This window comes from Cucumis melo, chromosome 10 (genome assembly GCF_025177605.1).
Source record: "Cucumis melo cultivar AY chromosome 10, USDA_Cmelo_AY_1.0, whole genome shotgun sequence".
NCBI classification, from domain to species: Eukaryota; Viridiplantae; Streptophyta; class Magnoliopsida; order Cucurbitales; family Cucurbitaceae; genus Cucumis; species Cucumis melo.
The window spans coordinates 18,294,322-18,366,410 of NC_066866.1; the positions used below are offsets into that span (position 1 = coordinate 18,294,322).

The following is a 72,089-nucleotide window of genomic DNA, read 5'->3' on the forward strand; positions in this document are numbered from 1 at the left end:
TTACATTCAACTATTCTAAACTTAGGCATAAAAGAGTATTTCTTCTATTTCCCCAAAATTTTTCAAATTTAATAGCTTAACTTCAAACATTCATAACTTTCTCAATACTTCACTAAAATTAATGTACTTTATATAAACATCTTTGTTTTTCCCTTCTCTATAACATTGTTGAAGGAAAGAAGACAAGATTCGCAATAGATTGCGACAGAAATAGCCCAAAATAGAGAGAGTCCAAAACTCGAGTCTTCTGCTATCCCTTGACTTGCTCCTAAAATTAAGCTTATTTCCAGTCATATTTAGCTCATGCTTTCTTCATAAATATTGTAGGAAATGTTACAATCTTTTCAACCATACCTAATAGAGCTTCTAACTCCCTCTATATGATCTGGAGAATGGGAAAAACCAGAGCAATCACGAATTTGCACCCAAAATTTATGATCTAGATGACTCTTCGAAAACACCAATCTACAATCAGAATTTGCTCATGCTTCCTTCACAAAACTTCTTAGAAATTTAATGCACTTTCTAAAAAAAAATATCACCATCTAATTCTTTCTGAGGAGTTCAAACCGTAGAAGATGTCTCTGTGAATTCAATCTGTCTAGAAATTGATTTGAGCTTGATGTTCCCCATCCTCTTCAACCTTCAAATTGCAGAATATTTGCTTCCGATCTTTACAAATATTCTCTCATCATAGAGCTAAAGTTGAAGAATTAAAAGCAATGAGAAATTGGGGGGAAGAGAGTTTTGGCGATGGAGAAGATGAATGAGAAAAAAGTTACCAAATAGTTTTTCCCTCTTTCCTTCTTTCTTTTATTTATTCCCTTTTTAAAAACAATTATATATATAATTCCACTTTTGTTTTCTTTTTACGTTGTCTTCTTTTCATTTTTTTTTCTAATTCCAAATTGATTAACACAACTTGAACCAAAAGCTTTGCAATTTTCTATTTCAAAAACTCAAATTCCACTTTATATTGTACAACAATAGCAAAGAATCAAAAGAGAATCTCGGGTTTACAATTTTCCTCAACAACCCTCCATCATTTCTCCAGAATTTCTGAAAAGAAAGCTTAACAAGAAAGAAGAAGAAGTTTTTTGGGTTCTGAAGTTGAAAAAGAAGGGGGAAAACTCAATGGAAGTTCCATCCATGGCAGATTTTGACACACTGCACACTTCTAGTTTTTAATTCAGTTTGATCTTCTCAAGAAGAATTAAGAGGTAAGATTTGAATTTTTTGAAAGCTATTTCATTTTTAAACAATTTTTATGAAGGAATCTTGAGTCAATTCTGTTGTTAATTAGGTGTTATTTGACATAGAAGACAGAGCAGATTCTTTCCACGTGAAATCAGACACCCTCTAGTTTTTTGAGTGTTTCAGTGTGTACAAAATGCGTTAGAATCTCTATTTGATATGGTTGGAAAGCCTATTCAATTTTCTATAACTGTTATGAAGATGATAAAAGCCAATTATGACAGAAAACGTGTTAAATTGTAGGGACAAGTTGATGGGTTGCAGAGTATGCGATTTTAGAATTGTTCTATTTCAAAGTGTTTATGAGATTATCGACTAGGAATTTGGTTTATATGTCCTCAAGAAAATTATAAAGGAAATCAAAATAAAGAATTTACATAAAGAATACTCATGTTGGTTAAGTAGTGAGGGAGTTATGGTCATTTGAAGTTTGTACTAAAAATCTAAACAATTCAGAAAGTTGTGTAAAATATGGTTCTATTTCTTAAACTTTGAATTCATTAGCGTCATCTTTAGTGTGTCATGTTAAACTCATCTTTAGAAAACCAAAATATCTAGGGTTCTAATACTCGGTTTGGTTGTTGACAGGTCGAGAAAAATTAAACCGAGCTTACAGATCAAGGATCTAACTCAAGATTGTGAGTGACAAAACCAGTCTTGAAAATATTTTTCATAATTGTTATTTGTGATTAAATGCTTAACACATTTATTTACGAAGCTTTGAAATTATTTGAATTCCATGACTATTTTCAAGTATAAGTTTTGAGACTAGATTTCTTAATGAAAATTTATGCTAGCACGTGAATATTAAATATCTGGAAAGTATTTGAACCACTGTGTTTCAAGAAAAGCATGAATTAGCAAATTTTGTTTTAAGAAATACATTTTTTCACGAACGAACTGAGAAAATTTTGAGCTTTATGCAAGATAAAGATAAGCAGGCATGTTTTAATATTTTAGATGATTTATGAAATTTTTCATTAACTACATGACTGAGATATTGAGTCTAAGGCTAAAGGATACTGTGTGTATACTCCGTGACGATGATGCTGTCGTGAGTGTTGGGTGAGCCCCACTACAACAAAGACGATGAGAGTGCTAGTACATTGTAGAGTTAATAAGTGTTGGTTATACTGAGCGTACCCTATATAATGTAATAATGTCATGTTAGTTGTAAATGCCTTGCTAGCTTTTATAAATATACATTTTGAATATTTGAAGAAGTTGTTCTCTTAAAATATTTATGGTACACACTTTTCTTATGTATTTACTTATTTAATGTCGATCTATCACATGCTCAGATTTGTCAAATAACAGTTTTATAACCAGCCACTCACAAGGCTTATTAGCTCACCTTTAAAATGTTTTCTCACTTGTCAGGTAGAGGTCGAGCTCCTGACGCCTAAAACTCTACTACAGTCTACTACTAGTTTCACATTTACTTCCAATACATGGGCAGAGTTGTATATTGTGTCTATATAGTTGTATATATGTCTGAAGTAGTCGAACTTTAAGTTAGACATACTCATCAGTTTACTTCATACGTTTGTATGTTCTCTTTTATAAATATTTTATCCAGGTAAATGTTTCAAAGTGGGTAAGTCAGGGTATCAAAACTCGTGTTGCTTGCGGGTTTATTATTGTTTCATTGTGTTTTGTGCATAAATGGCATTTAATGTATAAAAATAGCTAGTCCATCAGGTCTAATAGTTCAGTAGGGTTAACGAGTATCGTTGAGGATAGCAATGTCGATTAACTTTACACCATCTTTCGGGCTAAGCTAGTAGGTAGTTCGGGAGAGGGTGTGACAGTTTTCTTATAAATAGAAGGATGTTTTAAATGTATTGAAAGCATGTCTTGTAATCTTACGCTCGATGTTTATTCTATGAGATTTTTACTAATGTGATGTTATGTATTGAAAGTAAAGCTTTTTGATCTAACACTTCTTATTTATTTATTGTGATAATTGTGTGTTGTGTGGTGTTGTATGATCTACGGCTAAACGCTAGTGGAAATCCCAGGTTTAATGCGAGACGCTGGTAAAGTGAATCCCAGGTCTAGGCGGGTAAAGGCTGGTGAAGTAAATCCCAAGTCTAAAGGAGGAATAAGTTGTGTTCTTTATAGCTAGATGCTGGTGAAAGTGAATCCCAGATCTAGGAGAGATTGAGTGTTGTGAGATGCTGGTGAAAGTGAATCCTAGGTCTATCACGAGACACTGGTGGAAGTGAGTCCTAGGTCTAGGCGATAAGACACTAAGGAAAGTGAATCCCAGGTCTAAGAAAAATATGAGTACAACAAGACGCTGGTAGCATCCAAGTCTATTGCGAGACACTGGTGAAGTGAATCCTAGGTTTAGGCGATTAGATGTGGATAGGAGAATCCCAGGTCCCGATAATGAGTGGTGAAAGTCTAGATGAACTGAATGTGTGAGATTTATTGTGATTGTTGTGGTTGTAAATTGATGTGATGAGAATTTATGACTATGAAAATTAGATTATTATTATTATTGAAACTGTTGTATTCCCCAAAAAGGATATTTCCTAAATCTATCACTCACTAAGTCTTTGACTTATGTTTTGAAGTTTTCCCTCTTCAAGTTATCAGGCATTGAAGCTAAGTCAAGAAATGATTTCAAGCGTAAAAGCCAAGTAAAGGAGGATGTGTTGTTATGTGAACTTGTGCAGAAAGCAAGTCGTGTCATTCTATTTCATATTTGAGGAGTTTTAGGCAATTCTTATACTGCTAAACGTCGAAGGCTGCAACTTAGCATTAAAGAAAGGTCACGGAATGCATCATAGTTTTGTGAGGCCTAAGACGATGAGTTGAAGAACTGAGCCAGACATGAAGAGACTAAAAGTCTAAGTTTTAAGTCTTGTTGTAATCGTAAAGTTTGAATTCCTTTTGTATTTGGATGTAAAGTGTTAAGTTAATAAAAAGAAGTTATATTTATTTCAGTGCATTATTATTTATGTTTACCACCCAGTAATTTAAAAGTCAATTTAAGCTAAGTGTTGAAAACTATGCAACAGAGCTTAGTCTAAAAGTTGTATTTCCGTTGTGATAAAGGTCTCTAAAGTCCAAGGTAAAAGCTTTGCAATGAGACAAGTTTAAGAAGTTGTTTTACATACTAGTCGTTCAACACGTCTTCTTGCGATGAGGGTCTAGGCGACATGCCCCCATCTGGTCGCATGAAGTTGCCTCACACTTTCAGTGTGTTCTAGGGAGGGTAGGGAGAGGGGATAAAACAAAACATTTGAAATGTTAGACAAAAATGTCTAATGAGTGGGTTTTTCACCAACACCTTTAATAAGTAGGTTTTTGCCATAACGCGTGCAATTCTTTTTGCAAAACCATGTGATGTTAATAGATTTACTTTTTAATAATAAAACGTTGAATTTAAATCAAATTGTCTCAACACATTAAGTGATTTACACAATCCAAATCTCATTAGTCAAACATTTATAAATCATGTGGAAATCCTTTTCAAATCATTCATAATAACTCATATTATGTAAGAATGTATCTCACATATTGTATCAAATAGATCATCTTGCAGAATCATACTGCATGTTTAATTACATCTTTCTACCATTTCCTCAGTTCAAGTATTTACCACACTCTTTTCCTGGGTTATGGTTATGATGGGTGATCTCAACGCAACAAAAATTCACCAATTAATTCCTTTACACATAATGCGTCTTCCAATGCTAGATCATACAGTAAGCAAAGGGCATCTCATATTATATCACACAGTAAATATGAAGTATCCTATTCTAGATCACACAACAAGAATAGGACATCCTATCCCATATCACACAACAAGGATAAGTCATCTTATCTTAGATGATCACACAAGAAGGATAAGGCATCCCATACCAGAACACACAGCAAGTGTGAGGCAACTCAGCTCATGGGGTACCAAAGATCACCTCATCACCTCATCGTAGAGAGTTATGACTGAATTTCGTGCTTTATCAAATAGGCTTGGAATCATAACTCCACATACTCTCCATTTCGATCTGATTGAAATGCTTTTATAGTTTTACCTAATCGATTCTCAACTTTAAGTTTATATTCTCTGAACTTTTCAAGAGAATCAAACTTATGATGCAATCGGTAAACATGACTAAACCTTGAATAATCATCAATAAAATTGATAAAACATTTATACCCCCTTGAACTTTGACATTCATTGGTCCATAGGGGTTAGAATGTATGAGTTCTAAACGTAAGAATGTACGAGTTCTAAACGTAATTTGGCTTTGAGACTCTTCCAGTAAAAGATCTTTTGGTCATTATTCCTTTTAAACAAGACTTACAAGAAGTTAAAGAGTTATTTTCTAACTAATTTAGAAGTCTACTCTTAACCAATCTCTCAATTGTATTGAGATTTATGTGACCAAATATGAAATACCATATATAGGCATTAGAAGAAATCTTTTGTCTTTTATGCTAAACATTTCAGTATTAAAGACAAATTTTCCTCCAATTGATCATAACCATACAGTGTAGCCTAAACTTAAATTCATCAAGATATGTAGAACAAATGAAAGTATAAATTTTACAAGATTAACACCCATTACAGTATTTAAAAAACTCAAACTTAGGTGGCAATACAAACTCTCAAGCACAACACCCATGCGCGAAAAATAGAAATGAAAGCTTCTAGCAGATGTGCCAGTGTCTGGCACAAGAAACTCGATCTCTACCTGGAAAGTGGAAAAATGTTTTGAAAAGGTGAGCTATAAAGTCCAATGAGTAACTAGATTTCTAAAACAAATTATGTTATAAACTTTTAAATAACAAACTCATCAATATATTTCTAATTAGTTTAACTCAACAAATCATACTAAATAATTTAATCTTTGTAAGGCATTTTAAAAAGAAATTCAAACTTGCTTTCATCTTTACCATAAACAAATCCTCTAGAAATGGTAGAGCTAAATTAATACAAATGCGACCTTTGATTCGGTAGTAGAGTAATCTTAATACTAACGATAAAACACTTAAGATAAGTGTCCTTAATCGTCTTAATGTATCCTCTAAGATAGGCGTCCCCGTCTCAACATATATATCCTCTACGCAATAATCTCACCTATTCATGCTATAGTATGTCTCAACGTATTTAATTAAACATGCTTTAAAACTATAAACTTCCTTTTTATGGAAAATGTAAATGTTGAATGCTCAAAAATTTTCTGCTTTTGACAAGCTATAAAATCATAACTCATGCTTTGCTAAAACTTATACAAACTCATTTACTCAGGACTCAATTCTAAATTTCTCTTATTAGCTAGAATTCATTCTCAACAATTTATGCATAATTAAACTTCATAAACCAAACCACATACTTTTAAAATAGCTTGCTAAATTGCAATATATCTCAAACAGATAAACTCAAAGTATGTTAAAACAATTTGGCTAGCAGACAAGTTTAGAAATCTCTATTGCAATTCGTTCTGTCACTCACAGTCTTAGCTAGATCCTCGGTCTATAGGCTTGCTTATTTTTTCTTGACTTGTCAAGCAAACTATAACCTAGTATCAAAACCCTAAATATTCTTGTTTTTCTACAACATACTTAATATGACGTACTAATAATGTCATACAAAGATTTCTGTAAGGCTCTGAATCATCAACACCATGAAGGCCCTATGGTAGGGTTAATGTGTGAAGATACTTCTATTGGTAAAACACGTTTTGCAAAAGAATGTAGGATGGAAGGTTTTTATGCAAAAAAGGTTACGTGGTGAGCGACAGAGCGATTTGAGCTACTTCACCAAGAAACAGTGATGTGCCCTGATATCAATAGGCCGGCGGTTGATTGGACCCTACCGCCATATCAGAGTTCAGGATAAGGGTTAGATAGGGACACGTGGCAATTTGAGATTGGATCACTTCTCGTCGCTAGTAAGGGTAATCATTTTGTTATGAAAAATTCATCAGGGGTGACCTATAAATAGAAGAAATCCAGGTCTGTTTGAAGTTGCTTATGCCCTGAGTTTGTTTAAGAAAGGATTGGGGAAGTATTCAAGATTTCAAAGACGCAGAATGAGCTTAATTCCAGAAAGAATTTCAATAGGTGTAAGGAGATTGTTGGCCGAGGAAGCTAGGAGGAAGAGCAAGTTTTTGTAATAGTGAGTGGTTTTGCTTATAAATTATTTCCAAAATGAAGAAGATTTCTAAAATGTTTTTAAATTTTTAATTCCATTTCTATTGATTTGGCATTGGAAGAAGTGTTAAGCGTAGTGAAATTAATGACACTTGTTAAATGCGTTGAGATTACTCCGCATAACTACAACTTGGCAACAGAGTGTGGTAAATGTTTGAGCTAAAGAAAGGGGTACAAAGAAGTAATTAAACATACAGAACAATTCTACAAGATGATTATATCTTACACAAAATGTATGCAATGTGATATGAATTACGATGAATGAATTTAAAAGAAATGATTTCAATAAGTTATGATGAAATATTTTAAAAAGGGATCTTTTTAATATGATACATGAAAATGGTTGAAGATATTGGGACACCGTGAAATGCCTAATGCATGAGATTTTATTTGATTTTTTTTTACTCAATGTTTTATCGATAGCACTCTTCATTATTTATACCGTAGAAATTGATGAAATGGATTTGACACGTTTAAGGAAAATCTAGTTATTTAAGGTGTTGTTAAAGATCCCACTCACTAAACGTTTTGTCTAACCTTTCAAATGTTTTGTTTTATTCCCTTCACCCCCAAGTAGTGAAGACATCTAACATTGAACTTGTAGCCTTGATCGCCTACCGTGCCTCCTTATCACATCATCTTGGTAGTGGCTACTGTTTACTCACATAGCATTTAGTAGCTAGGCGAGAAAAGTTCGAGTGTCATTTTGAGTCATGTCTAGAATTTTGTATTGGTTGTTGTAAAAGTCCTAAATGTATTTGTATTTGAATTATCAACGAAGTTTCCAAAATTTATCTTTGTCCACATGTTAACCTATGGTGGGATTTTAAATCTATATGACATACTATATGCACATACAATTTAAACATTAATTTAAAATATACATCAAATGCATAATTAATTAAAATACCCTAAAATGGACTAGTTTTGGCTTCTACATTAAGCTAAAACTAAATTATTACAATAATAATTTGGTGGAGTAAATAAATCGCTCCCGAACAACTCGAACCGACTGAAACAACTCTGATACCACATGATAGAAACTGAGACATGCACAGAGAAAGAAAGAATTGAAAATTACCCTAAATTACAACTAACTAATTAGTGATTAACATGCCCTAATTAAAACGAAATTAGGGTTAATGAAAAAACTCACCTTCGAAGCCTCCCGATTCTCACAATCTCCTTCGAACTCGAGTTAGGACCACAACTAGTGTTGAATCGCTATTCTTCGAACTTAGAACTGGGTTGTGGGACCCGTTCAAAGAAGGAGATAAAGAGAGATGGATGGAAATTAGAGGAAGAATGAGGGAAAATCTTTGGTGATTTTATATTTTTTAAGTGAAAATCAAAAAGTGGCAAAAGTTTTTTTAATTTTGAAAACACTATCCTTTTATAAACAAATTACATGCAAATTTTGTATGTAATTGAATCACCAAAGCCCAACACCTCACAATCCACTAACCATTAATAGATTTATTCACTATTCCATTTTCTCTTAGTGGGTTTGGTATCATCACCATGAGCTTCCACTTAGCCCACTAAGAGTTAGTAGGATTATGCAACAAAATGTTGGATTTTTTCACTAACTTTGATCAAGAGGCAAAATGGTCATTTGAATAGTCTAGTCAAAGTCAAAAGTCAACATTTTGACTTTTTACCATTTGTCCGTTTTGACTAATTCCAACATCCCGAGCATGAATCCATATTCATTTTTCTAAAATTCAAATCACATTTGAATATAAAGCCAATAAAAATTTGACTTTTCAAAGTCAAAATTCAACATTTTGACTTTTTACAACTTTGACCATTTTCATCAATTCCGAGCTTCTGAATATGGATCTATATTCATATTTTTAGTATTTAAATGACATTTAAACATAAAACTCTATCTTAAAGCTATAACCGATGACTATATCATATATTCTCTCTCTTTACCTAATTCGAACAGTTCGAATTATTCCAACAAATTGTTCTAAGTTAAATCCATATGAGCTAGCAGGGGAATCTAAGGACTTATAGATCATGGACTCATACGATCTGAGATTAACTGGCTAAACCCGTTTAAACTGAGCTAATCTATTTCGTTAACTAACGGATCATTCCACTAAAGTCTCGTAGTTTCACTCCCCTCACTATAGATATAATTGTATCCATTTGATATAACCATGATTGTAAGTTAATCCTTCACACGTTGTTCATAACTTCGGCTGGGTCAAAATATCATTTTACCCTTGGGACTACATCTTGTTCCTTAAGTCACACAGATCCACTATTGAAAAATTTATTTAAAGTCCAACCTATAAACTGAATCCTTCTCGGGCCAACGAGGGGGTGGAACCCCTTGTTCAAGACTTGGATTTAGTTCAAGACGAGGGGGTGGGAGGCTTATTAGGCCAGTGTTGTTGAGCCGCCCTCACCTATGCAAATCTATGGATAATATCGTTTGAACAAAAGTTCATAACTATCTCAGGATTAAGGTTAAGTTACCTACGTCATCATAATCGAAATAGTCAGTTTATATAGTCAACGGTGTTATAACTAAAAAGTGACTATTTCATAGTTCTAGTCTTATGTAAGCTTTTTACATAGGATGCCCCTAGTCCCATGTCTCTACATGAACGATTCAGGATCACATCGTTTATACTAACTATAGAGTGGGTCGCATCCATAGTGTTCTCGAAATAAGGCATTCAACCTTATTCATACACTATAGACTATTTGGGCTATAAACTTGAACTTGATCTACGTTTGTGTCTCAATATAAAGTTCAAGTCTACACTAGATAGCCTCGGAACCTTAGTTAACTGGATTCAAGATTATAGTATTTTATTTTCACTAATAATTCCTTAATAACTACTTTATTAAATAGAATATAATTTCAAACTTCAAACTACGAGTTTTATGACATAAATTCCAATAGGGTTAAGGCCAATGAAAAGGTCTGTGTCTATATTCTTGCCAGATTGTCTGATGTTTTGAGAAAGAAACATGAATTCAAAGCCACGGGTAAAAAGATTATGGATTCATTGAGGGAGGTATTTGGCCAACCTTCATGGTCCCTTAGACACGAACCAATTAAGCACATTTACACCAAGTGAATAAAGGAAGGGACCTCTGTTAGAGAACATGTCCTGGACATGATGATGTACTTCAATATTGCTGAAGTAAATGACGGTCCCATCGATGAGGCAAATCAGGTGAGCTTTATTTTACAATCTCTTTCGAAGAGTTTTGTACCATTTCAGACGAATGCATCACCAAATAAAATAGAGTTCACTCTAACCACCTTTCTTAATGAGCTCCACCGATTCTAGAACCTTACTATGGGTAAGGAGAAGAAAGTGGAAGCAAATCTTGCTACCTTGCTACCAATAAGAAAGAGTTTATGAGAGGATCGTTCTCTAAAACTAAAGTTGGACCTTCACAAATGAATAAAAAGAGAAAGGGGAAGACTCCCAAGAATAGTAAGGGAAATAAAGTTGGAAAAGGTAAATGGTACCACTACAACCAGAACGAGCATTGGTTGAGAAATTGTCGGATATAGCTTGTTAAGAAAAAAGCTAAGAAGGAAGCATAAGGTAAATATGATTTACTAGCTGGTGAAACATGCTTAGTGAAATATGATACTTCAATTTTAATACTATATTAAGGAGCCACTAATCATATTTGCTTCTCATTTTAGGAAATTAGTTCTTGAAAAGCTTGTAGAAGGCGAGATCATCCTCGAAGTTTGGAACTGAAGAGGTTGTTCCAAAAGTTGAGGAATGACAGATTTGAAGTTATTTTGATAGATATATCATACTTAAAAATATTTTGTATACTTCTCAAAAGTTGAGAAATTTAATATCTATTTCTTGTATTTCAAAACAAATGTACAAAATATATTTTGAAATTAATGAAATGTTCATTTTTTCGAGAAAATGTATTCAGTTTTGTTCTGTCATACTTATTAACAACTTATATAAGTTAAAATCAATTGGAGCAGAATTTGTCTTTAATACTGAAATGTTTAGCAATAAAGACAAAAAAGTTTCTTCTAATGCCTATATATGGTACTTAAGATCTAGTCACGTAAATGTCGATACGATTGGAAGATTGGTTAAGAGTAGACTTTTAAATTAATTAGAAGATAACTCTTTACCTTCATGTGAATCTTGTCTTAAAAGGAATAATGACCAAGAGATCTTTTACTAGAAAAGGCTTATGGCCAAAATAGCTTAAGAGCTCGTACATTCGAACCTTTGTGGACCAATGAATGTTAAAGTTCAAGAAGGATATGAATATTTCATGATTTTTTTTTATATATAATTATTCAATGTTTGGTCATGCTTACCTATTGCATCACAAGTCTGATTCTATTGAAAATTATAGAGAATATAAAACTAAAATTGAGAATCAATTAGGCAAAACTACAAAGACACTTCAATTAGATCGAGGTGGAGAGTATGTGGATTTAAGATTCTAAGACTATTTGATAGAGTATGGAATCCAGTCACAACTCTCTGCATATATTATGCCTAAGCAGAACAGTGTATCATAAAGAAGAAATTGAGGCTTGTTGGACATGGTTTGCTTTATGAAAAGCTTTGCTCTTTGATCCTCAAGAAAAATAAGGAATTTGTATCAACAAATGCTATATTCTTTTAGGAAAATCTCATGAGAAATCATCAAACCACGTTGTAAATTATTATTGAATAGGATTATTAAAGATGTTTGAGCTAAACCTAGTTCATCCATAAAAGTAGTTGATAAAACTAGGGAATCTAGTTAGTCATATCATTCTCAAGAGTTAGAGAGTGCCTCAAAGTAGTAGTGGGAGGGTTATTCATTAGCCTGACCGTTATCTTGTTTTATCAAAAACTAAATCATCATACTTGATAATGGTTTAGAGGATCCATTAACTTATAAACATGCAATGAATGATGTAGATTGTCTAACTAATATCAAGAAATGGCTAGCTACGCAATTTCAAAGAGAAGATTTGGAAAATGCACAATGTGTTTTTAGAATCCAAAATATTTTCGAATCGCAAGAACAGAATACTAGCCATGTCTCAAGCATTTTATATAGACAAAATTTTGTCTAGATATAAATTACAGAATTCCAAAAAAGGTCTGTTGCATTACTGATATGAAATTCAAATGTCTATGGAATATTGTCCTAGCACACCTCAATAAGTTGGGGATATGAGACATATTCCCTTTGCTTCCATTGTTGGGAGTTTGATGTATTTAAGGTTATGTACTAGACCTGACATTTTCTACTTAGAACGGATGGTTTGCCATTAAGAATATCCTAAAATGGTTTAGGAAAATCAAAATATTACGTGCTCGTGTATAATGCTAAGGATCAGATCCTTATTGGATACACTGATTCTGATTTCTAAAGATACTAGAAAGTCTACATTGGAATCAATATTCACTCTAAATGAAGGAGCAGTAGTGTGAAGAAGCGTTAAGTCAAATTGTATGATCTTATTTGGGTAATTGTGCATCGTGGTGACGTTGTAGTAACCCCGATACGTGTTGAGCAAATCATGGCTGTTTAAGTTTACAAAGTTCTTCACGACTAAAGTGTTTGAAGGTCACCTAAATAGTTTAGGTCTATGAAGTTTATGCACTAGAATAAGTGGGAGAATGTTTGGGGGTATGCCCTAGTTCATTGTATTCATATGTTTATTGTACTCATATGAGTAATTCTCTCATGATTAAATTCAAACGTTATTTTATCCCACTAGGAGTTTTAGTCCAAGTGGGAGTTTGTTGAAATTTATATCATAAAACTCATAGTTTGTAGTTTAAATTATATTCTTGTAAAGCCCTGATAGCATACCACAATCGCGATAAAGGCCCTACAATAAGGATAATGCACGAAGAGACTTCTGTTGGTAAAAACACATTTTGTGAAAGGATTATGCAATGAAAGACCTCTACGCGAAGAGAGTTACGCAACGGATAAGTGGGCAAGTTGAGCTACTTCACCTAAAAATAGTGATGTGACCCATATGTTAGTAGGTCGACGATTGATTGGATCCGACTGCCCAATCCAAATCCAAGATAAGGGGTTGATAAAGGCACATGACATTTTGAGATTGACCACTTCTCGCCACCAACAAGAAAAATCATTTAGGCATGGAAAAACTTGTCGTACATATCTAAAATAGAGGATTCGGGTTATTTGAAGTTTCTTTTACCTTGAATTTGTTAAGAAGGAATTAGGAAAGTATCCAAGGATTCAAGACGTGGAACAAGCACATTTTTGGCGAGGATTCTGAGAAGTATGAGAGAGACTTTTGGATTCTAAGAAGTAAAAGAGAGACTTTTGGCCGAGGAAGCTAGGCCATGAGTTAGTCGACGGTGACTATGAGTGGTTCTTCTTATTAAAAATAATTTCTCAAATGTATTTAAATCCTTAAACCTATTTCTATAAAAAATCATGATGATATGAAGTCCCACTTGCTTTCAAATTCTCAAAATGCATGACACGTGAATGAACTCAAAAACTAGAATGAGGAAATAAACTACTTATGTGGAATAATGTGTGAACTTCCAATAAAAATAAATATTTTGAAAACCAAATTCCTCTAGACCTTATATGGTAAATATGTTGTAACATATGACATGTGACCTAGGATATTTATGATGTTGGTATTATTTGGAAAATGGATATGCTTATGTGATGTTAAAAAGCTAAAATGAGAATATCTTTGTACTCTATGCAATATAATGCTTTATCCTTGTTGTGTGATTTAGGAATTAGTCAAGACGGACAAAATGGTAAAAATTCAAAATGTTGACAATTGACTTGAAAAAGTCAAAGTTTGACTTAAATGGTTAAATGACGTTATTGTCATTGGACTAAAGTTAGTGAAAAAATCTAACATTTTGTTGGATAATCCGACAAACACTTAGTGGGATAATTGACCACATGAGATGTAGACACCTTTCCCACTAAGTTCTACTAATGGTTAGTGGAATGTTAGGTGTTAAGATTTGTCCAAGTAATTACATGCAATTTTGTAGGTAATTAGGTTATAAATAAGCCATTTTTCGAAATTAAAAAGACTTTTGCTATTTGTTTTTTAATTTTGACTTAAAAAATTATTCAAAAGTTTTCTCTCTTCTAAAATCTCAATCTTAATTGATACTTTCTTCCAATTTCCATCATTCTCTCCCTATTTCCTTCACTTAATGGATCCCACAACCTGATTTTAAGTCCAAAGAATAGTGGTTAAGCTCTAGTGGTGGTCTCCGTCTCACACCTCCTCCCGGATCATCTGCTTAGACTTGGGAGGTGGCTTGATGTCAACCAAAACCATCCACCTCTAAAATAGTTTCAGCTGACCCTTGACACGAAAACATAAAAACATTTGCCAACAAAAGTTTTCAAACTTAGAAATAACTCAAAACCATAGTGGAACCCATTTCGAAATGACTCTTTATAAATATCATATAAAATGTATAGTATGAGCTTTTAATGAACATAACGATACTTTTAATAAACATTTTCTTTCATGACTGAAAATTTAACTAGTTTGGCAATAATATGTTCAACAGTATATTTAAGACACGAGAAGAAGGACTAGGCAAGAAGAAGTAAGGAAACTTCTCAAAAATTTTCTAAGTGCACTTAATGGGCCACGTGTAGAGTTTGTACTAAGCATTATTAAGTTAAATATTAAGCTTACATGTGCACCACTGAGAGTGGAAGTTAGCAAGCGGACAAGAGCTTAAGGGTGACTAAGCTTCTCTGAGAAACAATATAAATAGGGGTTGAGGTCAGACCATTAGTTATTGTTATTCTGTACAAATCAAGAGAAAATCTAAGGAGCTAAAGTCCTGCCAAAGGGCCTATGCGAGAAGGGGAAAGTAGAAGCAATTTGGGTTTAAGGCTAAGTCGTGTCAGTGTTTTCTTTAAAGTGTTTGAATGATTTTAAGTATTCTTATAATTTCTTGATGATTTAAATGATGATTTCAATTTAAACGTTTCTAAAAGAGATTTACATGAAAAGCTTATATGATTATTGTATAATTTATGTATTTCAAAGCATGACTTGTTTATGAAATGGTGTTCAAACCATTAGTTACTTTCTGTCAATAAGCTAACTATTATGTGCACATAATGAGTCAAGACAATCATGGGGTGAAAGGGGTTACATGGTGATGAGAAACTAGCTATTATGTTGAAATAAGCATATTGAGCTTATTGGCCTGAGCAACAGGGACGAATCTGTATATTCTCAAATGTTGTTGTTACAGTAGTCTAAGCTCGTAGTAATGAGACTTATGTGGAGAATACTTTGGGATCCCTAGAGAAAAGAATGTTTGAGACTAATGTGTATTTATATATTTGATGTGTTACGTGAGATGGAGCATTTATGTGAAATGATATTTTCATGTGAAATGAATGTTTATGTGAAACATTTTATTATTTGAAAAAAATGATTTTATGCAATTTGACGAAATGGAGTTAACAAAGGTCTTGTGAAAAGGATTTCTTAAAACCTCACTAAGCCTGTTGACTTACGTTTTTAAATTTTATCTTCCAGGAATGCGTTAAGGCCAAGTAAGAGGAGTTTGAAGGGCTTGCTAGGCGAGAAGGTTGTCAAGGCGTTTTACTTTTAAAATTTTAAGAGTTGTGTTTATGTATTTGTTGTAAAGTTATTGTAAAATACTTAGCAAAGTTTAATAAAGTTTCAACTTGGTTTACTTCTCTATGTTTAGTATATATATTACCTAAAAGTACTTGTAAAGTTATAAGTTAAGACAAAGGAAAGTCATGGGGCGATTAAGCAAAGCTTAAGGACTTCAATACTGTGTGTCTTTGGCGTTTAAACGTGTCAAGGATGCTCAAGGTCATGCCTCTCTCATGACAAGCAATGGTGTCTGCTGGGCGGGATGTGACATGAACCCTAAACATTGAGGGATATATCAACTTAAACCCTAAACTAATAATTATATCAATTTAAACTCTGAACCTTTATAAGTGTATCAATTCAAACCTTTGACATGTATAAATGTAACAATTTAAACCCTTATCTAAATAAAACATAAATAAAGGGTTTATTATTTTTTTTCTCTCTAATTCTTCTTTGAGTTTTTCTTCTTCTTTTTTCACTCTCTTATAATTGGAGACTTAAAAGTTTAGATTGATAGACTTGTGAAATTTTAAAGACTAATTCTATATAGCTATTATTTTGAAGTTTAAATAGATACAACTATAAAGTTTAGGATTTAAATGGATATCTTTATCGGTCAAGATGTTTAAATCCATAGGATCACACAAATCATGAATGTTTAAATTGATATTTTCCTTTTATTTATTCACCCATTAGCATTAGCATTAGCATTAGCATTAGCATTAGCATTAGCATTAGCATTAGCATTAGCATTAGCATTAGCATTAGCATTAGCATTAGCATTAGCATTAGCATGTATCATTGAGTCGGGACAAAACTACCTGCGCAAATGTGGTCCTGTCTTCTCCACAATCATGTCTCTAAACCGACTTTACCTTGCACACTTTTTGTTTTAACACTACTTCTTCATTCTTTTTTCTCACAGTCGAACCCCTCGCAAGTTCTTGCTTTCTGCTCCCTCTTTAGTTCCTCTTCGTCCTCAATTTCTCTTTATCTCCCAGTATAATCGTCAACTTTTTGGAATTTCCAGACTGTGAACCACACATTCACTGCCGGCAAGGTGTTTTCTCTTCACTTTCTAGCTTCTAAATGTTCAAATAGGTCTAATTTTGGATTTATGATGCTTCACAAGGTCTTGTTTGCATTTGTATTCATACGCGCCATGGACGGACGCCTATTTTTCTTATTTGCAGACTTATGCAACCGCAATTCTACTTTATCTGCACACTCAATTAAGTCATTTGAGTAGATGTATATGCTGAATTTGTATAGACCCTCTTTCGGGCATCTCTGGCAATGCTGTGAACATAAGGATTTGTGGGGTTGTTCTAGAGGGTTAACACGCATTCCAATCTCTACTGCTCGCTGCTTAGGTTCCAGGTATTTGCATGGTTTCCTAGAATCATCGTGTATGTTTCAAAGAAGTTCTTGGTTTATGCAATATGAATAGGAAAACAAAGAATTTAAGATCATGCGCCCTAGTGGTAAAGGAGGGTCTTGTTTAATACAAGAACTTGGAGGGAATGAGTTCAATCCATAATGATCACTTATTTGGGATTTAATTTCCTAGAGTTTATTTGGCTCCAAAATGCTACGGGCCAGGAAGGTTGTGTCGCGAGATTTTTGTATGTGACCTAATCTGATTTAGACACTTTTGAATAAAAATAAAAGGAAATTCAATAGATATTGAGTGTGTTTATGTGTAAACTAGAGACAAGTTGGTAAGAAGCAAGGACAACTTTGGGAACAAAGTAACTGTTACGAAGTGATGGAATAGTTGGCCTCTTTTTGAGTTGATTGTTATTTAGTTTGGATTATATTAACATGTGCATTATTGCTGTTTTTGGATGATTACTAGTTAATAAGTACACTAATTCATGTATCTTAGGATGTGAAATCGTTGATATGTGTTAGACCTCAATCTCAATTATAGTTGATGGTGTATCAGATGTTAGACGTTTGTCGAACTCGTGATCCACTTCTTAATATTTTCTTGTTCATAGTGATTTAATAGCATGTTAAAAGAGTAAGATCTTTTAGTTTGGCCCAACTTCTAATCGCTTTTATATCTTTAGGCCCAACTTCCAGGTCTTAGACATTAACAGTGTTTGTCAAACTTGTGATCCACTTTTAGTACTATCTTGTTCGTAATTATATAGTAAAACATTTGATGTCAAGAAAATTAGACATCCTGTAAAATTTTCATGTAAAGTTTCTTTTATTTTAGTATAGTGCTCATCTATTTATGCTCTAAAGATTCGTAGTGACTTGTTAGTTTTTCTCTTTGTTGATGACTCAACAACTTTAGGAAAATTATTGCCATGTCTGCATCTGTATCAAACGATTCTGGGATATCAGTTGCATCAGTAGCAATCCAGCCTCCATCTCACCCTACCTATGATCTGCGTGGCATCATCAAGTTAGCCCTTGCAGAAGATTCTGCTGACTTTGGTATGAAAATATTATTTTATTATTTAATATTTTGAAGATTCTATGGTGATGTTTGGGATGACGTCCCATTCAAGAAAAAAGAAAAAAGAAAAATAAAAATACAAATAAAATAAAATAAAAAACTAGTTGCTGAAATTTTCATCTGCCTAGTAATCCTTAGCGTAATTTTTGCTTCTGGTATGGGTTTGATCTTGAGTCTTATTTTGGTTGGATAAGAAGTTTATAGAAGCATTCTGTGAGATTCCTCACTCCTTTCTATACTAATTTAACTATCTTAATGGCAGAAACAGAGGCAGCACTCTGTATTTATATATTTATAATGCCAAATAACAGTAGCTACAATATGAAAAAGGAAAATAACAAGGAAATAACAACAGAAAACGTAAGAACATACCAACTACTCTCTCTAGAGCTAGGGCAGACTCCCTCAGCCGCCAAAGGCTCTCCTCACCATTACATTCATCATATTTTTCATACCTACCCTGATCCCCTCCCCCTACTATTTATAGGACAAGTGCCTGAATAGGACAAAAGATAATATCCTGTTGGGCCCACCTGCTGTTCCACTCTCCCACTACCCCATTTTAATTCTTTCTTTCATCCTTGTTGTCTTGTGTAATTACTTTCTTGCCCTTTCTCTTATACACATTAATAATAGGAGGGCTTACAATACCCCTAGGTTCCAAAGTCACCTTGTCCTCAAGGTGGAATGAAGGAAACTGTTGGTTTATTGAGTACACGGACTCCCATGTTGCTTCACTTTCGGGTAATCCTTTCCACTTCACCAGCCATTCATTTGCTCCCAATTCTGGACTCCAGCGAATGCCCAATACTGGTTCAGGCCATAGTTGTAACTTAAATTCAGCTGTGAGCTTCGGTTGTTGTACTTGTACCGTGTGATGTTTGCCCAGTTTAAGTTTTAGCTGGGAGATTTGGAAAAATTGTGAATTGATGCTTCTGAAGGAAGATCAAGTCTATAGGCAACCTCCCCTATGGTTTCAGTGATGCGATACGGACCATAGTACCTAGGAGCTAATTTTTCGGCCCTTTTCTTTGTTAATGAGCGTTGACGGTATGGCCTCAGCTTGAGATAGATTTCATCTCCTACTTTAAACTTGAGTTCCCTTCTCTTCGTGTCTGCCAACTTCTTCATTCTGTTTTGAGCTATAGTTAGTTTTTCCTTTAACGCATTAATGGCCAAGTCCTTCTCCTTCAACAATACTTCGACCTTATTATTAGGTGTCTTCTTCTCTCCGTAGGATATTAAGGGTGGTGGAGGTCTACCATAAACGGCTTGGAAGGGAGTTGTGCGTGTGGAAGCATGGAAGGTGGTATTGTACCATAATTCAGCCCATGGTATGAACTGGTTCCATTTACTAGGCTGCTCATTACAGAAACACCTTAAATATGTTTCCAAACACTGGTTAACTCTTTCCGTCTGTCCATCTGTTTGTGGATGAAACGCCGTGCTTCGTTTAAGTATTGTATCCATAGTATAGAACAGCTCCTTCCAAAAGTTGCTAAGAAAGATTTTGTCCCTATCCGATATGATCGACTTAGGAATGCCATGCCTTCTGACTATCTTATCAATGAATTCCGCTGCTACTTGCTTTGCTGAGAAAGGATGTTTCAAAGTGATAAAGTAAGTGTATTTGCTCAACCGATCGACCACGACCATAATAACATTCATGCCCCCTGCTTTAAGAAGCCCTTCTATGAAGTCCATAGTCCAATCTTCCAAGATGCGGTTGGGTATGGGTAGCGGTTGAAGAACTCCCGCCGGTTTGGTCGCTTCATATTTATTTCGTTGGCAGATCTCACATTGTTCTACATAATTCTTAACATCTGTCTTCATTCCTTTCCAATAAAGCTCGCCATTCATCCGTTTGTATGTCCTTAGAAAACCTGAATGGCCTCCAAAGATAGAGTCATGAAAGGTGTGTAAGAGGCTGGGTATAAGTGAAGATGATTTAGACAAGACTACCCGTCCCTTGTACAGTAACTTGCCATTCACCAATGAGTATTTCCCTTCCGGTGGATGGTCAGCTTGAAGCTGTTGTGCTATTTGTTGGAGTTCTTCATCTTTCTCAACTTCCTTTGTAACTATTTCCATATCCGCAATTCCTGATGTGGACATTGTATTTAGCTCCAATGGATGTTCCACTCTTGAAAGTGCATCGGCTGCTTTATTTTGTAGTCCTGGTTGATATATAATCTCAAAGTCATATCCCAACAGTTTGGTTAACCATTTTTGGAACTGTCATATCCAATGGATGGCCGTTCTGAGATAGGACTGCTCCTAAACCGCTGCCTGAAGCATCAGTTTCTATCATAAAGGGTAAGGACCAATCGAGTAGTGCTAGCACAGGTATTGTAGTCATAGCTGTTTTCAAACTTTCAAATGCAAGTGTAGCGTCTTCATCCCATTTGAAAGCGTTTTTCTGCAACAGTTTGGTTAAGGGTGCTGCGATCTCTCCTTAACTTTTGACAAAGCGTTTATAGTACCCCGTCAGCCCTAAAAATCCTCTTAAACCTGTTATATCCTTAGGCTGGGGCCATTGTAGCATGCTTCGTACTTTATCCTGATCTGCTTATACCCCATTTTTTGAAATGATATGGCTTAAGTATTGTATTTAGGAATGGGCGAACACACATTTTTTTCGATTAGCATACAACTGGTTATCCCTCAATATTGCAAAAACCATCCCTAAGTGTCTCTCATGCTCAGTTATGTCCGAACTATAGACAAGTATATCATCAAAGAAAACCAGTACACAACGTCTGAGGAAGGGCTTAAATACCTGATTCATGAGAGATTGGAAGGTGGCGAGAGCGTTTGTCAATCCCAACGGCATGACCAGGAATTCATAGTGGCCTTCATGTGTTTTAAACGCAGTCTTCTCAATATCTTCTTCCTTCATTCGGATTTGATGATAGCCTGACTTTAAGTCCAACTTGGAGAACACCGTGGCCCCATGTAATTCATCAAGAAGTTCTTCAATGATCGGAATGGGAAATTTATCGGCTATTGTGATTTTGTTCAGTTTCCTGTAGTCCACACAAAACCTCCAGCCACCATCTTTTTTCTTTACCAACAACACGGGACTTGAAAAGGGGCTGTGGCTGGGCCTGATTATTCCGGTCTGAAGCATTTCTGTAACCAGTTTCTCTATCTCTTCCTTTTGATTATGGCCGTACTTATATGGTCTCACATTGATTGGTTTTTGTTCTGGCAAAGTGAAGATGCGATGATCTACAGCTCTCTTGGGTGGTAAGGTTTTAGGAATGTCAAACAAATCAGAATATTGGTTTAGTAAGAATTGAATCATTGGCAATTCTTCCTCATCACCATGCTGGCTCTGTGTTTTGCTTTCCTTGGACTCATTTTCTGTCTCATAATTTTGCCAATCAATCAGAAAACCCTGGTCTTCATCATCCCATGTTTTTTCTAAAGTCTTCTGTGAACATTCGGCTCGAATCAAGGCAGGGTCCCCCTTTAGAACTACCTTGTTTCCTTCCTTCCAAAAGACCATTGTTAATGATGGCCAATGTACCTTCATGGTACCGGTTGTATCAAGCCATTGCATTCCTAATACGATATCCACCTTTCCTAATTCCACGGCCAACAAATCAGCCACAATTGTCAGTTCTTCAAGTTGGATTTCGACTCTGCTACAAATGCCCTTCCCTTTACAACTCGTGCCGTCCCCAATTGTAACACCAAATTGAGTGTTCCTGTCTATAGGGATCTTCTTTTCCTTTATCAGCTCATAGTGGATGAAGTTGTGGGTTGCCCCACTCTCAATTAAGACGATTATCTCCTTCCCCTTGACTACTCCCCTTAGTTTCATAGTTCCCTTGGTTGTCAGGCTGGTAATAGCACGGTATTCTATCACAACTTCATCTAATGCCTCTAGCTGTTTGATTTCCAAGGGCTCTGCCTTTTGTGTGTCTGAACCTTCCCCTTCTCCTGTACTTTCTTCTTCATTCAAGATAAAGAGCATGAGCTCCCTTTTCTCTTTTATTTTACAGCGGTGCCCATGAGAATATTTCTCATTACATCTAAAACAGAGTCCCTTGTCTAGGCGTGATCTAAACTCTGCATCAGAGAGTCTCTTAACCGGCGGTTCTCCCTTTTGATAACTTCCTTTAAGAGGTATCGTGATGTGTTTCATTTGGAACTCATTTTTCCTCAGATTTCCTTTGTCGTTGTTTCAGGGGGCCTTAGTATTAGTGGCTTCACCTCTTTTTGACTCTGAAATCCCCATCTCTGCTTGTGCCAATTTGAGGGCCAAATTATGGCCGTTAACCAACTGGGCTGCCATCATGCATTCTTCTAATGTTTGAGGGTGGCGACTCATCACTTCTGCTTGCAGCGCTGGTTCTAATCCTGTCAAGAAGGCATCACGGAGTACGCTTTCTGCCATGTGAGGAAGGGGTGCCGAGTAGTTCACAAACTTCTTGACATAATCGTTGTAAGATCCCTCTTGCTGAATCCGTATAAGTCTGGCCCCCAAACTCTTCTGTCCCGTGTCTCTAAACAACTCAAACATTCGAGTCTTTAAATCCTCCCATGATTCCACCTTTTTCCGGTTGTGACTCCATCTGTACCAATCTACTTCATCTTGTCCAAAGCTCACCACAGCCACCTTGACTTTTTCAGCTTCCGGTAGGTTATTGATCTCAAAGAAATGTTCTGCACAGTATACCCAGGATTCTGGATTTTCTCCCAAAAACATGGGCATTTCCAACTTCTTGTACTTGCTTCGATCGACCATAGTGGTGTTAACTTCAGTGGTTACGTCCATCTCTTCCATTTTGCCCTTCATCTTCATGATGGATCCGTCGGAGGTACCAGACTCTTCCTTCTTCTTATAAGATTGATTTTCTCTCAACTCATCTGCCAGCCTATCCATACTTTTTTTCATTTCGAGCATCATTTCCTTAAGGCTCAACACTTCCTTTTCTGTTCCTTCCAGCCTCTCTTCCATTTGCCGCTGCGCCATTAGCCTTGTAGTTACTCCTAGCTTGTCGTGGCTCTGATACCAATTGTGAGATTCCTCACTCCTTTCTATACTAATTTAACTATCTTAGTGGCAGAAACCGAGGCAGCACTCTGTATTTATATATTTATAATGCCAAATAACAGTAGCTACAATATGAAAAAGGAAAATAACTAGGAAATAACAACAGAAAACGTAAGAACATACCAACTACTCTCTCTAGAGCTAGGGCAGACTCCCTCAGCCACCAAAGGCTCTCCTTACCATTACATTCATCATATTTTTCATACCTACCCTGATCCCCTCCCCCTACTATTTATAGGACAAGTGCCTGAATAGGACAAAAGATAATATCCTGTCGGGCCCACCTACTCTTCCACTATCCCACTACCCCATTTTAATTCTTTCTTTCATCCTTGCTGTCTTGTGTAATTACTTTCTTGCCCTTTCTCTTATACACATTAATAATAGGAGGCCTTACACATTCACGTCATCAATTCTCCATTTCTAATTCCCAACAACTGTTCTCATGGGTGAACTTCCAACAAAAGACCTAGCAGCCTGCATTAGATTGATTATATCTGCATGTCATTTCATGCCTCAGATGCTTTTTCAAGATTGAATTCCTGAGGCATCATGTATCAGTTTTACTTTTTTTTTAGATAAAGATGTGTGTATCAGTGTTACAGGAACCATGTGATAGGACACTGGAATATGTGTTCTTATATATTGATATAATTCTCAGAAAATTACAGATTAGATTTGTGCTTCAATCCTCAACAGAAAACAAGAACAAGGTGAACAATATAAAAGAAATAAGAACAGAATCAAAGAACATAGCACTCTCTGCACTTCCTTACTCTCAAGGAACTTAGCAGCCTAAACCTCACCCAAAAATGAACTCCCCTCCCCCTCTTTTTCATTTGCCTTCTTATACAAACATATTTCTAACTCTGGCCCCACTGTGGTCCCCTTTCTCACTGCCTAAGTTTTCCTTCACACGTGCTTCCCCTTTCTTACCCCTTCTACTATATTGTAGATAAAAGGAGGTCTATCACCATATAATTGAAATAGAAAACAAAGAGTTGAAACAGAAATTATATTGATAATTTGCAGGATATGGAAATACAGAAAATACAACACTCCCCAAGTTTGAGGAATTTTGATGCCTCCTCAAGCAAACTCAATCGTATAATCTAATTAATCGCTTACTTTCAGCCTCTCCAGCGATCTTTTTGTAATCATTTTCTACTAAAAGATACCCTGACCAGTGACTAACATATCAATCCATAGAATCCTCTTAATGTTTTTAACATTTATTCTCAATTGCTAATAGTATTCTTAACACGATTGTAGGTGATGTAACATCTTTGGCAACTATCCCTTCTGACATGCTAGTGGATGCTTTCTTTTTAGCCAAAGAGGATGGAATTGTTGCTGGTATTGCTCTTGCAGACATGGTTTTCCAGGAGGTTGATCCTTCAATTAGGGTAATGTTAATGCTCTCCCTCATCACTCCCTCCCCCTCTTGTTTTTGGTACTTATTGAGTTATTTAAGAGTTGGGTGTTCCCGCTCATCCTAATTCACGTTTTGTCTTTAGGTGGAATGGTCAAAAAAGGATGGAGATTATATTCGTAAAGGATTGCAATTTGGAAAAGTTTCTGGTAAGAATAGAAAATCTTTAGGAAGCCTAACAAAACTCCATGTTGAGCATAGTGTTGGTATGCGATACTCCAAACACGTGATTTGGAGAGCTTGATTTTTCTTTTTTTTTTATTATTGTTAGAGTCGGTGGGCTTAAGCCCAAGGAAAGATTAACCCTAATTTCCCTTTTTTACATCAAGCTTGTTGTCTGTTTATTTTCCCCTATTGTACCTTTTATATATGAGAAAATAATAAGAAAATCATATCGTGGTTTTTCTCCCGATTCTTGGGTTCCCATGTAACTCGGTGTCATATTTTCTTTTACCGCTTTCAATATGGTATCAGAGCGGGGTAAGGACAAAACCCTAGACACCAAGAAGTAACAAGCCAATTCTAATCTTCAATCAAAACTTAACTACCTTCCCGCCCAAACTAACTTCTATTTGTACAACCACTCACCGACTTAACAACTAACTAACCTGCTGGCTTATTTCACACGTACGACTTCCCTTTCTTTTCCCTGCTATATTGAAATCTAATGGGAGGTCTAACATTACTCCCCCTCTCCAAATTCACCTTGTCCTCAAGGTGAAGATAAAGCCTTTGCATATCTTCATAGATTTCCCACGTGGCTTCATGCCTCGGCAAGCCTTCCCAACATAGCAGCACTTCCCAACTTCCAGTTTTGTTCTTCTGATAATCAAGGACTTCTTCAGGCTTTGCTTTCCATTCATAGTTTTCATTTAAGCATTGAATAGTAGACTTTACATTAGTATGCTCTCCCACCAATTTCTTCAATTGAGAGACATAAAAGACAGGATGAATAGAAGTGTTATCTGGTAGTTCTAACTTGTAAGTAACAGAACCAATTCTTTCCAAAATCTTATAGGGCCTGAAAAATTTAGGAGAAAGCTTCTCATTTCTTTTTCTCCTCAATGATAACTGTTTGTAGGGCCTGATTTTCAAGAATACCAAATCCCTGACTTGGTAGTCCACATCTCTTCTCTTATAGTCAGCATATTTCATTTGGTCTTGAATTAAACGTAGATGTTCTCGTAAAGCTTCCAAGGTGATGCTCTTTCCCTTAACTGTTCATCCAGTGTGGAATTAGCCGTTTCACCATCACCATAATACAATAGGGAAGGAGGCTTACGACCATATACATCTTGAAATGGAGTTAGACCTAGGGCTCTTTGAAACGTGGTATTATACCAGTATTCAGCCCATATTAACCACTTCACCAACTCTTTTGGCTTCTTACTGCAAAAGCATCTAAGATATGTCTCCATCCCTCTGTTTACCGCCTCCGTTTGACCATTTGATTGCGGGTGATAAGTTGTACTCCTTTTTAACTTTGTGCCAGCCATTATGAAGATTTCCTTCCAAAAACGACTAAGGAAGATCTTAAAACCATGAAGTCTTACAATTTCTTTCACAAACAATTATGCTACCGTCTTAGCTATATAAGGATGTTTAAGTGGTAAGAAATGCCCATATTTGCTTAAACGATGCCCATATTTGCTTAAACGATTCACCACCACTAATATTACCTCATATCCATTAGCCTTTGGCAAACCATCCACAAAGTCCGTCGATATATCACTCCAGATTTGCTGAGGAACTTCTAATGGAAATAACAAACCAGCAGGGGAAAGAGCTAATGTTTTGTTTCGTTGACATGTTAGACATTCTTCACAATGCTTTTTAACATCAGCTTTCATCCCTTCCCAATATAGTTCACCAGCCACTCTCTTATATGTTCTTAAGAATCCCGAATGACCCCCAAAGACTGAGTCATGATAAGTATTAAGAATAGCTGGAACTAAAGTTGAGGTCTTTGAAATTGCTTAAGTTCTTTCTGCTGTAAAAGAAGTGAAAGTCTCATGGCTAAGTGGAAGAGCTTTGCTAAGAGACAAGAGAAAGAGTTGTTTTGCTTACTAGGCGTTCAGCGCGTTACCTTGCGAGAAGTACGTGATGAATGTCGAGGTGGCATGCCCTCCATTTGGTTGCAGACTGCGGCACTTGGGGTGGGGCGTGTTTCTGTCCATGAGGGACCGGGCAAAACCAATATAAGAAAGGGAGTTGATGGCCTGGTGTTGGAAGTTCAGAGATGGAGATCTTATATGTTAGGACGGAAATTTGTGGTCAATACGGATAAACGCTCCTTAAAATTTTTGTTTGGTGCAAAGAGTGATACAGCCTGAGCATCAGAGATGGATTGCCAAGCTACTCAGTTATAATTTTGAAGTTGTCTAACAAGCTGGGACTCGCGGATGCCTTGTCAAGGGTACCTCCATTTGTGCATCCCAACCATATAACTGCCCCAGCCTTATTAGACATCTCGGTGCTTAAGAAAGAAGTTGAAGAGGATGAACACTTGAAGGAGATTATTGCAAAGCTAGCAAGGGATGAGGAAGGAGCCCCGGGATTTGCTATAGATCAGCGCATGTTAAGATATAAGGGCAGATTAGTGATATCAAAGAATTCGGCCCTATTTCCTTCAATACTACACACTTACCATGATGCATGATTCTGTGTTTGGGGTCATTCAGGCTATCTTAGAACTTACAAGAGACTCATGAGAGAGCTATATTGGGAAGGGATGAAGCGTTATGTGCAGAAATATCGTGAAGAATGCTTGATTTGCCAACGTAACAAGTCACTAGCCTTATCACCAATCGGGTTATTAATGCCCTTGGAAGTACCAAAGGCAATATGGAGTGAAGTGACTATGGATTTCATTGATGGCCTACCTAAATCTGCAGGATATGAGGTAATTCTTGTAGTAGTAGATAGACAGAGTAAATCTGTCCATTTCTTAGCTTTGAACCATCCATACACTGGCTAGTCTGTTGTTAAAATCTTTGTATAAGAGATAGTAAGATTACATGGCTATTCGAAATCTACGGTGTGATCGTGATAAAATTTTCCTTAGTAACTTTTGGAAGGAGATGTTTCAATTGTCTGGAACTAGATTGAATAGAAGCTCAGCTTACCATCCACAGTTGGACGGTCAAACGGAGGTGGTAAACTGGGGAGTTGAAGAATATTTGAGGTGTTTTTGTAGGGAGAAGCTGATGGAATGGATGAATTGGCTACATTGGGTTGAATTTTGGTACTATACTATGTACCGACAATCTATTGGGATGACCCCTTTCAAGCCGTGTATGGACGAGTACCACCACCACTATTATTCTATGGTGACACGGAGACACCCAATTCAACACTTGATCAACAATTGAAGGAGAGATGTGATTTCAGGAGCATTGAAAGAACACCTCATAATGGCTCAAGAAAAAATGAAGTATGAGGACAAGAAGAGGAGGCATGTTGAGTTCCAGGTTGGGGAGATGGTATTCCTAAAAGTCAGACCCTATAGGCAAGTCTCATTGAGAAAAAGAAGAAACGAGCTAAAAAATTTTCGGTCCCTTCAAGCTGATTGCAATAGTAGGCCCTCTTGCTTATAAGAGAATTACCAACCAGAACATCAATCCATGCCATATTCCATATATCCCAACTCTAAAAGATGCTCAGGAATCATACTGAGGTGCACCAACAGAGTCTGTTTTTGAATGAAAATCATGAATGGATGGCAACTCCAGCTGAAATATTCGGGTGAAGGAAGAATCCCTTAACGAAGGAATGGGGAAGTACTTATTGGTTGGGCAGGCCTACTGCCACATAGAGCAACATGGGAAAACTGTGATGATTTTGCACCACAATTTCCTCATTTCCACCTCGAGGACAATGTGAGTTTGGAGGAGTGTAATGATAGACCCCTATCGTATTACAACATAGTAGAAGGAGGAAGAAGGGAAACACATGTGAGTGAGAGAGAGTGCAGTAGGAGAGAGGACCACGTTGGTAGGGACCACAGTTAGTTACAAAAAAATAGTGGTTAAATGGGAAGGAAATCTGAGGGAGGAGGGGGGGTCATTTTTGGTGAGAGAAGTCAGCAAGTTTCTTTGAGAGAAAGGGAAGGCAAAGAGGGTGGTTTTGTTGTTTCTATTGTTCTTATTTTTCTGCATTGTTCTTAGTTGATCTGTATTTTCTGTTAAGGATTGGGGTCATCAATTCTATCTTATAATCCTTAAGATTTATATCGATATATACGAACACACATATTGGTGTTCTATCACAATGGTCGTGGTCTTAGGCAAGGCCAACCCATATGCAACAGGACTAATGCGAGCAGCCACAGAAATGGACCAATGAATTGTGGAGCAAGTTTAGGATGGGTGTGGTGGCCAAGAGACGATTGGTGACAAGGATGAAGTCTGACATATATCCAATCATTGACCTCGAACTGCACGTCACATCATCTAGAACTGGCGTACTTAAGCATTCTTTGCTTTGCCTTTATCAAATTCTTCTTTAAAACAGTGAGCATAACATCCCTCTCCTTTAGAAGATGATCAATTTCATTCACCGGGCTGGATCCCTTTTCGTATGGAATGGAGGGAGCTGGGCAGCCGTAGAGTAAATCAAAATCAGTCACACGAATGGTGGTCTGATCAGCAGCGTTATAGCTTAATTTGACCCAAGCTAGCCACATACACCATTGTCTTGGGGTCCCCAAAAAGTCACAAAGAAAAGCCTCAAAGAAGTCAACCCCAACTGCCCGAAAACCAATTTGATCTCAACATTAGATAGGCTAGATTACAGATTATGTAGATGATCAAATGAACCAAGGATTGGACAATGCTTGTACTCCCATCAATGTTTAATCCTCAAAACACTCCACAAGCAAGATAAAGCAATTCAGGTCATGAATGCTCCTAATATTCATGCATTCTATCACAAAAACTCAAAGCTTGAAAGCTTTCAAGGTTTAAAACCCAACACACCATGTTTTCAAACTGTCCGTATCTCCCTACAAATTACATAGTTCCTTGTAGCCTCAAAATTCATTTTATATATTCTATGAGGCATTTCCAAGGTTGAACTTTCTAAATTTATGACTATAATCAGCGTGGTGTAATAAAAGGAAATAAAATGACTGAAAACAGAAAATACAAATAAGAAACACCATGAATCTGAAACTCTTTGTTTTTAATCACCTGTCTAAGAATTTGTAACCTTTCATGAGTCATGAAGCCCCAGTTGTAGTCTTTGTTCATTAAATGAAGCTTGATTTTTCTTCAGGAAAAGCACAAAGCATTCTTGTAGCTGAAAGGGTGGCACTAAACTTTATGCAGAGAATGAGTGGAATTGCAACTTTAACTAAGGTACTTTTGTTTCCCCTATGAGGCCATTGATAACATCAATTTCTTCCATGTCATATATAAATATACGCAGGCAATGGGGTGAGGCATGGCATCAGACGCAAGACTTTGCTAGCACCCAATGTGTGTCCAGCGATGTGTTGTGCTTGCATGGGCTGCGTGCCTATGTGCGCTTGACATTGTTCAGGCCTCACCCCACCAAAGGCCCTAATAGTGGTGAATTTATCCAAAATTTCCTTTTGGCTTGGTGGCACTCACATGCACCTTAGCCCCTGAAAGCGGCGTGACCCTCTAAAATGCCACTTGAGTGAATACTTATATAATATTCAACAAGAAAAAAAGAATGTTAGACCTATTATAGTTTTAAAGTTTATGTATTTAAAATATATCTTCTATAACTTTTTCCTCTCCAATGGTAGATATATAATCATTGGTCCCAACCCCCTTAACCTCTCCAAAATACTCCACTAAATTATAGAAGGAAAAAAATTATATCTAATTTTAAAAAGAAAAAATGTTGCATGCATACGTACATCATAAGTGTATCTATACATATTGGAGGTTGATTCATTCAATCTCCAATTTTATAAAATCATTTTTATCTATATTTATGTTGAGACTGATATATTTGACAAGATACATAATTTAGTCTTACAGCATATATTGAAAAAAAGTTCGTTTGATAAGATAGGCAATAAAGTTCATGTGCAACGATTTTTTGCAATGAAAATTAGTTGAGGACATATGCAAAATATTTAAATTAGTTCAACTTTTATAAATGAAATTTGGATTGTTTGTTGTAGATCATTTTTCACTAAGCTCTCCAGAATAAAAATTCTAGATTTTCCATAGATCCTGATGTGCGTGCCTTCGGCATATGCACACTTTTTTGTTCCCTTGCATGATTCTGCACCCTCCCACACAATGCTCCTGCCGCAGCCATGTTGCCTGTGTGTGTGGTTGATAATCATCTTCTATGTGCAGTCTGAGACTCGAACAAGCCTATGCAACATATGCTCGATCCCATCTTGTTTTGTGACTCCCTCCTCTACTTGGTGACACTAATGCCTGTCATTATTCTCATTGATGCTGACTCCATTATTCTTTACAACTACGTCACTATCTAGGTTACGTTAACTGCCAACCTCTAGTCCAAGTGTTACAAAAACATAAAAGTCTGTAAACACTTGTTAGGTGTGACCCTCATAGCCTTACGCTCATGTAAGCATTTCATAAAACCTTTGTTACCCTTTACAAAGAAAATTAAAACATTTCCTTGTAACCGAAAACATTAACTTGGGCAATTTGTCTAATGAATGGAAGACATCACACAGACACATCCTTCGTTGTATACTAAATGTGACCTGATACTCTCGCATAGCTCTAACTCTTCACAGAATCATTTCATAATGAATTCCTTCATTCTAATTTTGGTTGAGGAGCTACCTTGAATGAAAAAACTACAAGGTCTCACAAATCCTAAGGTGGAGGGTTTTGCTCTTTTGTTGCTCAATGGGGTCCCACAAATTGTCTCATTATATCATTCTTCTGTCGAAGCATGGCAATCTCATTCCTCATGTCTTTCATGTGTTACGCTGGTTGATCCTGCATTTGAAACTCTATGGACTTATCCAAGGAACTGTGCAAGGCTTGGATTCTTCTCTTGTTGCTGTTCTACCAGCTTCCAGAAGGTTGGAGGATGGTTGTGAATATTCAGGATTGCATGAACGCATATGCTTCTGTAGCATGCCGACCATGTAGTCGTCTGGCATCCACATTTCCCTTCCAAATCTGGCAATTTTTGCTTCCAAGGTTACTGTCCACTTCTACAAAACAAAAAAAACTTACGAAGAAAGACAGCATTATCATGAAAAGAAATAATCTAATCCATAAGGTAAATTAAACAATGAATATTGGAGTGAAGCTGGGATATGCTTAGCCAAGCACAAAAAGGATACGTAAGAGGTGTCGTTATCCTAAGGTGCGCCTTAGAGCATGTTCATGAGAGAGTTACAGGCTTTGTAACATTACTCCAGTATGTGAGAATTGTATGTAATGGCTGAGATGGTATCTCGTAGATTAGCTTTACTCGTGCGTTATTGGTTGCCTTACTTGTACAATGAGGGCTGTGTACACCTTGTGCGAGATTGTTGTGTCAGGTGTGTCGCACCCTATTCCGTGCAATATTTGCGACAAAAGTAAATGGCAATCTTTCCTGTGATGTGGCTTTCAAACAGCAAAGTATATGGCCTTTGGTTCTGGATGGTATCCATGACCAATGGCATGTAGTCCTTATTTTTTGGTGTCAGTACTCTGATTACTCTAACATCAACATTTCCACGCTAATATTTTAATGAAAATGATTTAGCTAACTAGGAACTACAGGTTTATGTATTAATAATGTAGTATTTATAATTTTGAAGCATCATTTTGTTCTTATTTTACCAGCATATGATTATTAACGTAGTCTTCATGTTCTAACCCATCTGTATTTGTGGGTTTTAGTTTTATCAATTAGCAAAGAAAACAGTGAAGATAATTATCTTTTTTTTTTTAGAAAAAATGCCTGCTTTAAAATATAATTATTCATTTGCTACACTGTAACTGAAAACTATAGATCACGAACACATTGTCATCAGCCCTTAGATGTTAAGTACAGTTAGATTTTGAGTTATCATTACAAGTACATGACATCAAGTACTTTGCAGGCAATGGCAGATGCTGCAAGCCCTGCATGCATTCTGGAAACGAGAAAAACTGCTCCAGGTTTACGTTTGGTGGATAAGTGGGCGGTGCAAATCACTTCCTTGGTTCACTTTTTACAGAAACCTTTTTAGCCTTCTACACTTATTCCTTATTCTTTTTACAGGTATTAATTGGTGGAGGTCAAAATCACAGGATGGGTTTATTTGATATGGTGTTGATAAAAGATAATCATATATCAGCAGCTGGCGGCATCTCAAATGCCATTAAATCTGTGGACTTGTATCTGCAACAAAGGAAACTTAAAATGAACGTTGAGGTACTTTCCCAAATCTTAACCTTTTTGTTCGTTTATATAGTGTAATATATTTTATGATATCTTAATAGCAAAATTTTCTCCAGATTGTTTGTAGTTCCTTCTGACTAGTTGATGGCCCGAGTACTGCTCTTTTCTTGTTATAAATAGATTAACAAAGAAAGAAAAAAGCCCACTAGAGAAGAATATAATACCATAATTTATATAAATCAATCACCACTTAGGACTACATCCTATTCCTGCCTTTTGCAGTTCATGTTGGTTTCACTATAAGATGAAAGTTACTTCATCCTTTTTCTAGTTCTTGTTAATTACACTGCCTTTGTTATTAATTAAATTGGATGGTTTCTTTTATATATATATATATATAAGGAAGTTAGGATTCTATCACTCTCTTCTTCAGCGATGCAGCTTCTATATGATCTGAACCTAACCTGTACAAACAAGGGTCATCCCCAAAATGGAATTTCAAATCATGGAAGAAATGTTTACGCTGGTGATAGTTTAAGTTAACAGGAGAACACCAATTCTGTTTATATTAGAAGGCTAAAGAAGTATAATTGACTTTCTCATTTTATTCATGGTGTATTCAATGGTATTTATACACATATGAGAAAGAGAAATAATTAGTTCCAATAGGGGCAGTTATCAAACTGATTAACAAACTAAAAACAAAATGTAACTGTTTAATTCTCCCCCTCAAGGTGGGGCAAATATGTCTTGGACACTCATCTTGTCTATCAAGTGAAACAGGATGCTTGCTGGGAGAGGCTTTGTAAAAACGTCTACAAGCAGACTGGAAGACCGAACTGGTAACAGTTTGATGGATCCATCTGTTTTTCTGTCTCGAACAAAATGGCAATCTAGCTCGATGTGTTTGGTTCTTTCATGGAACATAGGATTATTTGCAATGTAGATGGCGGCTTGATTGTCATAAAAAAGGAGGGTTGGAGATGGAGCTTTAATTTGTAGTTCATTAAGGAGGCTGCGAAGCCATATGACTTCACATGTAGTGACAGCTAGAGTTCGATATTCAGCTTCTGCGGATGATCTTGCTACTGTTTGTTGCTTCTTTGATTTCCAAGAAACAAGGGAGTTTCCAAGGAAAACACAAAACCCCGTGATTGAGCGATGGTTGTCTGGGCAGGAGCCCCAATCTACATCAGCAAAAGCATTTATTGGGAAGTCTTGAACTTTAGGTAGCATGATGCCTTTTCCAGGGGACCCTTTGAGATATTTGATTAGGAGGTTGGCTGCATTCATGTGATTTATGGTTGGTTTAACAATAAACTGGCTTAGTTTGTGTACTGCAAAGGTTATGTCAGGTCGTGATATAGTTAAGTAAAGTAGTCGACCAATAAGGCGTCTGTATGAAGTGGCATCATGAAAAATGTGTTTATCGAAGCATTCAATTTTGTTGTGGGATCCATATGGATGGATGCTGGTTTTGCACCAAAAAGGCTTGTATCTTCAATAAGCTGAAGAGTATAATGCTTCTGTGAGAGAAAAAGGCTAGATGAGCTTCTTGCCAATTCAGGGCCAAGAAAATTTTTTAAGGGCCCCAGGTCTTTCAAGTGAAACTTTTGGTTAAGTACTCTTTTTAATTCTTGTATGTGAAGTGCATTTGCATCGGTGATGATGATATCATCTACATAAACAATAAGAGCTATGAATGAGTCATTTTTGCCTCTGATGAATATAGAGTAGTCAGCTTTTGACTGTTGGAATCCCAGAGAAACTAAAAAAGTTGAGAACTTTGTAAACCATTGCCTTGAGGCTTGTTTTAATCCATAGATGGATTTGTGGAGTTTGCATACTAATTTCTCCCCCTGAATTTCATATTGTGGCTTATAGCCTAATGGTAGGTCCATATAAACCTCTTCAAACAATTCTCCATGTAAGAAGGGGTTGTTTACATCAAGTTGGACTAACGGCCATTCTTTTGAGACAACTATGGTTAGTAAGGTTTTAACAATGACCAACTTGGCAACAGGTGAGAAAGTTTCAAAGTAGTCAAGATTAAGGTTTCAAAGTAGTCAAGACTTATTGAGTATAACCTTTTGCCACTAGACGTGCTTTATATCTTTCAATGGATCCATCAACTTTATGTTTGATCTTGTAGACCCAACGACAACCAATGGGGTTTTTGCCCTTAGGTAAGGGAACAATGCTCCATGATTGGTTTGTTTCCATAGCTTCTAGTTCTGCTTTCATGGCCTTATGCCATTCTTGGGATATTACTGCTTCATGGTAAAAACTTGGTTTTTTTGGGTGGAAGCTCGAAGGATAGAGTGTTTGTATGTGGGGGATGAGGCTTGGTGTGTCAAATATTGGTTTACGGGATATTTGGGTAGGTGGGGATTGTGTGGTAAGTAGGCTGCAATGATATGCTTGTAGGTAGGAGTGAGGTTTGGTTATTCGTGTAGATTTTCTGATGGTGGTTTCTTCATTGGCATTGGAGGTGGTACTGGGTTGTCTATCTTGCTGAGACATAGTTGCTTCATTGATGTCACTGTTTTCAGCCACATGTTCATTGTTCATCGGCTGTTCATTTTCAGAATCATTAGATTCAGTATTACTATTTCTAGGGTCTTATCTCTTATAGGTGTGGCATTGGTTTGTAGGGTTGAGGTTGGGATTAATGTTGTATGTGAAAGTGAGTTACATTCATGAAAGGGTTTGGGTAGTGAGAAGTCTGGTAGGGGATCAACTAGTATTTGGGTTTTGGGAATATTATGAAAAGGAAAAGTGGTTTCATGGAAGATTACATCTTTTGAGATGAAGACCTTTTTGTGCTCAATGTCATATAGTTTGTAGGCTTTCATGCCTTGGGTATAGCCAATGAAGGCAAAAGGGATAACTCTGGGTTGGAATTTAGAACGGTTATGGGATAGTGATGATGCATAGCATAGGGAGACAAAAACTCTCAATGAGTTGTAGTCGGGGGTGGTGGTATTTAGTTTCTGGAATGTGGATTTCCATTGTAGTAACTTGGATGAGGTTCTATTAATCAAATAAACAGCAGTGAGGATGCAGTCTCCCCAAAAACTTAGGGGAACTTGGGACTGAAAGTAGAGAGCACCGGTTGTGTTCAAAATATGTTGATGTTTTCTTTCAACGACAGAGTTCTGTTGTGGGCATTAAACACATGAGTATTGATGTAGCACTCCTTTTTGTTCAAAAAAGGTGGTGAATTTAAGTTAAGGTGCATTGTTAGATCTCACTTGCTTGATTGCTTTGTCATATTGGGTCTCTATGAGTTTGAAGAACTGTGGTATGATGGAGATGACATCAGATTTGAGTCTGAGGATGAAGACCCAAGTGCAATGAGTGGCATCATCAACAATGGTGAGAAAATGAGACTATCCAGAATATCTTTCTGTTGAAAAAGGTCCCCAAATATCTATATGAATTAGATCAAACGCATTTGAAGACAAATGGTTATTAGAAGTAAAAGAAAGTTTTCTTTGTTTTGCCAGAGGACATATAGTACAATGAGACGTTTTGTCTACTGTAGATGACTTTAAAAATAAAGGAATTTGTAAAGAGTTAAAGGACTCAGCAGAAGGTGGTCCATCCGTTGGTACCATAAGGATGCTTTATTTTCAGTGACAGCACAGATGGATGGAAAACATGTAGGTTGGTCAAGGATATATAGTCCTTGGAAGAGTTTAACACTGCCAATCTTCTTCGAAGTTTACTTGTTCTGAATGATGCAAATGTCAGTAAGGAATTGAACAGAGAGTGAAGATTCCTTTGTAATTGCACTTACAGAAAGTAAGTTGAAGGTGAAGTCAGGCATGTAGAGAACATCTTTCAAAATAAGTGTATCAGACAGCTTTACAGTACCAATATTCTTGACTTGATAAGCATTTTTATTTGGCAGGCTAATAGAAGGAGAGCATGGTTGAATATTAGTGAGAAATTCTTTAGAACAACATATGTGAGAGTGGATGCTCCAGGATCAATAATCCAGTATGAATTAGAGAGAGTACCTGCTATATGATTAGTGGAGTTATTTGATGGAGCTGTAAATTGAGATTAAAGTTGGTTGCGAAGATTTTGGCACTATAATAAGGCTTCTGTTGAATTTGTGATGCTGCTCAAGTTTGTAAAGGAGTTATTGGTTTGAGCTGTGTGACTGAGTTTGTGCTGTTGCTAGAGACAGATACTGAGTTATTATTGCTGGTTTTCTGCTGTTTTGTTTTATATCTAGGGGATATCCATGTACTTTATAGCATCTGTCAACAGTATGTCCTGGGATGTACAGTGGGTACAAATAGGTCTATCCTTGCGCTATTTGTGTGTAGAATTGTTTTTGGGGTTATTTGAGGATACAACAAGGGCAATGGCTGGAGTATTGACAGCAGGAGAGAAAGAATCGATGGCTCGTTATTGTTCTTCTTGAAGAAGAAGGGAAAAGGCTCGAGTGATAGATGGAATGGGTTCCATGAGGAGTAGTTGGGTACGGGTCTGGGCATAGATTCATTCAGTCCCATGAGGAAATCCATGAGATATTCAGTTTGAAGAAAATTTGCTACTTCTTGATTTCCTCCACAACGACAATTTCCATAGGTGCAAGCAGGTCTGTATGAATTTAATTCATTAATCAGGGTTTTAAATTTGAAGTAAATGCTTACCGATTCTTGATTCTGAGAAAGGGTTGCAAGTGATCTCTTTAGGTGGAAAATACGAGGGGCATTCTTCCGTTGGAAACGTTCCTTGAGGTCAAGCCAAATACTTCTTGTTGAATCTACAAAGAGGATACTGGCTGAGATTTAGGGTTTAGGGTTTGGATACTGAATTCAAGACCCAAGAGATGACAATGTTGTTGTTTCTGATCCACGAAGGGAGGAGATCGTCATTTGGTCGGGGAAGGGTACCATCAATAAACCCGAGTTTATTTTTGACTGATAATCTGATGATCATCGCGCGGCTCCAAGAAACATAATTTTCTTTTGTTAATGGCTCAATGACTAGTACTAAACTAGTGTTATTGTTATGGTGTAGGTAATATGGGTTGATGTATCCTTGATTTGGATCAGTAGGGTTTTGAGAGCCATTGGAAGTTTGGGAGTCCTGATCGGCCATGGAGATTTTGTGTGTGGCATGGTTGGGAGAGGGAATGGGTCGAAGAAGGAGGAAATTAAGGTGAGAAGTTGCGTGGGGGAATTGGTCAAAGGAGGGAAAAAAGGAAAAATGAAGGGAGGGGTCAAATCTCATCTGATACCGTATTAGAAGGCTAAAGAAGTATAATTGACTTTCTCATGTTATTTATGGTGTATTCAGTGGTATTTATACACATATGAGAAAGAAAAATAATTAGTTACAATAGGTGCAGTTATCAAACTGATTAACAAACTAAAAACAGAATGTAACTGTTTAATAGTTTACAATGTCAGGAGCCATGGTGTGCCAGCCGCTGGGTTCTAATCAAAGTACTACTCATCGCCTGTAGAAGCTTGAAAGCTGGCATGCTCTAGAAAACTTTGCACACCCTTCACATTGGAGTTGTGGTATCTTCTCTATGACTTCAATCTTGGCCTTATTTACTTAGATTCCAGTCTGCAAAATTTTGTGCCTCAAAACAATGCCTTCTTCCACCATAAAGTGGCATTTCTTCCAATTGAGCACCAAGTTCGTCTCCTTGCATCTTTTTAACGCAAATTCCAGATTCTGCAGACAATCAACTTACAAATCACCATAAATTGAAAGTTATCCATTCAATAGGTTTTTTCAGCACATCAGATAATATTGACATCATGCATCTTTGAAAAGAAGTTGGTGTGTTACATAAGCTGAAAGGCATCTGTCTGAAGACAAATGTTCTGCGAGGACCGGGTGGACATTGTTTTCTCCTGATCTTCAGGGGCAATAGAAATCTGGTTGTAACTGAAGTACATAGCAAAGCCCATCTATTTGGCACTTGGTCAATGAGGAGCAACAGGAAATGATCTTTGTTGGTTGCAACATTGAGATTTCGGTAATCCATGCACACACACCAGCGAGTCACTGTTCATGATGGAATCAACTCATTCTTGTCATTATTGGTGCATAATACTTGATTGAGACTGGAAGTAATCAGCTCATTCTCCTCTTCATTGATGGAGTCGTCTTAATACCTTCTACCATTGCATCACATTGTAAAGATGAAGAAAACAAAAAACAAATGTAGAACTTCAAACAATCTTTCACAATTATGCTGCAACTTCAAGAACTCACTAATGATCCCATTCGATGTACTCGGAATTCCCTTCTATTTTCCCACTACCAGTCTTGCTCCTATTTAAAAATATGTATAAAGAATTAATTCTACTTTCCTAAGAAAAAGGAAGCTCTTTCTGTATATTGTGATATTTACTTCTGCTATTGCAGATATCAACACATTGGGTAGATGCACCTGTACTGACTTGAATATTTTCTTAAAACTAATTTTTTATGTGCGCATCACAAATGCTAAGCTTCACCTGTTTACCATCCAGTATATTAAAATCCAATGAGTTTCCTTGTAATTAAATGTTATAAAAAATGTTATAAGGTTAGGCAATTGTTTCTTGAGATTAGTCCAGGTGCTTATAATCCAGGTGCTTATAAACTGAATGCTTATGGATATAAAGAAAAGGTGTGCTGTATATGCTCCTATAACTCTGATTTTGTAAGTCATATTGTCGTATATTACAACTTGCTTGCCCCTAATTATTTTAGTTCTTAAATTCTTAAAATTCTCTTCTTGATATGCTCAACATATTTAAATCACTTTTCAGGTTGAGACCAGGACTCTCGAGGAAGTTCATGAGGTACTACGCTATGCAACTCAAAACAAGACATCCTTAACTAGGATGATGTTGGATAATATGGTAGTTCCACTGCCAAGTGGTGATGTTGATGTTTCCATGCTTAAGGAGGCTGTAGACATAATCAATGGGAGATTTGAGACTGAGGTAATGTTTATTTGCAACATAGTTTGAAGTACAAAATTTGGATGATTGAACAGATTGCTTTTATCAAAAAGTAGATAAGTCTTGGTTAATGGTTAATCTAATGTTCACTTAAGATGATAAGCCAAACAAAGCCCTATTAATTCCAATGTTCAATTAGGATTATTTCTTTGTGATATAAATAGTAAAACTCTTTAAGTTCTCTATTAATATTGCTTTGTGTGGCAAAGAAAAAAATGGTGCACGATTGGTTAAGTTTTGGAAACTTGAAGTTCATTTATGGGCTTTGATTTTGCATATAGATACTATATAAAACTCACATGGACGTCTTATAAGTAAGGACATCTTTTATCGTAGGCTAACTAATACATCAAGTTATTAATGGATTTTGATTACTTAGAAGTGATAAATAGTTGTACAGTAAGTTTTGCCCTTTTAAAGAGTTTTGGTTTTGGTTGAAGTAGCAACGGACTTAGATAGGTATTTGATAATGTGATATATTGACATGTAACCCACCTTATGCTAGAGTGTCTGGTTTATAATTATATTGCATGACATTAATTAAAAAACGATTGACAAGATGATAGAACTCTACCTTTGGTATAGAATTTTACACTTTATTCAAGTATGAATATGATCTCTTATATAGTGATGAATTGATAAACTCTCAATTCATGAAACAATCTCCTTGTTCTTCTTCTTTCAAGAAGTAACAAGCTAAACTTCTCTCAAAAGATACTACCTACCTTTTCTGCCTAAACCAACCACTATTTATAATCCTCACTAACCGACTTTAAAACTTTCTATTTACACATGTGTTACACATGGGATTTCTCCTTTTTCCTCCTACTGTAATGAAATCTAATAGGAGGTCTAACATTACTCCCCCTTTCTAAATTCACCTTGTCCTCAAGGTGAAGATTAGGGTAAAGCCGTTGCATATCATCATAGCTCTCCCAGGAAGCTTCATGCCCCGGTAGCCCTTCCCAGCAAATCGGAACTTTCCAACTTCCAGCTTTGTTCTTCTGATACCTGTGGATTTCTTCAGGTTGAGCCTTCCATTCAAAATTCTCATTTACATACTGTATAGTGGGTTGCACATTCGAATGATCTCCCACAAATTTCTTCAGCTGTGAGACATGGAAAACAGGATGGATGGAAGTATTTACTGGTAGATCCAACATATAAGCCACCGAACCAACTTTCTTTAAGATCTTATAAGACCCAAAATATTTTGGAGAAAACTTCTCATTCCTTTTTCTCCTTAATGTCAACTGTCTATAGGGCCTGATCTTCAAGAAAACTAACTCTCCAATCTGATATTCTACATTCCTTCTCTTGCGGTTTGGATATTGTTTCATTTGCTGTTGGGCCAAAAGAAGATGTTCACAAAAAACTGCCAAAACAATATCCTTTTCCCTCAACTTTTTGTCCAACGTAGAGTTAGAAGTATCACCATCACCATATGATAATAGAGGAGGTTTCCACCCATACACCACTTGAAAAGGGGTTACACCCAAGGCTCTTTGAAATGTGGTATTATACCAAAATTCAGGCCATGGTAACCAAGCAACCCATTCTTTAGGCTTTTCACTGCAGAAACATCTAAGATACCTCTCCAGCCCTTTATTCTCCACTTCAGTTTGGCCATCGGACTGAGGATGATAGGCAGTGCTTTTATTCAATGTAGTATCGGGCATTCTGAACATCTCCTTCCAAAAATGACTAAGGAAAATCTTGTCTCTATCCGAGACAATAGATGTAAGGAATCCGTGTAGTCTAACTATCTCTTTCACATACAGTTTAGCTACCACCTTAGCTGTATATGGATGTTTAAGGGGTAAAAAGTGGCCATAATTGCTTAAACTATCCACCACTACTAAAACTACTTCATAACCTTTAGCTTTTGGTAATCCTTCCACGATTCACCACTACTAAAAATACTTCATAACCTTTAGCTTTTGGTAATCCTTCCACGAAATCCATGGAGATATCACTCCAAATCTGTTGTGGAATTTCTAAGGGAACCAACAGGAGATAGTGATAGTGTCTTATTTTGTTGGCACGTTAAGCATTCATCATAGTATTTCTTAACATCAGCTTTCATACCCTCCCAGTATAATTCAACTGACCTCTTGTAGGTTCTTAGGAATCCAGAATGACTCCCAACAACCGAATCATGGTAAGTATTTAGAGCAGCTGGAATTAGTGATGAGGTCTTTGACAGTACCAACCGATTTTATACTTCAGCATTCCATTCTGCAGTGTATACTTTCTGTCGTCCTGCTCATTACTGTTCCCCAATTCAACTATTACTTTTTGAAGCTTCAAATCATTTTCCACTTCTTCTTTAATAGTTTTCAGAACAATCAAAACCGGTACAAAAATGCCACAAAACTGTACATCAGGCGGTTTCCTTGACAGTGCATCAGCAGCTTTATTTTCAAGACCCGGCTTATAAATCACCTCAAAAGAATACCTAAGCAGTTTGGCAACCCACTTTTGATACTGAGGCTGAACTACCCTTTGCTCTAACAGAAATTTTAACGACTTTTGATCAGTCTTGACAATGAATTTCGTCCCTAGCAAGTATGGCCTCCAACTTGAACAGCAAGAACCACTGCCCTCAACTCCTTTTCATAAATTGGTCGTGCCCTGTCTCTCATTGCAAGGGTATGGCTATAAAAAGCTATGGGATGTTTAAGCTGAATTAAGACAGCGCGCTAACACCATACCCCGATGCATTCGTTTGAATCTCAAATGGATGATCAAAGCTTGGTAATGCTAACACCGGAAGTGACATCATAGCTTTCTTCAATCTTTCGAATGCTTCTTCAGCCTCCTCATTCCACTTAAACCCTCCTTTTTTCAGCAATTGAGTTAATGGAGCTGCTATGGAACCATATTGCTGTACGAATCTTCTGTAATAACCGGTTAACCCAAGGAAACCTCGGACTTCTCTGATGTTAGTAGGTTTCGGCCAATCAGCTATGGATTTAATATTTTCCAGATCAACCTCAACACCTTCTCTTGAAATCACATGCCTCAAGTACTCTATCTTGGACTGAGCAAAGCTACATTTTTATTGGCATACAGTTCATGTTTTCTTAAGATAGAAAAAACTAGCTCCATATGTTTCACATGCTCATCCGCGTTCTTGCTGTAGATTAATAACATCAAAGAACACCAAAACAAACTTTCTTATATTTGGTTTGAAAATCGCATTCATCAAAGCTTGAAATGTAGCCAGTGCGTTTGTCAACCCAAACTCTAGGAACTCATAATGTCCTTCATGAGTCCTAAATACAGTTTTTTCAATGTCTTCATCCACCATTCTGATTTGGTGATAATCAGATTTCAAATCAATCTTCGAAAATAACGTTGCTCCATTCAGCTTATCGAACAGCTCTTCCACCACAGGTATTGGAAATTTATCCGGAATTATAGCATTATTCACATCCCTGTAGTCTACACAGAAGTGCCAGCTGCCATCATTCTTCTTAACAAGGAGTACAGGGCTGGAAAAGGGGCTCTTACTCAGTCGAATGACCCTTGAAGCAAGCATCTCTCCAACTAATTTCTCCATTTCTTCTTTCTGATGATAACCATATCGATATGGTCTAACATTAATTGGGTCAGTACCCTTCTTTAAATGGATATGATGTTCAATATCCCTTCTCGGTGGAAACTTATCAGGCCACTCAAAGATATCTACATACTTTCCAGAACTGTATGCATCAGATTTGTTTCATTAGACTGAACATTAGCTACAAAACAATCTGTCTTGATACTGTCATTTACTTTCACTACTCTGCATTCGATCAGAAAGCCTTCATCTTGTTCACCCCAATTATTGAACATACTCTTCAAACTAATACTAGTTTTGATAAGATTTGGATCTCCTTTAATACAAATTTGTTTTCCATTTCCAGTGAAGGTGAGCGTCGGATTTTTCCAATCAACCACAGTTACTCCCAAAGAATGAAACCACTGCATTCCCAAGATAATATCTACCCCTCCAAGTTCAAGAGGCAGAAAATCTTCCTTCACAGTCCAATTCTTTAATTGAACCTCCAAGGCTTCACAAATTTCTTTGCCTTGAATAGCTGTTTCGGAACCCAAAATAACTCCATAATGTGTTGTCTCCATGGTAGATAATTGCTGTCTCTTCACTAACTTTTCGGAGATGAAATTGTGGGTGGCTCCATAATCTATCAAATTACTACCTCCTCTTCTTGCAATTTACCCGTAACTTTCATAGTTCCAGGGTCATTTAGGCCTACAATAGAGTTGATAGACAGCTCAACATAAGCCGTACTGTCGCCTTTTACCTCTAGTGTGGCCAGTTCTTTCCATTCAGGTCCTTTTTCTTCAATAATCTCATTCCTCATTTTCGTTTACAACTACAAACATTCTCAATTCACGGAACTCCTTCATCTTACATTTGTGATCCGCCGAATATTTTTCATTACACCTAAAGCATAGTCCTTTTTCTTTTCGGGTTTGGAATTCAGCATCGGGCAAATGCCTTGAAGTCCCTTCTTTTCGTACTTCATTGTCATTTGAACTCCTCAGTGTTATCGTTCTTATAAGAAATAAAGTATTTCCTGTGTTTTCACCCACATTGTTACTTGCTTCCAACTTATTAGTTGTCGTAGGTTGTGGAGGATATTTCCCTCCAGAAAAACCATTCAAATTAGCTTCTCCTCGAATTATTTCTCTGTTCTCAACTAGTTGTGCTATTTGCATCATTTCAGCTAAACATTTCGGTCGAAAAAAGGTAACCTCAGCTCTAATCCAAGGAAACAAGCCATTCATAAACGTATCCTCCACTACTCTTTCTTGTAAGTTAGACAGAGGTGCTACAAGCTTATCAAACAGATTTCTATACTCTTCTACCGTAGTTTCTTGTTTTATGCGAAGAAATCTTCCACAAATTGTTCCATCTCTACTAGATCTAAATCGAACCAAGAATATTTCCTTCAAGTTCGACCAACTAAGAAACTTATCTCTCCTCCTGAGATTGGTACCAGTTCAAGGCTGGTTTGTCAAAGCTCATCGTCGACACAAGCATTTTTTTCAAACTTGGTAAGTTTATGTATTTGGAAGTACCTTTCAGCACGAAATAGCCACAAGTCAGGATCTTCTCCTATAAACACCGGCATTTCGACCTTCTTAAACTTGTTCCGATCACTAGTATTCTCTTCATTATCGACCTTCTTTTCGTTTCGGACATCTCTGATATTTCGGTCCGATTCGGCAACTTTACTCGACGTAGCTTCGCTTTCCTTTCCTTTTGCTATCGCAGAGTCGCGCACAGCCGATTCTGTCATTCGCTCGCTCATTATCGATCGCTCCTTCGCATTTGACTCCATCATCATTAGAAGCATCTGCTGTTGCTTCTCCGATTGCAGCCGAATCAGTTCGAGGTTCTTCATGATATCGCTCAAACTCGTTTCGATCACCACCATTTTGCTCAGCTCCTTCATTCCGACGATTTCTTGATCAATCAACTCTAATTGTTCCTCAATTTGTGTTTAAACCATGATGGTTCCAGAATCGTTGCTCATATACCAAAATGATAGAACTCTACCTTTGGTATAGAATTTTACACTTTATTCAAGTATGAATATGATCTCTTATACAGTGATGAATTGATAAACTCTCCATTCATGAAACAATCTCCTTGTTCTTCCTCTCTCAAGAAGTAACAAGTTAAACTTCTCTCAAAAGATACTAACTACCTTTCCTGCCTAAACCAACCACTATTTATAATCCCTACTAACGGACTTTAAAACTTTCTATACATCTGTGTTACACGTGGGATTTCTCATTTTTCCTCCTACTATAATGAAATCTAATAGGAAGTCTAACACAAGAACAAGAATGAAAAAATGATATCAGATTTTGACTCGCTTACTTTCTGGTGGCAGGCGTCAGGAAATGTTACTCTCCACACTATACATAAAATTGGACAAACTGGGGTTACTTACATATCCAGGTATAATGATACCGATTGAAATATTTTATCAGCAAGCTTGCAGCTTTAATCAAAGAGAAATTACACTTTTTCTTTTAATTTTTAATTTAAACTTGAACTTAAATTTTAATATATATAATGTTCATGCAATTACTTCTCTTAACTTCTCTGGTATCAACGGTTTGTTGACAGCCGGATACTGACTTAAAAGAATCCTAGAAAAGCACCTGCTAGGAGTTGATATATTATCCCAGCTATACTTTCTGAGGCATTAATGACCTTTGAGGGAAAATATTTCTTGATTGTCATACATTGATTGAAGTCGTGTTTCCTTCACAATATCTTCCCATTAGTTACTCATAGCATTTATTGTTGGCTTGTGTCTTACATTTCTTATTCATAGCATCTATTGTTAGTTTAGTTGTGGAATTCTTGACCTTAACCTTCTCCATTCAAGGTGAAGGTATCATAATATCCATACATTATTGAAGTTCCATATTCTTGTCTATAGCACTAAGACTTTGTGCTGCTATTTTCGATATTTTGGTCCCAACGAGCTTAAAATGAAACAATGCATCTTAGATTTGATGGTGACATTAATGTGACATAGTTGTTGTCGGAATGGTTCGAGATCAAATCATGGAGACATTTATTGATTTAACCAGTTTAGTCGTGGTTCTGACTTGAGACTAGTGATGAGAATGTTGGTCTGCCAGTTTTACTAACATTGCTCCATCGCAAAGCAAAAGTAGTCTGGAAAAAGAATAACTTCCTAGATTGACGTTCAAACGACGATGTCTTGAGTTGAAATACACTGTTAAGGAAACATGAAACATGCTAACTTTCATTTTGGTATGGTACTAGAGGGATTTAATAAGGGTGTATCAGTGATTAGTTAAGTGGTCTGCTTGGGAAGTTTGGTTATAAATATAATGGGTAGGGAAGAAGAAAAGGGAGCAATATTTTTGTGAGTGAATTAGGGCTTGGGAATGATCTTAGGAGACTGGGAGGGTCTAAGTACTAGGAATGTTCAATTGAACCAACAAGCCAGACGATCTGGACTACCTAACCGGGTTAGTTTTATTCTTGGATTTGGTTGGGGTCTTGGGATAAATAAATTTATTTTCGGGTTGACCTAACTCCACCAAAATTGCAGACATATTGAAAGTTTTACATATAATTGTCTTTTCTCTAATGATTTTCTTTTATTACTGTTATGATAAATTTTTGTTTAAATCTGGTAATAGAGATCATGTATATTTGGTATTTACATTTGCATTTTACATGATTTTAGTTATTAGTCATATGTGCTGTAGATATATTTAACTGTATTAAATAGGGTTTTGTCGCACTCTCAATTCGAGTCTTTTGGATAGTTAATGCGATTTGGGTTGGTCTAGAGAGGCCTTCTAACCCAATCCAATCTAACTTAATTACACCACTACCAATTACCTCGAATTGCTTTGTTTATTTTATACTTTTATTACCAATTATATTTTAATATATTCGGGTTGTATCACATTTTTATCTAGAAATAGAAAAAACGAAGCAAAAGAAGAAAATTGTTCTAAAACAGTGGGAATTTGGTAAAATCCTGCCACACAAGTAAGAAGAGAACTTCTTTACTTTAGTAATTGCCTTAGGTGTATGATTCCATCTCATGTCATATTGTGAATCACAGGATGCCATTTTTGTGCTATTTTCTCTTTTCTTTACTACATTTACAAGGAAAGAACAATATATTTAGCAAAGCTATTAAAAGAGGGGATGAAGCTATAGAAACTAGGAGTCCTTTTCCAATAAATTTTCATGAGTCTTATTTATTTAATTAATTAATTATGTATACTGTTTTTTGTGCAGTGGTGCGCTGACACATTCTGTGAAAGCTCTTGATATCTCTTTGAAGATAGACACAGAATTGGCCCTTCAAGTTGGAAGACGTACAAAACGAGCTTGATTGATGATTCATTCTTGTATTTGGTAAAATATTTATCCACTCAATCTTTACAACTGTCTCATCCTTTTCTTTTTCTTTTTGGTTTTCTTTTTCTCCAACTGCAAATTTGGTCCCGATATTTTGATAAATTATCGTATGGCTGGTATTTGATGGTATGGGGTAAAGTTACCCATCTATCTTATAAGAAGTCTGATTTTTTCTTTTTTCTAATATAAGATCCTCTACATCTCAATAATTGGAACTATCCATGAGGTTTTACCAATTAGTCTCAATAGTTTGATAAATTAGTACATATGATAGAGAGTATTTAAAAGAGATTTACCTATAAATCTATAGGCAGTGCTTATAAGATTTCATCAAACCATAAAAACTAAATTTCGATACGATAATTAGTTATTAATTTGATTTTCGTTAAAAATAAATTAGTTCAATCATAAACTTTCAATTTCATCAAATTCTTCTCTATATTTCATTCTACATTGTTGCAACTTCTACAGACTATTCAATTTAATTGACCTACTCACTAATTTTAATAGAAAATGAAATATTAAATCTTCATAATCCCAATAATCAAACTTTTTGCAGACTTACGAAATTTGAACAAAAGTTTACGCTCACTTTATGACACAAATTGCATTACTTGAGGGCACAAACTAAATATAAGTTATAGCAAAATTTATTAGTTCTTATATTTTTTATTAAATAGATAGATGTCGATAGAAGTTTATCAACATTTATTAGTGATTGAAATTATAGAAGTTTTGATGATATTTATGATGATAGAAACGAATAGAAGTCATTCATCTATATTGTCAAGTTTTTTCTCTTAAACATTTTTTTTCTATTTATGAATATTTCTCAAAGGCTGGTTTAGTTCAATGAAATTGAGGCTTTTGAGTAAAAATTAAAGGGTAGAGATGGAATTTCGAGTTTTTTATTTCTAATTTTTTAGAATATTATTTTGAAGAAAAATTAATACTAATATTTCCGATTTAAGAAGGTTGGTGGTACGAGAAGTTTGAATATTGGTTATCTTTTTCTTTTGTTTGACAGTTTTTCAATATACACACCTCATTCATATTTAAGACAGAGATTTTTGCAAAAATAACAAAAAAAGAAAAATTTATGAAAATAGAATTTATGTTTTTAAAAGTGGATAACCCTCTAATAGTCATTTGATAGTTCTCTGATAACCGTCTGTTAGTCACTATATTTGCCATATTCGTAATATGCAAAATAAATATGATATGGGTTGTTTTTCTCTACATTTTTGTCGTATTATGCAATTTCCCTTTAAAATATTTTCTTTTTTAAGAATGTCCTTTCAAGTACAACTTTGAAGAGTTTGAATCCGGTACATCTTGCTTTCATGGAACATATAAATGTCCGGTCGGCATATTTAGAGTATATCTAACACTATTTCTTGTTTAAACGCTCTCTCCTCAAACTACATTCAACAAAATTTCTTTTAATATTTCAATTTTTAGGGTACTTAATTAAAAGATCAAATATTGGTTATAACTATTTCTTTCCACAAATTATTTTCGTTATTTATTTATTTTTTCCATTATGCTTCTCTCTGTTATTTCTTCAAAAAAATGTTTATCAATCAATTTGAATTCTTAAGATGATTTCTATTTATAATCCAACTTATAGATTTATGTAAGTTATACTTTTAGACACCAAAAGTGATGTGGATTCACTCAATAATTTATTGCATGTACCTGAAGGACCAATCACAAAGCGCAAGGCAAAGAAGATACAAGAGGCTTTCACACTGCATGTTCAAAAACTGGCAAATGCACAACGAGAAACCAAGAATTTTGAACTCAAATTCTTGTATAATGTTAGTTCAGCAAGTCAAGAAGAGCATGGAGTCAAGATGACACGGGAAAAGTTGTGTAATTTGGAAGATGACACGGGGAACGAAAAAAGTATGCAGAATTTGTGAAGAGGTGGCTATCCAACTTGCATCTCTTGGAATTCCGTGATGTCAACGTTGTCAAACATTACCATTATGAGGGGCGGATTACATAGCACATATTTAAGACAATTTAAAAACAATTATATCTTTTAATTTTGAGAAATGGTTGCTCGTTTGATGTGTAATCAAGTTTTAAGTTCCTAGGTCTTATTTTCTACAATTTGCAATTAAGTGTATTTGAATGACTTTTGAGTTTCTTAGTCTATCCATGACCATTTGGCCTATAAAAAGGCTTGTAATGCTTATGAAATGATAGATAATAAATACTAAAAAGCTTTTGCTTATTCAACCCCTTTGGTGTTGTCTTTTCTATCAAATCTTGTCTTAGGTTTGATGTTCAATCGATTCATTGGATTAGTTTTGATCAATCTAATTCTGGAGTGAGTCGTCTTAGGATCTAGGAGAGACCATCATAGATTCTAAGTTTGATCTAAGAGTGATTCATCCTCTAACTAAACTCTTGGTTGGAACCCTTCGGTAAGTTAGATTCATTTGTGTCCGTTTACAAGGATCCTAGAAGGACCTCTAGCTTTGTAAACTTAAAGCATATTGGAGGCTTATCAAAAAGTCATCCCAAGGAAGCCTAAACCCTTTTCAAATCCGTCTTTCTTTCAAAATTTCGCTTCCGACCATAAGCCTAACCTTTTAGGTCAATCAATAGTATAATGGAAGATATGAGTTTTAGAAGTTATTCTTTTAATTTAAAATATCATATAATTATTTAAGGTAAATTCAGAGATCAAATGAATCAATTTATAAGTATGGACACCAAAAAGATCTATTTTTAAAATTTAAGAATTAAATGTAAGTATTTATCAAAACTTAGGAACTAACAAGAAGATATTTTTTTTTAAAAGAAAAAAAAGGAAATATGTAAATTGAGATGGGAAGTAAATATTTTTAATTTTTGACAAGTTTGAATGTTGATATGCATGGATTTCAGTGCTTCTTGGAAGTTCCTACGAAATGTCCAAAGTCATGTGGTTGCTTGTAGTATATTTATATGGTTGTAAATAAAAATTTAAAGAAGTCTTTAATAACATCTCTCTCTCTCTCTCTCTCTCTCTCTCTCTTCCCTCGTAGGGATCAACCGCCAGGCAGGTGAGATGGCTTTGCTTTGGCTTAAACCCACTTTTTATTACCCCGTGAATCAATCACTCTTTTCTTTCACCCCAAACAATAAAATTAAAGTAAAAATAAATTTAAAAATTTTAGCTTTTAGTCCTTGGAGATAGTTTTTGTTTCTATAAAACCCTTCCTTAATGTAAATGTTGTGGCAGCTTAACCTGAAACTTTATGTCATCTTTATCTATTATTTATTTCTACCAAAAAGTTGTTTCCTTTTTGCCACCCCCCACCCCCACCCCCTCCCTATCCTCAATACTTTCTCTTTGTGTTTTCTTTTGTGATTCTTTCCGACCATACTCTCATTTAATGCTTTCTCTCTATCTTTACACTTAAAAATATAATGTTAGGAGGTTGAGACACGAGCGTCTTGCTTTTTGTGTACAATACTTTACTTTGACATCTGAATTTTATACCACTAATTAAGATGTTGACTTCCCATTTTCTACCTTCTCTCTTTTGGGTTTATTTATGGCTGCTTTCAATAAATCTTACTATTTATTTTTACAAATTGTAAACTACCTTTTTCGTTCCATTTTTAATAAATTAGTGATGTCACTACTTCGCTTATTACTGTGCAAAAATGTTGATTTGTCTTAAATCTATTGGTGATAAGTTTACTACATTTGATGTGTGATAATCTTTGAATCTCTTAACCATCAATTCGCTGTTGCCTTTGAAGTGGAATAGCCCATTTCTGTAATTGGAGATACCATTTTTTTATATATATATATTTAGTATCATTTTCGCATATTACACTTTCTAAATTTAAAGTTGTGTTTTAATCAATTTCTACGTTCTCAATTTTTACTAAATATTGACTCAATTTTGGGTATTAATATTTATTAATTAATTTTAAAAAATTATAAATTAAATAACATTCTGTCAATTAATTTAAAGCAGTTATGAATTAAATATAAAAATTATTTCAATAATGATAAAAAGAATAGTGAAAATTAATAACAATTAAACTTATTTAGTGAAAAATTAACTCTAAAATTTAAGAGTGAAATCTTGCGACCTATGAATGTAATTAAAAAAAATTGAAATTTTACCGTTAAAATTGTAACATTTTGATATTCAAGAACTAAATTGAAATCAAACTAGAAAATTATAGACCAAAAGTATAATATTTTAAAATAAAGAACTAGAAGTGTAATATTTTGAAATTATATACATAATAAGTTGAAAAAGTATAGAACCCTTTGAAATTTGAGGGTGAAATTACAAATTTAAGCCTATAATTTGTAATGGTCTTAGTCATGTTAACACCAGTTTGGATTTATTGGACATAACACAATGAAGGTACATCATTAGAGGAAAGCAAACAAATGCATGGTAAATAAAATGGAACTAATAAGCAGTACTTCCGAACAAGAACATATCACATATATATGTTACTTCATAAGATCAAATGTAGATTTTGTTTGATCTATATACCAAACTTTACATTGTATTGGACCGATCAAGGTTCATCGAATACATAAAATCATGACAAAAGTAATAACTTTTTGGTCATTCTACGTTAACACCTCTAAAACGGAGTCATGGTACAATAACCTCCACAAACAAATGTAGATATGACAAGCTTGGTTGGTTTGTGTAACATGGAAGAGGGTGTGAAATTGAGAGTTGAGGGCAGAATCTGTCATTTATCTTGTTGTGTTGTTGTGTGTGTGTGTGGGAGGTGCCAACCAACCAACCAACCAACCAACCAACCCCAAGCTTTATTATGCATCTCATCAGAGCCTAACATAACATGTTATTTTATTCCATTCTCTTTTGGTGTTTTTCATTTATCCTTTTTCCTATTACCAATAAAGCAACAATCCCCTAACCTTAGGGTTCCTCCCAAGTTATTCCCCACTCAACGGTCACCCATGCCCTTCATCGCCACATGCCATTCTTCAATTGCTCCATCTAGAGCATCACTCATGTCCTAGGATTCTTTCCACTAATCTTTTACTACATATTTGATAATACGTGTTAGGAAGGAATAAAAGAAGATTTTATATATTAACTAAGCCAATTCTTTTCCCCTCATATTATATAATATAATATAGTGCTCATGTCATTAGGTCCAAAATGTTACCCTTTCGTTTCTGAATCTTGTTTCAACTTGATCTTTACGATTCAAAATTTACCTTTTAACTTTGATTTTTTTCACTAAATACTATCTTTGATAGACATACATTTGGAAATAGTTTTGCTCCTTTTGCTTACTAATCAACATTTGAGGTTAAAAATATAAAATTTTAAAAACTAGGAATCAAATTGAAACAAAACTCACACTTCAAAGGTAAAATTGTAACATTTTAAAACCAAATGACTAAACTGAAATCAAAACAAAAAACTTAAGAATTAAAAGTCTATTTTGAAATCTAAAAACTAAATAAAAGCTAAACCTAAAACCAACCAGCCAAAAAAGTATTTTTCTCCCTTTTATTTCAGGAATCCACGCTTCTTCAGTAACAAAGAATGAAGGAAGGGCACCATACTACTGGAAATTTTCTTAGATTCTGTCTCTCTTTTCCATTCTTGTTCTCCAAGAGAAAAGCTTCCACAATAAAACCTCTCTAATTAGCTATCTTATGACCTGTGATGTTGCTTAAGAGTTGTATTTTGCCCACTTCTTGGCTATGAACTTGTCTTGCTCCACACAAGTTCAAATTAGTTCTTTCCTTTTGTTTCTTGCTATAAAGATTTTTCAAATTGCAGAATTTACTACTTTCAATGGTTCCTCTATCTGGGTTAGAGAAAGCTTACATCTTACCACAGATGAAAATTTTGAGTTTTTCCAGAGAAAAACCTCTTTTTTTCCTAAAACAAAGTGTTACTTTCTCTCTCTACTCCACTATTTTCTTTGGACAAAAAAATCTCTTATGCTCTTTTCTCATAAAGAAAAAAAAATCTCTCAAAAAAAAAAAGGTCTTATTTCCTCCCTTTCTCTCTATTAAGTATTGACATTCCGTCACTTGCTTTTCTACAAACAAGAAAGTCGAGCAATGAATAAAAGAATTCGAAAAATATCCCTTTGAAGATTATGAACTAATAAAGTTAAGTATAAATTGATACAATAAATAATTTATTGGTTTTAATTGGTGTAGCCTCAGATTAAACAAAGCTTCCACTGCTAATGTTTCAAGCTCATGCCCAACGTTAAATCACCACTAAATTTGAAAGCTAAAGTTCATGGGTTGCGGTAAATACTTTAATCTTTTTCTTCACCTATAGGCTTAGAAATTCGTAGAAAGCACCACAAGTAGAGATCAAGATTACCAAAAGAGAAAAAGATACAATGAGTTTGTATATAAGACCTATAATTTTGATACCACGTTAAATCACTATTAAACCAAAAGTTTAAGTTGATGGGTTAAGATATCAATATTTAACGTGATTAGATAAATAACCCAAGGCGGGAGTCCTCTCACAAGCTGCCAAGTGGTCCATAGTTGATACTTGATCGCACAAAAACACAAAAGCACAAAAGCAAAAATCCATATTGATTAGAAGCTCTATGTTATTCCTACTTGAAACTTTTCTTCTTTCCATCAATAATGAAAGCAACTTTTTCCAAATCACAGTGATCATAAAGATGACGTTTAGGCCATCTGTGTTTAGGCCTATAGACAAAATAAAGCTACATCTTTGTAATTGGTAACAGAAAGGTCACTAATTAACAAAGAAACTTATGGCAAGTAGGGATTAGGCCAAGTCATGTCATTTGGGGTTTTCTAGCCGACCAAACTCCAGAGTTTACATGAATTTGATGGCCTTCCACTTTTTTCCCATAAGTTATCATTATGATGAAACCATAATTCTCCTAAACTTTATTTGACAATTTAGGAAGATACCTTTCCTAGATGAAATCATCATAATTAATAAAGAAATGCTTGACTTTTTGGTTTAGAGGCTAATTTTGTTCTAAAGTGGAGGAGAGGAGAGAATATTGAATTTTCTTCTATTATTAGAGATTGATGCAAAAACCTCAATCCCACATGGGTTTATATTTACAAAGGACTTTATTCTCTAGAATGGTAGTGCTTAATATTTGGAAGTAACACAAAGTGGAAAAAGTCAAAAGTACCTCTTAAATGCTTTGGAAGAACTTTTCTAATCCAAGTGCTTGATTGAAGAGCACTAAAACAACTATTTTAAGATTATAAAACTAAACATATGGAGAATTGCTATTAATCTTTACTATAATTATAATGAAGGTACTTTTCCATCTGATAAAAAAAGGGCAAAACATATCAATTGCTGTTTGAGATTATAGTTTGTTTTTTCTATTCAAAAAAGTATTTGAAATGACTATTAAAAGAATCATTTAGTGAAATAATTTTTTTTATATTAATATTGATTACTGTTTCACTTAAAAGCACCTTAAAATGCTTTTTAAGGATTTTCAATTTTATTTCCATAATGTGACCAGACATCGTGAGAATTTTAACAAGTACTGTTAAATAGTAAAAATGGAAGAAAAAAAATGCATAACGACCGGTCAAGAGACGAGAAAAAACATTAAAAATGGGTCAAACTCACAATCACATGGAGAAAAACAATGTGGGCATCCAAAAATTGCAAAATTCTATCTGAAAAACTAAAATAAAATAAAATTGCAAAATCCATTGGAAACACATTAAAATAACTCAAAACTATTTTCAAGAAAATCCCAAAGTCTAAAAAAGACGGGGTCATGGTATGAACTATGTAAGGGCCCAAAGTGGTTGCCATCCTCATTTTCCAGACAAACACTATCCAAATCATATATTGACTTTGGCTACCACATCGATATATATATATATATATATATATATATATATATATATATATATATATATATATATATATATATAATACATTATAAATACATGTCATATGGAAGGGAATCTAACATAAACAAATGAAGAGGGCAAATGATTATAAATGGTGGGACCACAGTAGCTCTAATTTGACAAAGAATTCACAATAGAAAAATAAAACATGTACAGTTTTGAATACAAATTCCCCATCAAAAAGCAGTGATTCAAAGAGAAGAAAAAAACACATACCCTTCAAGTATCATGTGGAGATGAGTCAGGCATGATGACTAATCCGCCCATGGGCGGCGCTGGCAGTACGTCTCTTTTCCCCCCGCCCGCCCAACCGACGCCATTTGCATATAGAAGTGACGCAAACATTTTTACAAACAATTGGTGTGCATTTTGGACCATTCGCTTTGTCTACTCATCTTCCTTCAAAAAGACCAATTAATAATCAAATCGAAACGCAGTAGTTTAAACTAATGAATGGATTTGCTGCTGAAAAACGCCAAAAATATAACGCAATTGAACGAGGGGAAAAATCAATGGATTCCCTATTGAATAATATTTGTTTGAAAGAAAAAAAAAAAAGTTGAAGGAGCTTATCTTTCGGCGAAGATTGTCAGCACATACGTCCCTCTCTTGAGTGTGAAGACGTTGTTGTCTCACCAAACTAACGCCAAAATTCAGTCTCTATGCTTATGTCTGTCTCCCATAGCCCATTGTTCATTTCCCTCGCTTTCGCTTCTCTCTTTGGGTCTCCATCTCACCTTTTCTTTTATTTTCTTTTGGATTTTCTTTTTTATTTAATCATCATTTTGGGTAATGGTTTTTTGGATCTAAACTTTATTATTATTTTGCTGGTAATTTATATAGAAAATAGAACATTTTATTTCTTTTAATATACTATTATACTTTTGAGAAGGAAAAAACTTCCTTAGTATTTTGTAGATGTTATCTATACTTCTCCAACTAAACTAAGTTACCAAATCCCAAAATCAGACTCAAACCTAATAAGAAGTGGGTTCGAGAGAGCTCCTTGCAAAATAGGTAAAAAAAAAGATAGTTAGACCAAAATTCAATTGGCCCTCTCTTATACATCTTTAGTTATTCAAGTCTAATCTCCAGTGTCAAGTTTTCAAAGAGAAAGAGGAAGTAGATTAAATCTTAAGGAAACGAGGAAGACCTCTAGACTCAAAAGATAAGTGGAACTCCTCACTAGGAACTATTTGTCCTAACCTTTGTGTAAAATTCTAACATAAGCATGGATGCATCTATTGTAAGCACAAAACAATAGATAAATCATTAGTATATGGACAATCCATTAATATCTCATTTTTGTTACTTTAAAAAAGTAACTATAAACTTTCAAGAGTTGGATTTACTATCTGTTAGGAAAAATCAATGCTCTTATTGTTAGTATACGGATGGAAATCATTCACTAGAGTAGAGAGAAAAAGAGGAAATGGAAGAGCATTGATTTTTCCATCCTTGTTTAATACTCTCATACTTTGTGATGTTATACAAACACAAAGAGTACTAAAAAATTTATAGTAATGTTAAAACTTTAGCCCTAGAAAGCTAAGAAAATCAAGCAAACATCATTTCGATAAGACAAAATCAAGTTTGGAATCAAAACTACGTAGGGAAGTTAAAGATAAGAAAAATAGAGAAAGTGTTATCTAATGATCGTCCAATCTCATCTTCAGGTAGAATCAATTCCTAGATTGCTCTATATTGAGCATTGAAGTGCTACTTTTTTCATCATTTTCGACTTTTTTGTACTTCTTTTCATGATTTAGGACAATTTTATTTTGAATAATATTATTTCAGTGAATTTTACAAACTAATACAAGGCTAATTATACACACTATGAAACTAATATCAGGAAAAGATAGAAAAATAAATACAAGATAATTATGAACAAAAAATACAGTTGATTACTAAAATTACGGCAACACCTCCCTCAAACTTAAGATGTCACCTTGAGTTTGAGAAGTAACTGATGAAACAAGGAGAATGGAGAGCATTTGTGAAGATATCTACTGGTTGGTCAGTGGTAGAGATGGATTGGAGATAGAATTTGTTGCTTTGAAGATGATGCCGAACAAAGTGACAAACATTCTCAATGTGCTTTGTTCGTTCATGAAATACATCAATGTGTGCAATTTGAATGGCATTATGATTATCACAATGAAGAATAATGGGTGATCTTTGTGGGACCCCCATATCATTGAGAAGCCAACAAAGCCATATTAATTCTAAAGTGGTATCAGCTAGAGCATGATATTCAGACTCTATGCTGGAATGGAAAACAACAGTTTCTTTCTTGCTATGCTAGGAAATGAGAGCATCACCTAAATAGAAGCAGTAACCAGTGGTGGACCTTCTATTAGTAGGATCACCCACCAAATCAACATCAGAGAATCCAGAAAGAATCAGAGAGACTGTGAGGAGAATTGTAGACCATGACCCAAAGTGCTTTTAATATTGTGTAAAATACGGATGATAGCACTGAAGTGAATAGTGCGAGGAGCAGCCATGAATTGACTAACAATGTGAACTACATACGCAATATCAGGATGGGTCACAATTAAGTAAATCAAACTGCCAACAAGTTGTCGATCCAGAGTGGGATCGTCAAGAGGAACACCATCAAAAGGAGTGAGTCGCACATTCAGATCTAGAGGAGTTGAGGATGTGAGAGAATCAGTGATACTAGACCGAGTTAGGAGATTAGAGGCATACTTGGCTTTAGATAAGTAGTAGCCATTAGACAAGGATGAGATCTCAAGATCAAGAAAATAGCTAAGGGTTCCTAAATTCTTCATCTCAAAGTGCTTGCCCAGGTAACATTGCAAATCAGATATGGCTTGAAAGTCATCTCCAGTAACAATCATGTCATCAACATATAAAAGAAGGAGAATGGGGTGTCTGACGAGTAAATAAGGTAGAATCGTAAGAGCTGAAAGTAAACCCAAGTTGAGTAATAGTGGAGCTGAATGTTGCAAACCAAGCTCATGGAGCTTGTTTGAGAACCATAGAGAGCACGACGAAGAAATCACACTTTCTAAGGTGGCGGAGTAGTACCGGGTGGTGGTTTCATATAGACTTCTTCAGATAGGGTGCCATTTAGAAACACACTTTTAACATCCATTTGAAGGAGGGGTCATTGTTTTGCAACTGCGATGGCTAAAAGACTACGAACAGACGTTATTCGAGCCACTAAAGCAAACATTTCTTCATAATCAATGTCATATTCCTGATTATAGCCTTTAGCCATAAGTCATACTTTGTATCGTTCAATAGAGCCATCAGAGTGAGTTTTTATTTTAAAAATTCATTTACAACCAATAGGTTTCTTTCTAGGAGGTGAGCCAACATAGTCATAAGTATGAGTCTTTTTTAAGGCTCATGAGTCTTTTCTAAGGCTCAAAGTTCTTCATTTATTGCTTGCTGCCACAAAGGGTTAGTACTGGCTTCCTTATACAAGGAAAGTTCAACCAAAGAAATAATAGTGGAAAAACAATGGTAATCTTTAAGATGAGAAGGATTTTCTCTTACCCGAGTGGAACGTCAGACAAGTTAGATTCAGGTTCCTCACAAGGGGCATATGGAAGATCCAAGAGCGCAGAGATAGGATTAGATTGAGTGAGCTTAGATATGGGTAGAGGACAAGGTGTAGTGTTGGGTGGTGAGTCAGAAGTGGGGAATAGATCAGTAGAACGATTTGTGAAGAATGGGTGAGGACTAGATAGAGATGTATGGAATGAAGAAAGACTAGAAAACATATGATATTCTTAAAAAGTGACATGATGAGATATACGTAATTTTTTAGAGATGGGATCCCACAATGAAATCCTTTATGTTCAGTACCATAACCCAAGAAACAACATAGACGAGCACGAGGTTCAAGTTTGGTATGTTCATGAGGATGTAATAACACAAAGCATGCATAACCAAAGACTTCGAAATTAGAGTAAGAGTGGGAGTACTGTATAGTTGTTCAAACTCTCCCAAAAAAATTTTGAGACAGGAAGCACAGAGAAGTTGAGCACGAACAGAATCTAGAATGTGACTGTGTTTGCGTTAGGCTCTTCCATTTTGTTGGGAGGTGTGCAGACATGAACGTTGAATTAGAGTGCTTTGTTGGACAATGAAGGAAAGAAGACAAGAGTCCTTATATTCCATGAATCATCCACTACAAGAAATTCTGGATCTCCCGACGTCGATTTACAAAGTCGAGAGAAATCGCTTTGGGAGCTAAGGCATCTACTGGCACAAACTACTGTATCGATAGATGCCTTATCTCCTAATGCCTTAACAATTGACTCAAGAGATGTGAGAGAACTCCCGATACATTACTTAATGCGTCAGAAGATAGATGAGAGCTATCAATTCTTTATTAAAGCATTGGTAGTGGTTGGATAACTCCCAACGCAATTTTGAGCGTCGATAGGAGTTATCCTTTAAAATCCCAAGACCATCAATTCTCTCTCCCTTCTTTTTTTCTTCGTTTTTTTCCTCATTCCAACGTGTCTAGCCCTTCTCTTTTCTTTTCTTCTTTTCTTCTCTTATTCTCTTTCTCCTTCTCCTTCTCCTTCCTTCTCTTTTCTTTTCTTCTTCCTTCTTCTTCCCCTTGTTACCTTTGTTTTTCTTCTTTTGATCTGTCTTTCTTCACATATTTGAGAAGAAGAGGAAGAGGACATTGTGTGCTACTATTAGGGTTTAGGGTTTGACGCCAAGGATGATGGTACAACATAGAGAAGAAAGAAAAAAATAAAGAAGAAGATGTTGTAGTGGTCATCGATCGTGGCCCACCGCGTGTGATGACTAAACCAGGTGGATAGATTTATTTGTTTATTTATTTTCCATTTAGCTCTGTAGACTTTGTTCTATTTTATGATTTTATGATGAATCTACATTTTGGTTCCTCTTAGTCAGGATGTTAAATGTTTATCTTTGATTTTTTTTGTTATGCTTTAGCTTACAGGGTAAAAATGGTAAGGCCTATACTTTGAGAAAATGTTTGTAAGGATGGAGTTCAGTTTTTACATTTTTAACTTTGGATGAATTTGAAAATAATACTAATTTCGAAATACTTTTTTTTTTTTTTGGAAAGGCTCCTCGTGAATACATAATACCTTCCATTTAATAATGGAAGGTATTTTAAAAAAAAAAGTTATAGAATCTCTCGATGCACAAGATTAAGCGTCAGGAGATCCTACACACATCTCCTGATGCCATAATCTTGTACGTTCGAAGATCCTATCCAGACTCATTTTGCCCGATTTCGATCTCGACACGCGTTTACGCATCGAAAGATCCTTTCTTGACGCTTTTTCATTTATCTCCCAAAACTTTTGTGCGTTGGAAAATACCTTTTTTCTTCTAGTGATCTATGCGAAGAATTTTAATTGTGCAAGAGAATTGTGTGTGAACCATATTTGCAAAACCAACGTAGATTTGATATAAGGAAGAACGATGTTTAAGAAAGTAAATCCAAGTAAAATGAGAATAATCATCAATAAATAAAACAAAATATCGACAACCATTAACAGTAGTACATGGAGTAGGACCCCAAATGTTAGAATGAATTTGGCCAAATGGTGCATCACATAACGAAGCAGAAGTAGTAAAGGATAAAGTAGGTTGTTTCGCAAGTTTGCAATTTAAACAGTTAAAAGGATTACATTTAAAGACATTATTCAAAGTGCTAGTAGAAACTAAATTACGAAGTTAATCAGAGGATGCATGACCAAGGTGAAGATGCCACTGATATGTAGGGTTATTAGTGACTGGTGCAGATATGGGTGGAAACACATAAAAAGTGTTGTACCAATCACTTGCACCATCTGTGGATCCTAAACTTAACAACCATGAGAAGAAAAGAGAATGGTTGGTTCGAGATCACATAATTGGCCAACAGAGGGTAGGTTGAATGTGAGATTTTGGACATGATAGGTGGGGGAAAAGATTGATGGTGGGTGTATTAACAGTGGTAGTGTGAGAAATAGACATATGATTACCATCAGCGGAGTGGATTGGGGGAAGGGATTAAACAGGAACAGGGGAGAACAACAATGAGATACCAGAAGTCATATGATTACTACAAGCTGGGTCAAGAAGCCAAGAAGTATCTGAGGTGACAACAAAAGCATAGAGTTGGAAGAGATCACCTGTTTAAGTAAGTCATGAAGATCATTTAACTGAAAGCTCGAAGTTGTAGTGATATCAGATGGTGTGGTAGTAGAAACAACAGATGAAGAACCAGTTTTAGGTAAAAACTTGGGTTTATGTGAGTGACCAGAAGGATGGTGTGATCGAGTTGAATAGTTTTCCAAGATGTGACCTGCTTGTGACAATATATGCACTCACTGGTAAGACAGTTAGCAAACTTATGACCATGAAGTTTACAATTTTTGCAGAAAGTGAACTCATTAGCAAGTCGTAGATGAGTAGTTGTAAGAGTAACGTCAAAGTACAGAGAGAAGACAATGCCAAGTCCTTTCTCCTCAAATAAAATTTCCTGAATGGTGGTGTCTAGAGATGGTAGAGGGTTGTGATGCAATAGAGTAGCTCGTAGGGCTCTGCCCAGCCTTGCCACATGCTAACCTCATGCGCAGAGCATCCCGTACACGTCCTTGGGCATAGAGGTTGTTGCGCACCTCCTTGGTCGAGGACGCAGCATTGGTCATAGTGCAAGCTCACTAACCTCTTTTGTCCAAATCTTGTGCCCAACCCGCCTTAACTTTCTTGACACTCAACCAGACTCAAGCCCTTCCCAAAATTGATTTTTCGTCTAGAATTTTAACTTGACTTTAAAAATTAATAACTAAAAATCTATAACTTCAATAACTTTATTTACAAATTTATATGGAAATGTTGTAACTTGCTTACCTCAAAATGTCAGCTAGAAAATCCAAAAGATACGTCCTATAGCTTCTTAAAAGTGAACTCTACTTAGATTGCTCTAAAAAATGACATTTCTCTCTTCTTGAAGTCTAAACTTAATTTTCCTCTCCTTACTTTTGTCTAGCAGTCCTACTCTGAAAACTAGGCTCAAAATATGAATTTTGCAAGTGTTTGAGTAAAATGCACAGTGGTTTGGAAGCTCTCCTCTTCTGAAGTTACCTATTTATAATGATCCTTCATGCTAACCCTTTGACACATCCTGCTTGCCGCAAAAATAAGTGAGGCGTGCTATACACCTAAAAACCATTTGACCGACTTGGCTTGAACACCTACACATTTCATCACTTTGCCTAACATAAGCTTTCATGCCTAAGTCTTCAACTAAAATGCCAAGCTAACCTCCTTTACTTAATCGCACATGACTTCCTCTCGCTAGTAGTGGATTTCTTGTTCAGCACTTAGGCAACTTCAACCATGCAACCTCAATAACCTCTCAAGACTTGCCCCTTCTCGCCTAAGTTTCTTTGGCCGCCTATGAAAACCCTTAGAAGTTTGCACTCCTAAGTCAATCCAACTTAAGTCTTGGCCTGAGTTTAGAAGGGAGACATGAATAAACCAATATTATATTTTTATGAGATAAATCTTGACGATATGAAAGTAAGGTTAAGAAAGACTAAAAAGAATTGGAGTTACTATCTATATCAACAAGGTGTACCTTTCTTTTCGATGGCTCAATCATAGGAACTCCAACGTTAAGACATGCTTAGCTTGAAAAATTTTCCTAGGGTGTATGTGGGTGAGGATAAAACATGCTAAAAAGTCCTCGTGTTGGTCAGTAGGGACAACTTTCATTCTAATAAGTATTTAAGAGAAGCAAGAAGCAAGGATTACGTTGTCAGGCATTACATCATAAGTCCATAAACTTCCACTAACATAAAATTGAATTTCCTAAATTCTATTAAAATAATAAATTTCTAAAATCCATTATTGATTTTTAAATTAATTTTATATAAATAATTCAAACGATTAATTTTTTATAAAATTAACTCTAAATAATTAATTCATTATTTTAATTGATTATATTAATTTAATATCAAATATTAAATTAATTTTGCACTTAATACTAACTTCTCTCAAAATAGATGATTTGGATATGAATCTTTATTCGTATAAACAATACTTAAATATTTCCATTTCTTCTAATTGTATTAAAATGATTTTACGTTAAGTATATCGTATATAACCAACCTTTACTCTCTAAAACAATTCGAACACTTCCAATTAATTCATCTGACTGTTCCAAGGTTTAGTCCGATATGGGCGAATAGAGGACCTAATGGACTTATAGATCATGAGCTGCAAGGATATAAGATTAACTGACTAAAGTCTCCTCACTATAGTTCTATTTGTGTCCACACGATATAACTATCGGCAGTAAGTCAACCATTCACCAGTTCTTCATAATTATGGTTAGGCCAAATGTTTGTTTTACCCCCATGTAATTACTGTTGGGGTTAATGTCCTAAATCTCGTGGTCTTGTAGTGTGTAATTGTATTATACAAGCATTTTATTTATCTAGTAAAATAAAGTGTTTTATTTTTTTGACATTTATTTGCATTAACCCACAAAAACCAATAAATTAACATCCAAGGTTATCTTTTGTAACCTAAATATATATATATATATGAAGACATACAAGTGGATTAAGTTTAATCATGTTTAAGTGATAACCTAAATGATCTATAGTAGATGGATAAGGCTATATACCTTATCTTGGTGACACTACGAATACGATCTACTTTTGTAGTTGTTACAATTGTTCTAAAGTTCTACAAGAAGCGGAGGGACTCCGAATATAGCAAAAACTTAGGGAAAGTGATAAAAATGTCGAGAAAAGATATCTTGACGTCGTTTCCTGCGTTAAGAAGGTCGTCGGTAGAAATGCGTCGTGAGAAGTATTCTCGACGCATCACTAACAATATGTCAGGAATAACTTTATCCCGATGTCTGATTGGCTGACGAGTGCCACGCGTAGTGAATCGTAATTCTCAAAGTGATCCTTTCTGACGTCTCTCTGTGCATCGGGAATGATTTCTCCTAATGTACTTAAAGTCGACGTCTGATATGCATCGGGAAAACCTATTTTTGACTTGTCATGTGCAACCTATTCTCGATGTTGTTTGTGTCAGAAATTCCTTTTTATATGTATTTTTTAATATTTAAATTTTTATTTGTTTCCTAAAATATTTTCCTCAAACAAATTCTCTATTTTGTGAAATAATCACGTTTCTTTTAGATTAAATTAAAAACAATTCAAAATAAATTAGTAAATTACGAAATTCAAACAAAAATTGAACAAAAAAAATTTAATATTGATAATACGAAGAAGTTCAAAAAAACATAATAGCGTTCATAATACAAAAAATATAGTATTCAAAATACAAAGAAGCACAAAAAAAGTCATATGTCTCCTAATAAGCTTTGTACGCGCCATTCTACACCACGGATCCTACAACGATAAAAAAGTAGCTAAGTTTAGTATATATATCCATATCGTCACTGTATACTATCATTGCAAAAACTTAAGAATAATGGAGACATATATACGTATTGCAAAGCTAGGGATCATGTGGTAGGCCTTGCTGTGCTCGAGTCAAGTTTTGTATCAGCTTTCACATTTGTTCCACTTCTGAAGCTAACGCTTGGTGATTTCTATCTTGTGCTTTAATCCGTTCCAAAGCTTCATTAAGTTTAGCTTGTAATTCAATCTCTTATTCTGTGGACTATGGACATGACATCGTGGAACTCCTTGCACTCGTCGTCTTGCGGACCTTCAGCTTGGGTTCCCAACCAAGGCCTTTTGAGTAGCCTGGTCATCTACCCAACACCTGATCGCATATCTCATCTCTAAAGAGCGGCTGACTACCCTCTGGGATAGGTTGGGACTGGGGTTCCAGCATTTTATTTTGCAACAAATTTAAAAACCAAGTTAGGTAACGCAAAAAGAGGATAATGAATAAGGGCATAAGTGTTGCTTCAATAACTTACATGTGCATCCTCTGCGGCCTGCGACACGAACGTTCCAGCTCGAATGTGTGTTTCTTATAACAACTCCACACAGTCGACCGACTCCCTTTTTTTCTCAGCGAGCTCGTGTTATCGTTGTAGAAACGACTTTGACCCGCTGCTATGATTGTAAGGTTTCTTTTGTCCTGCAGCCTTGTTCGTCCATGATTGCTCCTGCATGAAAACAATTATATTGTATAGTTCTTATACATATTAAAAGTTGAAATCATAATTAATCATGACAAATGGTTCAATTGTTCACCTGGAATGCACGACTCATGTAATGGTCGTAGAGGAAGTGCCAATCCTCATCACGTCCCACCAATATATTGAGTGGGTTGGCACGAGCCTCCTCGGGGTCGCTGTACTTTTTGAAGTGTCTGTGACAGTTGGTCCGAAACTTTTTAAAGGTGCTGAGCATTTAATGCTTAACAAACCTATTCATTGCTTGATCATTGAAATCAAGCACAAAAAACCGTTATACATTACAAAAATAACACATTAGATTGGTTAACTTAGATATGTTTCAAATAAAATCATAAATATGTAGTGGAACTTAATTACCTGAAGGTCGCCCTCGACGACCTCAATGTATTTTCTGCCAACACGCCTATCGCCTGGCTAAAGCGAATGACCTATGGGGAAATAGGCTTCTCCGCTCCAGGGGCGATCGTCATCAGAATGCGCCCATTGACTGTAACATAGCGCTCCAACTTTAGGAGCCGAGATTGCGCACGTCTCCTAGGAGCGGGAGTTGCAGATGGTTGAGTAGACGATCCTGCTTAATAAATTATAATAACATATAATATTAGAGAAAAAAAAACATGAAATAATCCTAAGTTAAAATGTAGGAAATTATTAGACTCGAATTGTCGCCCACCGACAACGACCCTCCCGCAAGGTTATCTAAATCGTTTTCAAACTCAAGGAACATATCGTCCATCTCGAGAAAATTATTTCGTGGGTATGACGATATAATGCTTGTGGACATAGAAAACAAATATTCAATAAGCAAATACGAAAACATAGCTAGAATCAAAATATATAAACTACATAAATATTTGGGTACGTGGTTTATCACTATAATTTGTTGTCGTCACTTGCATGTGACAAGTGTTCATCCACATCGTCCATGAAGTCGTCAGTGACATAACGCACAACCTGTCTTTCAACGATTGTGAGATCAACGTTACTCTTGCACAGAGTGTCATCCTCGATGTGGTCATCCACTCGATGGCTCACAACGATTTCTACTCGTCACATGTAGGACAACGTTTCAAATCAGCAAACTCTTTCCAATACAATACACAATCGTACTTGCATGCGTGAATAGTCTCGTATCCCAAGCCCAAGTCACAAAGTTTTCGTTTAGCTTCTTAAAATGAACTAGGGATAGTACTACTACATATTGGAAACGCTGCTCTTAAGAGTTCTAACAACATGTCGAATGACTTGTTACTCCAATCATTTAGAACCTTTACATGCATCAACTTAACCAAAAAAAATTAATGACAAAAATTCAGAACAACCAGGATACAACTCATTACGTGCTTCATTCAATAAGTCCTAAAATATGTTTGTTCTATCTTCATTTATATCTATCCCAATATTCATCGACATTTCATCTTGCAAACGACGTTCCTTTGTTTCCTCTTCTTTTCAATCAAGGCTTGTAAATCATTTACCATACCAAACATATCATCTTCTTTATTAAATTGCCTACTACTAGTTCCTTCATCAAAAGGGTACTACTAGTTCCTTCCTCAAAGATGTATGTACCTCTAAAGCTTAATGACTCTCCATGATACACTCATTCTATGTAGCAAGAGGATATTCCAATAGTCAATAGATGTTGTTCCACACCCTCTAATGAACTCCAATTTAAATTCATACATCTCTTGCATGAACACCTTAATCGTAGGCATCAATGTGAAATTTGGCAAATTCTAAAAAATTGGGTCACTCCCTCTCTATACTCAAGGGAGAACTTATTCCTAAGTTTCATCCAACCATTGACCATCCTTTAAGTCCCTAAAACATAAATAGGTTTGATTGGAAACATTTCTCTCTCCTTTCACGTCCATAACTTACTCCCCTGAATTTTCACTATTATTTTTCACTAATATACAATCTCTCAAAATTTTCACTAAAACTAACTCCAAACTACAGAGGCTACCATAACTGCAGGATCGCCAACACAACCTATTTATTAACAACAAAATACTTCAATCTTCGCATCCTACTCACCCCTTCCAACAATGCTACCTTACAAGCTATCCTACTATCACCCTTGAAAACATCCCAAATAGAAACAAATTCAGAACAAAAAAGGCTACTATAACTGTAGAATAGCCATCCTAAATCAACAACCAAGTTATTCAACACAAACAAGCTACCATAACTGCAAGATAGCCAAAACAAATCTTAACACATATTATAGAATTTTTAACGCAAACAAATTGGATTGCCCCACTCAAATTTTCAATTCAAACCCCCCACCCCCTTCAAAATTTCTATTCAACCCTCATCCATTTCAAATTTTCAATTCATTCCTCCACCCCCTTCAAAATTTAAATTTATCCCCCCTTCAAATTTTCTATTCAACTTTAAACTCCTCCTTTAAAATTTAAATTCAACTAAACCCACTTCAAATTTTAAATTAAACCAACCCCCACCCACTTTAAAATTTCCATTGAAACCCCCCCCTAAAATTTTTATTTAACCCACTTCAAATTTTAATTCAACAACATTCAAAGTTTCAATTCAACACACCTTCAATACAACAATACATTTCACAAACAAAAATCTATTCCAAAACAAAATCCTAAAATAATTTTTTTTAAAAAAAACCCTAAACTATCTAAATAAACCTAAAAACTAATGATTATAAACTTACCTCAATGTACGGCGGTAGACGACGACAATGGATGACGGCGGCAAGGGCAACGGTGGGCGAAGGGCACAACGGTAGAATCCTTCTTCGTTTTACTTCTCTCTTTTTTTTTCCTTTGCCGTTTCGATTCTATGTTTCACAGAAATGAAATGAAATTTATAGAAGATCTCCCGACGCAGCCCAAAAACATCAGGAGATCCCACTAACGACATCGGAAATGCTCCTTATTCCTGACATCGTTTCTGACGCACAACAATAGCGTCGGGGCTGCTCCTTATTCCCGATGCCGTCTCCAGTGCATGATGCATGGTGTGGAGAATACATGTCTGCCATAATTAATATGGCCTAATTTCTGACTGATCTTTCTCGACTCATACATGACGCGTCGGGATAACACGTAATTTCCAATGCCACCCTGACGCATGGTGCATGGCGTTGGAAAAACATATAATGCCCCACATATATTTTACGGCGCTGAAAACAGTGTTTTCTCCCGACATTTTACACTGGACATTGAAAGATCCTTTCATTTTTGACAATTTTTCTCTCGACGTCTTTCTCTGCGTCGGGAGAATCCTAATTTCTTGTAATGAGGAATTCACTCCTTCTTTATAGATAGAGTAAGTAGATTAGCTGCTCTCTTAAGGGTTGATTCTAGGGCTTGAATAATGTGGTGTCCCACCCTCTCTTGGCCTAAGAAGAGTTCAGCTATGGGACTATAACTTATTATTCATTAGAAGAATCAATGGTACTTAAGGAGTTAAATGTAACTACAAGGGCAAAATGATAATTTATGGCCTAGTTATACTTACGAGTAATTGTGAAGGGTCATTACAGTGTTGATTGGTTATATCTAATGGACACAAAAAATATATCTATAGTAAGAAGGGTGCGACCATCAATCTTTAGTGGAAATCACTAATAGTTAATGAATAAAAATTAATTAATTAAAGATTTTAATTAATTAAAGATTTTAATTAATTAATCTCATATAATTTGAGCTTCATTCTATAGATCCATAACGTCTCATTGTTAGCTCAATAAGAATAAATGAGAATCAAATTTATTTTCGTTTAATTTGAATTGTTCAAAAGGGAATGAATAAACTATAGGTTAAAATTAATATGGATTTGATTCATATTAGAACTATAAGTCATATGAGAAATCTAAGCCATTGGTTATATTATATATGATATAATATAAAGTTTATATTATATGAGATATAATATGGTTTAAATTTATATTTATTTATTTTATTTTATTTTAATTAATGCTACGTGAAGGGAGAGGGAGGGAGTTATTTGATAACTTCCCCCTCCATCTCTCTTATTAAAAGTGGTTAAGATACAATCTTCTAAAAAAGAGCATTATCACAAAATCTCTTAGAAAACAAAAGTTTTTCTTTTCACCAAATCAAATCACAGAAGCCCACAACTCTCTGTTGATTTTCACCTTGAGAATAACGAGGAAGACTTCATGGTATTATTGGAGATTCAAAGAGTTCTTGGGAGATTCTACAAAGGATAGTTTCTTTTTCCTTTTCTTCCTTAGAAACTTGTTTAGGCTTTTCTTTTGTTTTCTCTGAATTCATTTTTTTTTCAAATTAAATTCCATTTGCATCGCGTTCAGACTCTTCCGCTTTAGGAATTCCATTCTTTCAATTACATCATTTTCCTTAAGTCCCAACTTATCCTTTAATGAACAATTAGTTTGTGGTCCAACCACTAAACTGAATCCTTCTAAAGTCAATGAGAGGTTGCACCCCTTTTTGGAGTCAGCATTAAGGAAACAAGTTCTCTACCATTCCAAAAGTGGGTAGGAGTGAATTACATCTTTCACCATATGTCTCTAGCTATCTGTCTGGTCTTACCCATCAAGTTAAAGGCTTGGGAGACGACAAAATTTGGCTCCTCTCATTCATGTGTATCAAAGGATAATCTCAAATAAATAGAAGTTCATAGTTAGCTCAAGACTAAGGTTAAGTTGCCTAGGTCGTCCTTGTGTTGAAATAGTGGGTCTTAAACAGTAAACGACATTATAAAGTAAAATTGACTAATTTCTTGGTTTAATTTTATACAAACTCTTTTATATGAGGACACCCTCACTCGCATGTCTCTATATAAACGATTTAAAATCACATTGTTTGAACTAACTACAAAGTGGGTCACATTTAAAAGTGTCCCTAGACTAAGGTACCTACCCTTATTTGTAATAAATTTTTCTAGCTATGTACTCGAACTTGATCCACTTTTATGTCTCTAAATAAAGTTTAAGTAATCATACTCATAGTTATGGATCTTAGTTTATTGGATTTTAGGGTTTCTAATGTGACATAAGCAATTTAAATATTCAATAAAAAATTTACTAAATAAACCTCAATATATAGCAACTTTATTACAAATAGAAATAATTTTATCATTTACAAACTAAGAGTTTTAGAACATAAAATCCAACAATCTTAAACCACCAATCAACTCAAAAGCTTAAGCTTATAGGTGAAGGTAAATTTAATATAATATCTAACATCCTTGAACTATTTTTTTCAATAATTCTTCAAATTTCTTTTAATTTCCTCATTGATTCTTACATATCAATATAAAAATGAATCAAAGAGCACACATAACGTTAAAGAAAAACCAACAAAAATCTAAACAAAAAAAAAACAACATTTAAGTGTTTCACTCTCTTTCTTCCATTCATCAATCTCTAAAGCATCTGTTTCAATTAAAGTACATAGGTTAGTTAGAAGTGTAGGGATAAGAGCCTAATGCAGCGAAAGCACATCAAAGGATCAAACTCAAATTAGTTTAAAATTTAGAAATACTAATATATCGACAAATTAAATTATAGAAGAATATGATTTCTAAAACCAACCTACTATAAAATAATAGCTAAGCATATTTTTCAAAATTAAATTACAGAGATATCGAGACTTACTTTTGTAAACATCTCTTGTTCTACAAAACGCCTTTTGGATTAAAAAAAATCACTACCATTTAGCTACCTTCTTATTATCTAA

At 35.4% G+C, this 72,089-nt stretch overlaps 3 protein-coding genes across 5 annotated transcripts; 1 reads left to right on the forward strand and 2 right to left on the reverse strand.

The window, feature by feature from the left end:
* Positions 1-5,741: 5,741 nt before the first annotated feature.
* Positions 5,742-23,232, reverse strand: LOC127151202 (uncharacterized). Its single transcript, XM_051090622.1, has 2 exons — positions 18,912-23,232; positions 5,742-5,963 (listed from the first exon to the last, which is right to left on the reverse strand). Exon 1 carries the CDS (start codon positions 22,690-22,692, stop codon positions 21,151-21,153), a length of 1,542 nt encoding a protein of 513 aa, XP_050946579.1. The 5' UTR covers positions 22,693-23,232; the 3' UTR covers positions 5,742-5,963; positions 18,912-21,150.
* On the forward strand, positions 16,890-48,546 carry LOC103495096 (nicotinate-nucleotide pyrophosphorylase [carboxylating], chloroplastic). Of its 3 annotated transcripts, none has more exons than XM_008456553.3 (11): positions 16,897-17,126; positions 17,260-17,446; positions 18,375-18,517; positions 24,877-25,010; positions 25,122-25,185; positions 30,311-30,393; positions 33,099-33,182; positions 33,260-33,412; positions 40,174-40,350; positions 46,281-46,348; positions 48,188-48,546. In XM_008456553.3, exons 2-11 carry the CDS (start codon positions 17,316-17,318, stop codon positions 48,282-48,284), a joined length of 1,134 nt encoding a protein of 377 aa, XP_008454775.2. In that variant the 5' UTR covers positions 16,897-17,126; positions 17,260-17,315; the 3' UTR covers positions 48,285-48,546. The 3 variants fall into 3 exon arrangements, with proteins under 3 accessions (XP_016901658.2, XP_008454775.2, XP_008454777.2); XM_008456555.3 differs by having other exon boundaries at positions 16,920-17,126; positions 24,937-25,010; XM_017046169.2 differs by lacking the exon at positions 46,281-46,348 and having other exon boundaries at positions 16,890-17,126.
* Positions 48,547-58,633: 10,087 nt separating this feature from the next.
* LOC107991321 (uncharacterized mitochondrial protein AtMg00810-like) lies at positions 58,634-59,095 on the reverse strand. Its single transcript, XM_017046138.2, has one exon. It carries the CDS (start codon positions 59,093-59,095, stop codon positions 58,634-58,636), a length of 462 nt encoding a protein of 153 aa, XP_016901627.2.
* Positions 59,096-72,089: the final 12,994 nt, after the last annotated feature.

Excerpts from the sequence above, each read along its gene's own strand:
- LOC103495096 (XM_008456553.3), top strand. The coding sequence starts at position 17,316 with ATGTATATGCTGAATTTGTATAGACCCTCTTTCGGGCATCTCTGGCAA. Across the intron at positions 33,183-33,259 it reads GTTTGGTGGATAAGTGGGCG|GTATTAATTGGTGGAGGTCA; the intron begins GTGCAAATCACT and ends TTCTTTTTACAG. Across the intron at positions 40,351-46,280 it reads ATGGGAGATTTGAGACTGAG|GCGTCAGGAAATGTTACTCT; the intron begins GTAATGTTTATT and ends TTCTGGTGGCAG.
- LOC127151202 (XM_051090622.1), bottom strand. The coding sequence starts at position 22,692 with ATGAAACACATCACGATACCTCTTAAAGGAAGTTATCAAAAGGGAGAA.
- LOC107991321 (XM_017046138.2), bottom strand. The coding sequence starts at position 59,095 with ATGATTGTTACTGGAGATGACTTTCAAGCCATATCTGATTTGCAATGT.